Below are 65765 nucleotides of genomic sequence, written 5' to 3'. Positions count from 1 at the left end.
GCAAATACATTTCCTTCACTTTACCAGTCTGTCCCTCTTTTGCCCTTTAGTGGTTTAATGTAAAATGAAAAGCTTTAGTGGTAGATGCAGAATCATCAAAAGTTCAGTTTGACCTTGGCAAAGTTTTTTTTTCTTCAACTATTTATTCTGCATCTCATTTGCTTATATTTAAGACAAAAAGTCACAAGGAGATGGCAAGGTTGTTGTGGGTAATTTACAGGTTATTTGTAACAGGATCACAGCAGCTGTTGCATAAGAACCTGCAAGATTTCTTGCTGGCAAACACACACGTCTCTCTCAGAATAATTATGACTTTCCATGTCACAAGCTCTAATAAATCAGCAATATCACTGAGCAACAACTGAGGAACTTATGATTTAGAATCTGTATGTGAAAACTTCAAACAATGCTGGTACAGGAGAACAGCAAGTACACAACAGTGCCCAAACACAAAGTAGTCCAGAACTTTACATGACAAGTTTAAAATTTGGAGCTAAAGGAAATCGAAAGCTCAAAAAAAAAACTACCCAGTGCAGTATCTCATTCATAAATTAAGGCACTAAGCTTACCATATTAAACAACATTTTAATTTTAGATACTAGGTTTATTTGTACCAACCATTCAATACAATATAGCTATAGCCAACATTTTTTAATGAAAAAACAACAACAAAAAAAAACAATCTTGAACCACTTGATAAGTGCCAAACATGAGATACTTGAATAATTAACAGGAAGTCATACACAAAGACATCTGTTTATCAGGATATTCACTAAAATATTAAAGCATATTTGCTCTGACTTTATGCTATTTCATCCCAAACTAATGTAATGTGACATGTTTGAGCTCTGAGAAACTCGACTTTTTAAATTTAACTAGCAGAGATTTTTGGAAGCTTATTTCTACCAGTGATTAAAAAATAAGACTCTCAATCTCACAATTCATACATTTCTTTCTTAGTTTTATATTAAAGTTTATATCTCACTGTTCAGACCTTTTTTCTCAGAATTGCCCTTAGGCCTGATAAAAAAGAACAATGCATTTAATGTTCTGCCTCCAGATGGGACAGATGGGTTGTGGCAAGGCCTGATAGCAGCGGAAACAGCAGCACACTGCCTCATGGGTTACTTACATACAGGTTCTCAGGTACGTCCACTCCGTTCTCCTCCTCTCCTGAGCCCATCAGTTCAAACTTGCTCCTCATGTTCTCCTGCTCCCATCACAGTTTCAGCTGGCGATAATACCTGCGTCCCGCCCACATCAGCATGGCCACACCTGCCAATGCACAAACACACGCCAGCACCCTGAACACCCCTGCCTGCCCTTCCTGCTCCAGCCGCAACGTCTCAAAGTCGTCTGTCCTCAGGAAGTACTCTGAGCCGTCAGTGGGTGGGCGGATTTTTGGGAGGCAGTCTGTGTCCAGGATGAGCTCACCCACTGCGGTCAAAAATGCGCCCACTTTCAGCATCTCCTCTATTTCAAGATGACCTTTGGGCTTCTCTCCACACAGGTACTGACCGGTCAGGTCTGTGAAGCCGTAACTGGCCTGGTGGAACTTTTCATGGACGATTTGCATATTGGGACCCGTGGCCTCCAGGGGACAGAGCACACGCACAAACGCCTTGTTCACACCCAGCAAGTTAAAGGGCACAGCATTCACATGCTGGTGAAGCACACCCTTGCTGTCTGTCCTGAAAGATGTGAAATATTTTCACCATCATTACTCCAGTCTTCAGAGTCACATGATCCTTCAGAAATCAGAAATAATATGCTGATTTGATGCTGAAGGAACATTCTTTTTGTTAGCAATGTTGAAAATAGCTGTGCTGTTTAATATATATATATATATATATATATATATATATATATATATATATATATATATATATATATATATATATATATATATATATATATATATTCTCTCGTTAGGGGTGTAACGGTACGCAAAAATCACGGTTCGGTACGTACCTCGGTTTTAAAGTCACGGTTTGGTTCATTTTCGGTACAGTAAGGGAAAGAAATGCAAACATTAAACTGCAGGTTGTTTATTACTATAAACTTTTTTTTACAATTTGTTTACACTTCTTTTTAAATACTTTTTAATAAAATATATATTAAATAAAAAAAAGAATAAGAAATAAAATACTGCTGCAAAGTTCTCCACTAAATAAAATACTCAGTCTCAAACCAATATCATATAAATAAATTTAATGAAAAATATAAATAAATAACTACGATTACAGTGCAGCATTACCAATCCCAGCTTGTAGGCCTGCTCATATTTAAAAAATATATATAACTTTTCCAAAGTGTAAAGTGCAGCATCAACAGTTTCAGTTTTTAGACCTGCTCAGATTTTGTTATTGCGTTGGACCGATCGGAATTAAGAGCAAAGGTCTGTTTAAATGCCGACGGGAGCTGCGTTTGAATTACAATCGTTTTTTTCCTAGTTGTAGTGTTGTTCACACTCGCGTGATGCCTTTTGAAAACCTTAGGAAATAGAAGGTTTGAAATAGAAATGTTTTGTATTATTATAATCAGTGTTGAGTAAAGTACTTTTAAAACTAATGCATTAAATTATTGAGTAACTCCCTGAAAAACTAATACTTTGCATTATGTTACTTTTGAGTTACTTGTAAAATCTTGGCAGGGCTAGCTAGTTTGTTTTTAATATAAAAAAATTATCTTTTCCTTTCACAACAAAAGTGAATTAAATATGCCTCAAGCTGAAGGAAATATAAATTAATGTCTGTGCAGTAGAGAGCGAAGCTCAAACAAATCGCATGAAGAATATGACGCAGGAGAAGAAAGTTCAACAGTATTTAGCAAAAACAAAATTGAATGTGTCATTTCTGTGGTTGAATTGGATTGTCAAAGGTCAGTTTTAAAGGCACTGGTTCATAAAATTATTAAAATACATTTTTAAATTATATTTGTCTAAACATTTAATTATTGTAGGTTTGTATGATATTTCCTAGTTTGCATTTTTTATTCATTTCGAGGGATACTGAATCTATTTTTGTGCAGGTGAGATGAGTAAATACATGTTCATATTTAGTCTAGAACAACAGTAAGAATCATGGTAACATGAGAGTTGTCAGACAAGTCACGGAAAATAGTAAATTGAGTTATTTATTTGAAAAAGTAACTCAAATATTTCCTTCTAAATTAAAAAGTAATGCTTTACTTTACTGGTTACTTAAAAAAGTAATCTGATTACGTAACTTGCATTACCCCAACACTGATTATAATATATCTTTTTGTCACTTTTGATGAGTTTAATGCATCCTTGCTGAACAAAATTAATTATTTATGTGTATATATATATATATATATATATATATATATATATATATATATATATATATATATATATATATATGAGCAAGAGACCAGGACTTGCCAAGTGCGTGCTGAACTGTTCCACACAAGTTTGTGTTCTCGGAGGACCAGTGTCTGGAGGACACCAACAGTGCCTTCTCGAAATGGACTCCTTAAGGGTTCCCCTATGGGCTGCACTGTACCTACAGAGAGAGAAAGTGAGAACAAGTCAGTGGAAGTGATAGAGAGATCCAGTTATATTCTATGGATCAACTAACACATTAAAAAAATTGAAAATTAATGTTACCCTCAATGACCACATACTGCAGACATTTCCCTGGTGTGGCATTCAAAAGATCTGCTAACTTTTCATCCAGCGGCAAAACTGTAGCTTCCTTACATCAAAAACAAATTTGTTTCTTTTTTAGAAAATGCTCTTAATCTTGTGTAGCAGTTATTTTAAATCCAAATAACTAATTCCAAGCACTAATTTCCCATATATACTGTCTAAATCGTCATTTTTGCAATGTTACTCACTTTAAGTTTATCCACAGTTTTGCATTTCTTCCTGTAGATGTAATAAAACAGACCAGAGAGAGCTACACTTGAACCAAAACACACAATCTCCATTGTCCAGATGGGGAAATTCTCTATCTTCCTCCTCACCCTCTTCCTCTTCTCTAGACTACTGAACACAGAAGGAAATCATAATGAACAGGAGTCTGGTCCAAGATGAATCAAGAGAACCTATGGTGATTTAATTCAGCATATATTGAATGTGCTATTTACGTTTTACAATTACTAATCACCTAACAGACACAAACTGAAATAAATAAATAAAATGAATAAATAAATAATAAACGTAGATGTTGGCTTGAGATCCTGGTTTTAAAGTTTTTAAAGATTGAAGGTTATTAGTTACAGGTTAGAAAGAACCTACAGATTAACAGACAACATTTTCTAGCTGATTACAGACAGACGCAAAAATGAAAGACAAAGAGATGACAAAGCCTAGTTAGTCTGTTTACATTTTGGAATTGTTTGACAGTTGGCACATTTGAACATTTCAACTATTTAAGTCTATGCAGTTTTAGGTGTTTTGATCGTCGATTTAAGGAAAACCGACTTAATAACACTACCAACACCACCACCACAATGAAACATATATAACAATAACCACAGATCACCAAACAAGGCAAAGCATGTGTAGGCTGTCAAAATGAAAGTGACATTTTAAGTCTTTAACCTTAAATACTTTGAACACGATGACAAATGTACATGCTTATGAATAAACCTAAAGTTCTGTCTAAAACAACAGAAATGAATATCGCGTGAAGAACAGGAAACTACCTTTAACACTCCCGGAAACGGCAATGTTTAACTCATTAGCGACAGTTCTCTATTGTTCCATAGTAATAACTGAACATTCAAAATATTACACAATCCTGCACAGGGCGGATCTGTGAGATAAATGACGTCAAGTTGACCGTTCCAAGGTGGCTGCCGCTTCTAGTTTGACTCACGTGGTACGTCAACGCGCGAGGACCTTTATCACCTTTTTGGATAGCTGTGAATTTTACTTTAATTTGTTGACACAAATTTATGCAGCCAAACACATATTAACCTATACACTACGTTGTTTTATTATGATAATGAAAAAAAATATTTATCAGTTTTTCCTCTGCAGTTTATCCTTATTTTAAATGAGATGTTTGAAGCATTTTGCATTTAGAATTCAGAAATAAGTTGAAATAATTATACAAACAAACAAACAAGCAAGCAAACAAATAAATAAATATTTCTCGTTTTGAATTTTCATGTGTTTTTTTTCTTACTCTATGGACTTTTAATTTGGAACTGTTTTTTTGAATCCTGCACATGTTTGTGTTTGAATCCGCTGACTTCATCAAGGCGGCCAACATGGCAGGAGGAGGGAAGAAGAAATCCTCTACTCTACCATCAACATTTCAGAAAACGATTTCCTCCGTATGGCAGGACAAACACATGGTGCTGTTCAAAGCAGAGTACACGTTCTTGGTCACGGCCGTTCTTTGGTTCCTGGAAATTGGAATTAACATATGGGTAATCCAAAACGTTTCATGTAAGTGTAGTAGAATCATTCACTGACATGACCATGGAGGACTGAACAACTCATTAATGGAACAACAGACTAAAGAATCTCCATACTGCTTGATTTCTGTGAGTTCAAATAGGATATTAATTCTTGAATTAAGATTATGATATATTAATTTTAAAGCACAGCCACCACAAAGTCAGACTTGCTTTGAGATCATTCCAGTAGGGGTTCAATCTTCAACTGGCTGGCAGGAGCCGCCACTGGCATGTCACGTGACCTGTCAGTGGGTGGCTGGCAGCTGCCAGTCTGATGCTGGCATGTCACGTGACCTGTCAGTGGCTGGCTAGTTGTCTGCCAGTCTGCCTTTGGCAAGTTTTAGAAACCATTGATTTTTGGCTGTTTTTGTGTTTTGTGTTCCACCCTCTCTAGCTCATTTATTATGCATCTGTTGATATGTTTTTGTTCTTTTGCATGATTGGTGTTTTAGACAATTTATCCCAATTGAAACAGTAAAATGGCCGTGATCAGACTGTCAGCTTAATGACGCTTTGCTGGACGGTCTATTCAGTCAGCCGCGGCTGAACTGCGGTTATAACGCGTTGCCTTACACTCTCGCTGCAATGAAATACACTGTTTTCTTATTATGAATGTAATCTCAGGCATCTCTTCTTTAGTATGATTGGTGTTTTGGGGACGATTATCCCGATTAAAACAGTAAAATGGCCGTGATCAGACTGTCAGCTTACTGACGCTTTGCTGGACGGTCTATTCAGTCAGCCGCGACTGAACTGCGGTTATAACGCGTTGCCTTACACTCTCGCTGCAATGAAATACACTGTTTTCTTATTATGAATGTAATCTCAGGCATCTCTTCTTTAGTATGATTAGTGTTTTGGGGACGATTATCCCGATTAAACCAGTAAAATGGCCGTGATCAGACTGTCAGCTTACTGACGCTTTGCTGGACGGTCTATCCAGTCGAGTCGTTGCCCGACTCTCTCGCTGCAAGGAAATTCACTAGTTGAGTTGCAGCTAGCGTTGCATTTGGAGGAAAAGACTGGACGATAGAGATGGATAATCTTTAGCCGTTCTTGGCATATTTATTTTTCTAGCTGCCGACACATCAGTCTCACGGTCGGACAGCTAGCCTTCAGTGTTATTATTTTTTCTCTATTGCCTACGGCAACTCAACTGAGACAAACTTAATGACGCAAATGGGTCCTCTAATAGCTGACACTTTAGTGCCCTCCTGTGGCATAAACATATACAGCATTACATACAACATTAGACATTCTCTGATACAACTGAGGACATAATGAACATATTTTAACAACACGGTTTTCTTTTTATGAATGTAATCTCATGCATCTGTTATTTAGTATGATTGATGTTTTGGGGACGGTTATCCCAATTAAACCAGTTAATGGCCGTGATCAGACTGTCAGCTTACTGACGCTTTGCTTCTCGGGTGGGTATGGCTATTAAAACAGTCAGATCCCGGCACACACGTCATGTAACGTTACAAACAAGTTTATCTAAATATTTAGTTCAATTAATTAGTTAAAAATATATGTAGTTCGCAATATTAGTATATCATATAATTAGTGAAATTGTTTAGCCATTAGGGAACAATAGAGAAAGATTCACGTTATGCCTACTGTGAATAGATGTATAGCCTATAGCCTACGTCCAGCAAAGCGTCAGTAAGCTGACAGTCTGATCACGGCCATTTTACTGGTTTAATCGGGATAATCGTCCCCAAAACACAAATCATACTAAAGAAGAGATGCCTGAGATTACATTCATAATAAGAAAACAGTGTATTTCATTGCAGCGAGAGTGTCAGGCAACGCGTTATAACCGCAGTTCAGTCGCGGCTGACTGAATAGACCGTCCAGCAAAGCGTCAGTAAGCTGACAGTCTGATCACGGCCATTTTACTGGATTATTTGGGATAATAGTCCCCCAAAAAACAATCATACTAAAGAAGAAATGCCTGAGATTACATTCATAATAAGAAAACAGTGTATTTCATTGCAGCGAGAGTGTCAGGCAACGCGTTATGACCGCAGTTCAGTCGCGGCTGACTGAATAGACCGTCCAGCAAAGCGTCAGTAAGCTGACAGTCTGATCACGGCCATTTTACTGTTTTAATCGGGATAATCGTCCCCAAAACACCAATCATACTAAAGAAGAGATGCCTGAGATTACATTCATAATAAGAAAACAGTGTATTTCATTGCAGCGAGAGTGTAAGGCAACGCGTTATAACCGCAGTTCAGCCGCGGCTGACTGAATAGACCGTCCAGCAAAGCGTCATTAAGCTGACAGTCTGATCACGGCCATTTTACTGTTTCAATTGGGATAAATTGTCTAAAACACCAATCATGCAAAAGAACAAAAACATATCAACAGATGCATAATAAATGAGCTAGAGAGGGTGGAACACAAAACACAAAAACAGCCAAAAATCAATGGTTTCTAAAACTTGCCAAAGGCAGACTGGCAGACAACTAGCCAGCCACTGACAGGTCACGTGACATGCCAGCATCAGACTGGCAGCTGCCAGCCACCCACTGACAGGTCACGTGACATGCCAGTGGCGGCTCCTGCCAGCCAGTTGAAGATTGAACCCCGACTCGATCATTCTGAGGTTCTTGAGGTATTATCTTACTGATCATGGACAGAATATTCGTCTGGGTCAGTATGTGTTTGCTGTGTTCTACCTCATCACCCTCCTGCTTGTGTTCCACATTTACCATCGCACCAAAAAGGTAATAACCCCAAATAATTCAAATCAATGTAGTTTTCCATTACTGTACATTCTGTTCAGTCACTTTTTGTTTTTTTCCCCAAGAATAGCCAGGATTTTTCTCAAAGATTTTGAAATACACAAACCACTGTTCAAATGTTTGGAGTCAGTAAAATTTAATTTGAAAGAAAAATCAGTTCCACATAAATTTTGTTCTTCAGTGAACTTACTCTCCATCAAAGAATCTAGAAAAATGAATCAGGGTTATATATTATGATCAGATATTAAGCAGCAGAACTGCATTTCAACATTATTAAAGATAAGACATGTTTTTGAGCATCAAATCACATGCTTGTTAAATTGATTTCTGAATGATCGTGTGACACTGAGGACTGGATTATTCAGCTTTGCATTGCAGGAATAAATTAAAATTAAAAAATATTATTTTAAATAGTAAAAACTAGTTTACAATATTTCTGTTTTTACTGTATTTTTGATTAAATAAAAGCAGTCATGGTCAGCATAATAGATTCTTTTAAATATCTTACTAAATGTATTTATTTTTATGACCTGTATATCCACCTTCAACTAAACAACTATTGCAAGAAAATAAACATCTTAATAATAGTGCTTGTCTGTTTATTCTTCTCTAGGTTCCTCCGTATGTGTTCTTCTTTGTCTGCTGTGCTTCATATCGGATTCACTCCATCTTTGTCTTGCGTCTCTTTAATGATCCGGTGGCCATGATGTTGTTATTCGGAGCCATCAATCTCTTTGTGGATGGCCGCTGGACTCTAGGATGTGCCCTCTACAGGCAAGTAGAAACATTTTCATTCTATATGGAGTGATAGATGAATGGTAAGAGAGATTTTTAACTCTTTGACTTTTTTCTCTCTCTATGCCATTAAAGATACCACTACTTCAGTACAATGTTTCGATGCCTGAACTCTTCAACACTGTAACACTTCAACATTTCAGCATTGTGTGTGCATTTAAAGTATATATTTGTCTGTGCTGTGGACAGTTTAGCTGTGTCTGTGAAGATGAATGTCCTGCTCTTTGCTCCTGGTCTTCTCTTCCTCCTCCTGTGTGAGTTCGGTCTATGGAAAACTTTACCCAAACTCACTCTCTGTGCTGCAATTCAGGTTAGACGCTCAAACAAACACATACACATATTTGTTAAGTGATTTAACTTTTTTTCCAATTTTTTTTTTTGTTTGTTTTTTTACACCAGCTTTTCATGTACCACTCTGTTTTTCTCCTTTTCAGCTGGTATTAGGACTGTCGTTCCTCTTGGTGAACCCGGTCGGCTATATTAGTCGGGCGTTTGACTTGGGCAGGCAGTTTCTGTTTAAATGGACGGTGAACTGGCGTTTTCTTCCTGAGGATGTGTTCTTGAGTAGATACTTCCACCTGGCTCTGCTTTTGGCTCACATTACTACACTGGTTCTGTTTGCACTGAAAAGATGGAAGAGGTACAACAATCAAAACACTACAATTAAAGGTGCTGTATGTAGGATTGACACTGATTGGTTGAACTAGGTATTGCAGTCCAAATTCAAAATATTGGAGATGGTGTTTTTTTTCACCCGGTCCGGTGTGTTTTCCGCCAACTGGCAACCCGGGATGGCGAAATACAATTGGGTAAACTGGCAGTGGACAGACATTCAACGACAGGAGAATAACTGACTGTGGCATTGTTTATCAAATAAACAAGTATGTTAACTTAATATGTTTTTTAAATATCTGCAAAAATATTATGGTATTTTTATGCTTTAGTAGAGTCAAAAACTTATATATAGCACCTTTAAGCTTGTAATTAGTAGCGGTATTTTAAATGGTTAAATCATCTTAAATTTTAAGGTCAAAAACCATTTAAAGGTCTTTTAATAGAACTTGCAGCTTAATTAGTTGAACAGAAACATTACAACAAGTTGTAAGGCCAATGTTAAGAACTAAATACGCCAAAGGTCGTATAAAAATTGTCTATTACAGATCTGGGAACAGTATTTGGTCTATTCTAACAGATCTGTCTGAAAGAAAAGAGACTGTACACAAGCTCAGTGCTGATCATATCCTTTTTATGGTTGTTTAATTCAAATGTATGTTGGATTGGTTTCAAATTATTTAAAATAAACCAGGCATTCCTGAACTTTGCACTGTTAGTCCTAGTTGATCTGATGGAAATGGTTCCTTAACCCAGATCATACAGACAGTTCTGATTCTTTTCTGGTTCTTTTCACTTCTAATTTCATTGGCATGTGCTTCAGTAGATCACTGCATTATCAGTTTTATGTCTGGTACTTCCATACGCTACCCTACCTGCTGTGGAGTGGAGGAGTCAAGAAACTTGCCCACCTGCTCAGGTAAGACAGACTTAAGGTTTTTTTTTTTTTTTTTTTTTTTTTTTTTATATTTATATCTGTGTATTATTTAGTTTAGTTCATGTGTTGTTTGGGAGTATATGTTTAGTTACTCAGAGATAATTATTATTCACTCTCTTTTAGGGTGTTGATTCTGGGTCTGATAGAGCTGTCCTGGAACACGTATCCGTCCACCAACTACAGCTCTCTATCACTGCATGTCTGCCATTTCATCATCCTGCTCTGTTTGTGGCTCAACCCATCCCCAGCTCTTCCATCTCAGAAGTTAGACAACAAAGCTAAGCGCCATTGAACCTCAACCTGACTGGGGCACTGTTTGGGATGATCCCTGGATTCCAGGCCTGTCTGCAAGCTCCTGTACCAGAGGGACACACTGGGCCAGGGACCTGTGCCCGGAGTTGGTATCAGGGGTTTTTGTTAATGGAGGTAGTGTGAAGTTACTATATTGGGGTTTTACAAAGTTTACATGCTTCTCAGGATACTTAAGGACTAATGTGATGCGTAGTCAAGGATGTTGGGGTGGGAAATGTGATTGAATCTTTATTGGAAGGAAATTCATTTTTATGCAGAATATCAACACAGTTGACCTTTGAGACCTCAAATATGTCTTCTTGTTGGCCAATGGGCTCATTCAGGCCAGTTTATTTGTACAAGATATTATATATTATATTCACCCAAATATTCTGTCATTAATTACTCACCCTCATGCTTTTCCAAACCCATAAGATCTTCATTCAAGTTCAGAACACAAATTAAGATATTTTTGATGAAATCCGAGAGCTTTCTTACACTCCATAGACATCAGCACAACTACCACACAACACTTACTACCTTTCTGGGTCTTGAACGTGGTAGTTTTGTTATTGTCTATGCAGGGTCAGAAAGCTCTTGGATTTCAACAAGAAGTGTTAATTTGTGTTCTGAAGAACCAAGGTCTTACAGGTTAGGAACGACATGAGGTTGAGTAATTAATGACGGAGTTTTCTTTTTTTGGGTGAACCATACCTTTAAGCTCATTAATAATTATTCAGGGATTTTTTCATAGAAATGGTTCACTCAAATATAAAATTATGTCATTTACTCACTCTCATGTCGTCCAAACCTTTCATCTGTGCAACATAAAGGAAGGCATTTTAAAGATCTTGTATGTACCATTTTATGGAAAAACAAACAAACAGAAAAAAATCATAAAATATCTCTTTTAAGAAAAACCTTGGTGAGTAAATGATGGCCAAATCTTTTTTTTTTTTTTGTGAACTATCCCTTAAGTAGTTGATTTTTCCAGCCATGCACAATTATGTCAAAAAATTCAACAGGTTCATATTGTTACATTTATAGGGCACAAGGAAACAGCGTAGATCTGCTTTTCCATTTCTTTTAAGTAGTTTGTTTTCTGTCTGTGGTCTTTCTTTTTTGTGTTCTCTGTTTGTTTCTTTTTTTAGCATGAAGAGAGATTCAATGCTGAAATGCTTCATATTTAGAGTGTGATTTTTATTTTTCTGTGATGAAGTGTGAATCATTGTTTTTATGAATCTTATTCTTATGAATTGCTTGCTTTTGGATTTTTTTAATTTGCTTTTTGCATGATATGCATTTGCCTAATCCAAAGGGTAGTCGGTAATCGTAATACAACTGTTGTCCATGATTTTATTTCATTTCCAAGTTTTTTGACAGGCTCATGAGTACGAAAGTGGGCAAAACAGATGAACAGGTACAGTGAACAATTACAGCCCTTACTGTTTGAAACAACAGTATAATAAAACCTGAAGAAGTATCATTTGGAATCATCCAGAGCATTTTATTGTATAGATTTGTAAGTGATTGAAAAGTCTCAATTTCATAACATTCATAGTTACCATGGTTCCGATTCTTCCTATGATTGAACATGAAAAATATAGCCCCAGGTTTTGCAGATTATTTTTGTGATGTTACCTGAAAACTCATGCTTTTAAGCAGACTCCAAAAAGAACAAACTAAATACCTAAATCCAAAATATCTCAAGAAGCATAAAAGCAAGCAGTCATTGCCAAACACACAATTCAATTTCTGTCAAAAACAAAACAAAACACAAATGAGCCTACACAGATACAATTTACCAATGTTGTTTAGACTGTTTAAATGCTTAACAGCTCTAAAACTGAGAAATACTGACAGAATCAGTCAATGCTGAAAAGGTGGTTTAAATAGTCAAATTTAAAACGTGACTAAACTAAGAAATAGATTCATCAAGTTCAAACAGCTGTTGTACACTTAAGTTCAAAAGTTTGGGGTCAGTAAGATTTTTCACATGTTTTTAAAAGAAGTCATCATGCTCACCAAGGTTGTATTTATTTAATCAAAAATACAATATTATTACAATTTGAAATATTTTCTATTTTAATATATTTTACATTGTAATTTATTACTGTGATTACAAAGCTGAATTTTCCGCATTACTCCAGTATCACATGACTGTTCAGAAATCATTCTTATACGCTGATTGGCTGCTTAAGAACCATTTATTGTTATCAATGTTGAAACCAGTTGTACTGCATAATATTTTTGTGGAAACTGATATGTTTTTTTTTAAGGATTCTTTTTAATGAATAGAAAGTTAAAAATAACATTTATTTGAAAGTGTAACATTGTAATTTTTTGGTCACTTTTGATTAATTCAATGTGTCCTTGCTGGAAAAACAATAACACTTACTCATCCGAAACTTTTGAACGGTAGTGTAAGTTAAGGCAAGAATGTGTAATTTTGGCCTGCTATATATGTTGATGATTGGTTTCACAAAGCATCCCATAATAGTAATTATGCTATTGCTAAGATAAAGTGCTATCAGATTTGCAGTGAACTGCATTCTACTGCGTAATTAGACCGAGGCCCAAAGATTAAGGCAAAGCTTGAACAGCATTGTGGTCTAGGCATATGGAAAAACTGGAACACACTCACAATCCTTTATCTCCATCTTGAAGGACATCTTAGATAAATTCTATTCTGCTATAAAGTTGAATTGTGAGTCTAGCCAACAGGGTTAAATTCAATTAAAGAGCCAAAAGCTTCATCTTTGAGGCTTCAAATCCTGGTGGCTCACATGTTTCTTGGGGTCCTTTCTCACATGTTATTGGGGTTGTAGCAGAGCACGTTCAATTTGATGTTTTCATCCCAGTGACGCAACAGCAGGAAAAGCTGCCTGGCCGCTGCCCTCAACCCTGCCAGGTCAACCCCCTCTGGCAGCGACTGACACTTCAGCCAGAAATCTGCCTTGGCAGCCACCAGCTCCCACTCCACAAAAAACCCAGCGCAACGGTGCTCCAGCCAGGCCAGAGCCACCGCCGTGGCCCAGCTTGAGCTCTCTATGTCCATCTGTGCCAATTCCTCTCCATGGGTTTCTGCAGGATCCAATGGAGGACCTTCACAAGTGTCAGTCTCAGAGCCCCGCCCACTGTCAGCCTGCGTGACTCCACCTACCAATTTTGGAGAGCCTTCCTCCAAGGGGTCGGCCCATGAGTCTCGCATGTGTCTCGCTGACGTGGGTGGTGAGGTACAACGGAAAGGGGGGCTCAGACTGCTGCGGTGGCTCAGGTACGGGGACGCTCTTTTCAGCCGGTCCAGAGGGATCTGGATGCACTCTGAGTAGGATTCAGACAGCAGAAACGCACCTGATGCCAACTGTAGGCGCACCTGTGGGGACACGAAAACAGATGTAGGTGACTTCAACTTTAGGTGGTGATTAGTTTCGTAAATCAGTATGGAATTACACCAACCAGGGGCAAGTAGTCCGGCGTATCTGTCTCTATGTGTCTTTCAGTCTCTGCAGAAAGACAGTGAGGTTTAAGAGGAGCTTGTTTTCCATTGTTGACCTTTAGTCTGCCCAGATTGAACCTGGAGAACACAGAAATGTAGTGTGATATAAATTAATTACTAAGTGTGATGCTTATGCAGGTCAGCACTTACTTAGACCCGAAGAAACTTTCCACAGAGCGCTGAGAGCGAGAAGACACAGCTGATGGACTGATGCTTCCTCCTGTGCCTGAAAAACAAACTATTATTACCCCCACAGTTCACCAATGAAATATTGGGTCATTTTAAGGCATAGACAATCATAAAGGTGCAGTCACACTTTTGTGAGCGATATAAAGGTGATAAAGTTGCCCACACAGATTTCACTTGTGAAGCTGCTCATGCAAATTCACAGCACTGACTAACAAATAGCTGCTTGGTTTTAAAGTGATTCCATGCTTTATGGATCACTACACTATAGACAATAGACAATTTTTTTGTGAAATTGTACTAATATGTCACAAATGCGACCGCACCTTAAAACATTTTTTCTTTCTCTTATACTCACTTTTGTCCCAGGATGTCATGCTACAAGGGGATGCAGGTGTGTCGTCTCTGTCTAGGTCCAAGAAAACAATAGAAATTCAGTTGCACAATTTTCATGAGTTGCTTCTTTCACAACTGCGTGTTATAAAAACAACAATGTTTGAGATAAACTCACAATTCTGACTTTATTTCATAGAATTGCGAGTTTCTATCACACAGTTCTGAGAAAAAAATGTATGATACAAAGTCACAATTATGCTTAAGAATTCATTCCAATACGCTGATTTAGTGCTCAAATAATATTTACTGTTATCAATGTTGAAAACAGTTGTGTGGCTTAATATTTTAGTTGAAATCATGAAACCTTTTAAAAAGATTTTTTGATGACTAGCATATTCAAATGAGCATTTAAATGTCTTCACTGTCACTTTTGGTCAATATAATTTGTCCTTGCAGAATGTTAAGTATTCCTTCTAACAAAAATATATATATATATTGCTGTGCCCAAACTTCTGAATGGTAGTGTATGTTACTTAAACATGTACTATATGTGGACGTGCATATTAAACTTTTTAGTTACCTGTTGAGGTGTGTGTGTCTTCTGTCTCTTCACTGGCTCTGCTGGAGGGACGGCGTCCGAATCCCACCGAGCACAACTTCTGTCTTCTGCTGCCAGAGTGAGAATTGTGTCCAGTCCCAAACAACACACCTAAAACACACACACACAGGAGAATTTCATTCCCACCATGTAGTTAAGCTTGTCTGTTTTGTGTCACAGGCTTTCCGTGAGACTGAGTGTGGAATGTCTGTGCTGCAGCATGTGTGTGTACCTGTGTGTCGTATGTGTGTGCACTGAGGTTGATTTCTCGTGTTGGTGTCAGTGGTGGTGAAGCTTGTGTACATTGAGACAATTCCACAGCTCTTGCTGGTCTGGATCGCTTTCATTCTGTACCGTCTGGAAGGACCTACACCCAAACAACAGGGGGAAAAAACATATGTGGATGGTGCAGCTGGTTTATTACTTCAAATTCAGTATTTTTTAACTGTTATTCCTACTAGACCTCTTTCAACTTCTATATCAGTTTCTTTCTCCGCCATGTTTTCAAAGTCTCTGATGACAGATCTTGCGGTCAGCTGGTGGATAATCTCATCCCAGGACCCAGTGCTGGTTGACAGGGTGTCCCACAGAAGAGACAGATCCACACGGACCTCCCAGGATACAGCCCTTCCTCCCAGCATGCCATGGATGACTGAGCGACACTCTGCCCCTGAAGCCTGGAACTCGTTTGGGGGAACCGCTGAAAATAGGCCTTCAGGATCGGTGAAGGTGTCCCAGTCTAGCGGGGAACCGGGGAACAGGAGGCTGTCTGGATAGAGAGTGGTAGGTAAAAAGAAATGGATGATTTAATATGTTGACCATGTTTAAATGCATCTGTGTGTATTTATGTTAATGCATAAACTATTCGAGTGTTTTCCCTCACTGGATTCTGTCAGACTAGGGCGGGATAGACCTCCTCGTGAAGTGCTGTGGGTGTCTGTGTCACTCTCCTCCAGTCGGCCCCCTACGGCCTGCTCAAATGAGACCTTTTCTAGCGCCCTCCTGAGCCGGTGCATGTCCAGGTCACCCTGCGGGGATGAGAAACTTCGGCTAGCCAGAGCAGAGCGAGCTAGTGCCTTCTGTCTGCGACGAGACTCATCTAAGAGCTTGCCAGCCTACAGAAACATAGACGGAGACTACCAGTTAGAATGATAGTTTTACATTTTTTAATTTCTATTTTATGTTAAGTCTGTTCTGTCAGTTTAGCCTTTATTTATTTAAAGGAATAGTTCACCCAGGAATTAGCAGAAAATGCACTCATCCACCGATGTTTGTGGCTGATGTATGAGTCCTCTATCCATAATATTGCTATATTTCTCCGAATCAAACTCATCTACATCTTGGATGAGTACATTTTCTGCTAATTTTATTTTTTGGTAAACTATTTCTTTAATCAGTAACACTTTACAAAAAGTCTTATTTGTTAACATTAGTGCATAACATAAACTAGCAATGAGCAATATATTTTTTTTACAGCATTTATTAATGTTTGTTAAAAATACAGTTGTTTGTTGCTCATGTTAAATGGTATGCTATATTACTATATGCTTAGCTTCTAATTTACTAAGATTAATAAATGACGTAGAAGTATTCATTGTTAGTTCAAGCTAATGTTAACGAATGAGACCTTATTGTAAGGCGTAAACTTTAAACTGTAAATATTAGCATCCTAATTTATTTATTTCATTGAATTTCATGTTTACAAAAAATTTGGATTTTAAGTCATTTAAAATTCATTCAAATGTAAATCATGCAATGTCTTGTCTTTAATAAAATAAATGAATTTTAGTTTTTTAGGTTTTCGTTAATGGCACATGACAAATATGTGGACCCACCTGAAATTATTTTATCTGAAATTGTATATTTATTTTAAAAGGTTTTTTTTTTTTTGTGTGTGGAATTAAAGTTACAAGAGAACCAGTCAATTTTATTTTTAAAGTATCTAAATTTCTATTGCAGGCTTTTTTAGATTACTGATAATACACATGTATATGTAAAACTTGAAAAACTTTCTTTATGTGTAGTGAATTCTTAAATACATCTGCTGCTGTCACCTTCCCTGATGCAGAATCGGTGTCCCCTGAAGAGGTGACGTTCTGAGTCCATGGAGATTCCCAGCGTGAGAGTCCTCTACCCTGTGTGGGCTCCATTCTCTCCAAGCCATGTGGCAGAGAACCCATGCCCAGCACAGAGCTCTCTGCTTGGGGAGAAACAGACAAGAAGGCCTTCTCACTGCTCAGAGAACAGTGTGTCAACACGTACTGATCCTGAACATAGGAGTCCTGTTGAATACGCCGGCGCACATCACTGGTGCTGTAGTCAGTGTCGCCACCTACGGATCACATAAGGTATGTTGGAAATGGCTACGTTTTTTAAAGGGACTGTTCACCCAAAAATTATAATTCTGTCAGCTACTCACCCTCATTTTGTTCAAAGCTTGTATGGCTTGCTTTTGTTGACTTATTAATAATACAAGACTTCTTCACTTTACAAATGATTGTCAAAAGAGAAAATGCTAAGAATTGCAAAGATGCAGTATTTTTTGAATCAGCACCCCTAAATAATTAAGAAACAAGTATTGTATTTCATTGAGTAAATATGATGCAGTGCTGTGTTATTGACATTTTTCAAAATATGTTCTTTTATATAAATTCCACAGATAATGAGTGATGCATATACGTTTCATTTTTGGATGGACTATCCCTTTAAGCATGCATTATGTAGACTGTGCACAAATTTTGTATGAATGGAATAGACCTACTACTACTTCTACAACTTCTATGTGGTATCCCACAATGCAGTGTAGTTAAATCATAAACAGATCCTATAGTCTTACCAGGGCTGACGGCGTTATCGGTGGTATGTGCGCAGGAGAATTCCGAAGAGATTTCGCGTGAAATTTCCAGCAGCGCCTCCTCAAAGTCTCCTTCCACCACACACTCTTTTACAGCATCTCTCTCTCGTTCCTCTGGAGGAACCAGAGGCTGAAGAAGCTCAGTTGTTGAGGGAGAGAGCTCAAAAACCGACCCTGAAGAACCACGTGGACGGCTTCTGTATGGACGAGGCTTCACCTGCTTATAAACAAGTGTACAGACACAAACTAAGAATTTATGCAACTGTATGCATCTCATTTATATCAACACATCCTCATTTTGGCATGTATTGAACAGGAGAAACTATGTGTGGTACTGTACAGTGTCTCACCTCACTTTTCTGGGCCTTGAATCCAGACATGTCATATAGAGTGCAGTAGCCAATCAGGCAGGTGCCAGGGTAGAGCGGAGGTATTTCATTGGGTGAGAGAAGGGCCTCCACATTGTCCGGCACATACCAATCAATCCTTACATCCATCAACACAGGTTCCAGAGCTTTCTTTAGACATTTAATCAACTGTAGAGAATAATCAAAACACTGATAACTACACTACAATACAGAAATAGGTGAATAGTTTTTAAGAAATCTCTGCAGATGTCCACAGACAAATATTAAGGTACTACCATAATTAATTAAATATTATTTATAATAAAACAAAAAAATATATAATTATTATTATTTTATTGTTATAAATAATATTTTATTGTATTATTATTAAAAGTATAAAATTATATAAATACTTTAATACTGGTTTAAACTGAGTTGATAGCGATTGAATAGCGGTTCTGTGTCTGTCCCTGTAGAGGGCGCTGTGAACTCTCACACCTTTGGCTGGAGCCTTTCTTCCTCACTGAGAAACTCTGTACTGCCTCCTGTAACCTTGGCAACGCCCTGCAGTAGCCTCCTACAGGCCTGAGGACCAAGACCCAGACTGAAACACCTGGAACAACACCAAGAATATGTTGAAACACAGATACTTTGATGCAAATACACTGGCTCTTTATATATATAGTGCATTTGTATGACATAAACTACCTGTGTTATGAAATATTCTTTTTTACAGTGGATTATATAGGCGTATGTATGGCTTCATGTATGCAGAAATATTTCAAGAAACATTTCTCATGACTCAGGACATGCATGTGATGGATACCCAAAGTTCAGATACGAGGGTAAAGAGAATATGTTTAGTATTCCCCTGACAAAAATCTGCACCATTTCACTAATTAAATGTCTGAAGAGAAACAGAAGCCCGGCGACACACACACACACACACACACACAAGCTGTTTGGAATTCAGGTCTTGCTTCGCCTGGGTCGAAGGCTTTTAAATGTCTTGACTGAGTATCAATAACGAGTCTGTGTTCCAGTACAGTGAAAGCTATATATGTCTGTGTGTGTGTGTGTGTGTGTTAGCTGAAGAGCATTTCTCTCTAAATTTAAGTCAGTGTATTATGGGAGGAGGATTTTATTTATTTATTTATTTTTTGCTGTATAATGTAAGCACAGTCAGATGAAATAAATTTCTCAACCTCAGCTTTATTTTTGTTTACTGGAAATGACTGCAGCAAATACAAGTATGTTTGGAATCCGGATTACAGCTGTTTCCCATCTGACTAGCTAAATGAGTTTCATCTAGATACATTATCGAGGCATTGGGTGTTTCCATGGTAATGCCTTCCATGAAATTGATAAGAGTTTAAGTGCTCTAAGTGTTTAGCTGGTGACAAAAGTGTCTGCTAGTGTGAAAACTGTTGAGCCTCTTTTTATGTCTGTTTGCTGTGAAGTGAAAGGTGTTTAGCTTGTTTTAAAGGGGTTCTATTATGCTCCTTCACAAAGACTTGATTTTGTTTTGGGGGTGCATTAAATAGGCTCTCATACTAGGTTGTTCGAAAAATATATTATATTTTACATTTATTACAACCCCTCTCTCCTCAGTCTGGCATGAACAGCTCGAATAGTCCCTGTATCAAATGAAGGCCCAAATTCTGAAATACGAAATGTGATGTGATTGGTTAGCTGGGCCAGTGTGTGTTGTGATTGGGCGCACTCGGCGTCTGGTCTAAAAAATGTCATGCCCCCTCCCACAGCTGCCTTCGAGCTTCAGAGTAAATATTGCGTCAAAATCAATTCAATCCAATCAATTTGAGACTGATTTAAACCCGATTAAGTGTAACTAAGTTTGTCTGCCTTGGGAAATTTAGCGTGTCTTCGTCATAGTGATAAAACTCATTGCCTTCTGTAGTGCAACTCAACCAGCTCTTGTCCCATTAATTGATATTTGTGATATCACAAATCCTGGAAAATATGCGTTGTAGTCCAAACGAGTCGTTCATTGTAGTTTTTTAAAAGTTTTAAATTTCTATTAATTTTAAAATATCCTTTTGAAGTGGACTTTGAGCTTTGTGACTTTGCAGATGTTTTTTTATGCTCAAACCACAACATTACAGACTAACTAAAGTTGAAAAAGTGGAAAAGCATAATAGGACCCCTTTAAAAGTGTTTGCTGACGTAAAATATGCAGTGTGTGCAAAATGTGAGCGAGCTGCTTTTTGGGTGCTGATCTGAGTGATATTTGGGAGCTGGTTTTAAAACTTGTTTTAGAGTTGTTTGCTGATGTGAAGTGGCTTAGCCATTTTTTAAAACTAATTCTAAAAGTGTTTGCTGATCTAAAATCTTAATATGTTGCTAAAAGTAAAAAAAAAAAAAGGAAACTATATACTTTCAAAATATATCTTAAAAATAATGATTGTTGTGAATGGCCATCTGTTCATATTAATCATCTTATTTTATGTTCGGCGTTACCTGGCATGGTGTCTTCTATGCTAATTTAATCAAACATTTCAGTTTTTACCTGACGTTACTGGCGTTCCTCCTGACCAGTTCTAAAATGTGGCCTACATTGCGGCAGGTTCCATCCATGATGATGAAGAGCTGTCGCGGGCAGCTGCGGTGGATGGGCTGCCGATAAACCCAGGACAGTGCCCCCCACAGGTTAGCACCACCTTGGTCTGTGCGAATCTTCTGGATGTACGCCAATGCCTGAGTCACTGTGCTCTGAAGAATGAGAGAGAGAGAGAATGTCCCTTTAGCCCTGATATAATAAAAAAAAACAGTGACCTGTTTTTTTTTTGGAGCATCAGTTAACAAGGTTTTTACTGTAACATGTTTTAGTTTTAATAACTTAAATAAAATCTTACATGAATATAAAAATTTTATACACAGCTGAGTAAAAGAAAAAAACATTCAGACCTTACAGGTCAGAGTTAACAGAGTGTCTTTCATTTTATTATATGTTAAGGCAAGACAAGGGACCACCCCCCCCCCCCTTCAAATATAGGTCATGATTACCTCAAACTCTAAATAACTGTCAATATTTAACCAAAAGTGATGTTTCAAATAAATATTCTAGGCTTAAATATAACTATCTCAAATAACAGCATCTGGAGACCATAATAAATCCTTGTTTTAATTTGTGAAAAAAATAAATGTCAAAACTTAAGCTGTATTTATCTATAATTTAAATCAGTGCTTTTTCTGTATATTGGCCTTTGTGGGTTGTACCTTTAAGGAAGAATCTGTATTTTTTATATTTCCCATAATTTCCTATGGCAGTCATTTTTGACCATGAAGAATAGAATTGTGACTTTTTAATGACCATTTGGTCTTTTTCAATCATATCCAACATTTTTGTGTGTTCACTCAATGCAACAAAAGTCACCAAGTTTTTTTTATACCATTTTCAATGAAGTTACAATTAAAAAATAAAATATAAAATAAAAACGTAACACTTTTGAGTCAAAAGTATTCAAAGATACTTGAGGGCTAGAGATGCTCTATTTGGTGGAAATGTAAAGAGCAGTGGTGCACAATGGAGCAAAACTGTTTGTTTTTGATCACTGCATCCTGTAAAATGCATGATGGCACCATATGGCTCGTGCTGTTTTAAAACAATTTGTCCTACCAGACCCTGGACCTGCTTCAACCTGATATTGCAGTGTCATGGCAACCAGTAGTAGCGACCTGGACAGAGATTGCTATCAGCAGGTCACTCAAAGGTAAACATTAATCCAGAACCCTGTGTGATCTCCATCTTTTCTTAGGTTCAGTTTCTCCTAAAATAAATGCAATGCGATGAGATTGGAGAAAGACTAACATCTGTGCAGGGCTTGCTGGAGTTGAAAAGAGGCCTGACTGTAGAGCAGATGCTAGTGATGTTCAGTATAGAGCGAGTCGGCAGACTCTTGATAGCCACCAACATTCCCTCCTGTCAAAGATATGAAAGCACAGGAACATTTACTGTTATTTTCAACTGGCGTAAACTGCATGTTCAGAGTGGAATCCTATTAGATTATATTGGTTGTTTCTAGCTTTGTAGCTGGAATTGCTGTAGGTTGCTTTATACAAGAGCTGCTAACTTTTGATGGCAACAGCGATTTTAAAGAACCACTGATCCGTGCTTTATAGCAGATAATAACAGTTTGAGGGGGAAAATCATGTACTGAAGACTAAATAGCACATGTGCCAAAATGTAGTGGCAGAAGAGCAGCTGCTCATGCATGAGAAAGCAAGAACCTTGATCTTGTTGATGTTGTGCTGCGTCATTGTGTTGCTGTTGTCAATGAGGAAGATGAGCTCTCTGCTGGCCTGCTGCAGTTCTGTTGGTTCTGACAGTAGATCTGGGCTGAAGTTAAGCATCAGGACGGGGTTCAAGAGCAGATCCTTGTGATAGCGTCTTCGCACAAACTCCAGCTGGAGGCACATGCATGCATGACATAACAACAACATTCTCAATGAAGTACTTAAAAGACAATCAAGATGAAGTCAGCAGTGCAGGTATCAAGTAGTAGCAGTAATCCTACCCTCTTCTCAGACTCTGCCTCTTTTCGGGCAAAACGATTGAAATCACGTCGAGCACGGATCTGCTGCTCGTATTCACTAAATGTGAGTCGGCCCCTCTCTAGGATGACCAATGGGCTGTGAGGCTCTGCAGGTAACAGTGACAGGGACTTGCAGGTGATTATAGTATCATTGATACATTATTACAGTATCTGTTGATATCTTGATTTAGATTTTATTTTTCGAGTTTTCTGTTTTCCTTTTTATTTTTGTTAAATTTTTTGACATTTTCTTGTGCGTTTTCGTCGTTTTTGAATTATTTTAGTACTTCAACTTAAATGAAAATGAGCTGGCGACTAACTGAAATAAAATCATTTTTTTTTTATATTTGATTTTATTTCAGTAAAGGCTATATCATTTCAAGCAAAAAATTTTAATTGATTTGGTTTTAGTTTAGTTCCCGATAAAATCCCTGATGCTTGGTCATATTTTGGGCTTTTCTTATTAGCCTTTTGCAACATTGCATGGAGTATAATAGGTTCAACACACTCTCATAGCATAAATACAATAGGATTTATGTAAATTAATGTACTAAAACTGAAAACTTCTTCAAAAATTTGGGAATGGTAAACTGCAATGCTCAGTTTGGCAACTGTAGGAAAGGTAGTGCCATCTTCCAATTTAAAGTCAATTGTTTTATTGCTAAAGGCATCAGCAGTCTTTGATGCTATAAATTGCATCAATGTTATCTGTAAAAAAAAAATCATTCTGTAACATGATTTAAACTGGACAAACTAATTTTATGCTGAGTTTGTTGCTGCTTTATAAGATATTACTGAAATGTAAACTGAACACAGAGATTGCCTGTTTACTTTTTACTGCATTGAAGCAGATATGCGCTATATGACATGCATAACTGGAAAATGCCAAACAGTTTATGATTTTACATATGCAGTCAGCTCTCACCGCTAAGGTGTAGTATTATTTCCAGATGTCGGTCACATGAATGTTCCTCCGCCAGCGTGATGTAGGTTGCAGACGCAGACTGTGCACTGGGGTCAGCGTCTGCGCGCAGGGCATGGGTAGGGCTTTCCAGACCTAAAAACGCAGAGATAGCATAAGAAGGGTTACAGAGTCTGTTTACCCGACATTTCAGCACTGATTTGATTAGTTGCTATAAAAGAACATTATGCTGGTGGGAATCTTTGACATCTGAGCCTCGAGGAACTAAACATATGATAAAACAGATTCACAAGTGAAGACTGATCCTGACATTTAAATTAATTATGTTTCAGACAGACTTCTGAATCTAGAAATGCATACTAATAAAAATAAAAAAACAATTATGGAAATGTTAGTGTTTAATGTTAAAACTAAGTTTTTGGCTTAATCATCAGTTCAGTCCTGTATAGTTTAATTTTGAAATAATTTCTAATGTTTGGGGGTCAGTATTTGTAATTTCTTTTTTGGCTAATGAAACAAATACTTTAATTAATGCTTAAATTGATCAAAGGGGATGGTAAAGACTTTTAGAATGCTACAAAAATTCCCATTACTGGTAAATGCTGTTCTTGAATTTTTTATTCATCAGAATCCTTAAAAATATTTTTTTTCCCCAAAAATATCAAGTGGTCCGACTGTTTTCAACACTGATAATAATAGCAAATGTTTCTTAAGCAGCAAATCAGCATATTAGAAAGATTTCTGAAGGATCATGTGACACTGAAGACTGGAGGAATGACTGGTGAAAATTCAGACATCACAGGAATAAATTACATTTTGTAATACATTCAAATAAAACATTTCACAATATTACTGTAATAAAAAATAAATGCAGCCTTGCTGAGCATAAGAGACTAATTGCAAAAATAAAAAAATCATACAGACCCCAAACCTTTGAACAGTAATGCACCATGGTATTAAAAGAGTACCATATTCATACTAAAGTATACTGTTTATGGATATATGGTACTGTAGTCCAAAAATGGTACTTCATGAAATTACTATGGTAAATGTAAAGTAAAAATAATGTTACAATATAGTGGTCAAAAACATCATATTACCATGGTTCACGTCTAAATGAAATCATATGTACAAATCCCGTAAATGCCCAAAAAGTGTCAAATAATTTCTCTGTACTGTCCTATTCAGTGTATATTACAGTTGAGCCAGCTGCAATGGAACAGCGTCACTGCTGGACTGTGATTTAGGACTCTCCATCACTCTGCCTCCATCTCTCTCCTCTGTGCTAGTGGCCCGGAGCCTGAGCCAAACACTCTCTCTGCACACACCCTCGCAGACATGCTTTGGCTTCTTCTGGCAGGCACACTGATATCTATCATAATCACTGATGTCCATGCCAAGTTTTACGCTAACTGGATTATTTCAGAACACAAGCTGAACCTGCATGAACAAGCAGAAAATGGTCTCTTCTGTCCATCTGTCAGAGAAAGAGACAGGTAAGAGACAAGCTCACCTTGTGTCTGCTCCTCTAGATGTCATAGTTCTAGATCGTTTCTGCTTTTACATTGAAGGCCTTGCTGTAGTATAAAAGTGACTTATGTTGTATAGGTTGCACAGAGAGATATGAATGTTACCGGCCAGCAGACAAGCTCCTCGAACCAGCAGCTGGAAACTGAGCTGATAAGGCGAGAGGTTTGTGGCCGTGCTGTTGAGCAAGGCATGTGTGCACTGCTGCCCGACTCCCAGCATCCTCTCCTGCTTCCCAGACACACTGCCAAAGCACGTAGTAGGGCTGAAGGAGAGACGTGAAAAGAATTCTACGGAGGTCAAACACACAATTTTTACTATTTGTTTTTCAGGTGTTGTAAATCGAATCATCAAGGAAAGAGTAATGGTGTTTCATTACAATATATTTATTACTTTGTGATTTTGTTGTTATTCTGTTTTTTTTTACACACATTAAAAGGTTTGGGGATAGTAAGATAAAATAAATTAATACTTATATTCAACAATGATTAATTAAATTGTTATTGATATTAACTTTACCTGTTCTCATCCGATTTCCCCCCATTTTCACTCTTTCCTGGATGGATCCGTGATCTGACTATAGGTGTGAGCACTGTGGGATAAACCAGATGTATTGCGCCATTTTCAAGTGTCGGAAGTTCAAGGGTGGTACTGATGACAACGGACACAATTTCTAGCGGTCCAATCTGGCCTGTGCTCACAATGAAAGTGCTCCTCTCTAGGTCCTCATCCAGCAACAGATGACCTTAAATGAAAAAAAAAATGTACATGAATCTGAAAAAAGTAAAAACTGAATGTTGGCTCTCAAAGTCAAAACCGTAAAAGTGAGGTTAATTTAAAATCTGTGTATGCATTTAAGGGCCATCTAAAACAGGCACAGAGCCAACACAGCTCTCTGAAATAATGAATGCTACCTGCATACTTCAGGCTGGGCAAGTACAAACCACTGTAAGGAGAACACAAGATTTACGAGAACGCCAAATACACTTTTGTAGCATGTGCTTTTGAACAGTGACAAAAGCCTTTAACAATACAAATACATTTTGTAAATGCTGCATTCATGAATAATGAATATATATATAAAAAAAACACATAAAAAATTCCAGAGTTACCAAAAAAAAAAAAAAGGAAGTTAATTCCCAATATTCTAAAGATGACTGCTTGTTTGTTTCTCTGATGTATGCAGTCTATAATAAACAGAACATTATCGTCCATTGGTGTGGATGCCAACATTATCAGTCTTGGTGTGAACTGGACCTTAACAGGTTAAAACGCTTACCGTTGGAGCACTGTATTTCCAGACCTGTTCCTCCACAGCATCCCCACTCCTTGCTGTGACCACACTGAGTATGCCGTGTTGATCCTGGGCAGCAGTCTAGACAGCAGTCCTCTAGCTTCCCACGGCTCTGGAGCTCCAAACTGACCAGCCTGCCGGACACCACTGCCTCAAAACCCACCACAACCTCCTTCTCCCCCAGAGGATACACAAACACACCTGAGCAGGTGAGAATAACATGATTTATTTTGATGACAAGTGTTTTTTTCCCCCTACTTATCTGAATGGTTCTGCAGTATGTGTGTGTGATCTCTTACCCTCTACAGGTTCAGGGTCAGTATTCACATATGTAAGATGAGCCGTGATGCCCAGAGAGCAGCCGTTTGCACAGGAAGTGATGTCGGATGTTTTCAGCAAAAGTGGAGCCCATGTTGTGCGATTTTTCAATCCTGGCATTTTCCTTAAGAGAATATCATCTGTGTAAGCTAATTATGCCTGCTAAGAGGATGTTACTGACGAGATCCCTGAAGAATATTAAGCATGATAATTAATAAGCTTAATTTAATTAAAATGTTGACTTTGGTAGTCAACTTTGGTAGAGTTAATTTACTAACTACACTCTAAGAAAAGTCATTAAGAATAGCACCCAATATACTGTGTTAATATAGCAAAAAAAAAAATCTGTATTAAATTTTAACCCAAATTTTGAATTGTGCATTGCATAGTGATGTTTTTTAATTAAGGAAATTTTACAGAAAATGGATAGATCCTGGCATAAAATTATCAGTATCCATTCCATTCCATTTTATTTCTTTCTTTTTTTAAGTGTTAAGTTTAGTTTAAGTGTCTCTTTTTCAGCTGTCTATGGTTAAAATTCAGTCTTTGTGTTGTAGTAAATACTTTTGTCCGTAGACAGTTGTTTGTATTTACAATTTTCCTGGAACAATCTTTAGCAGAATTTTTACAGCCAGAGTTAGTATCATAAACTAAACCAAATTTAAAAAGGGAAATAAATAACTAAATATTAAAAACATTTTATTTAGGCAAAAACTTATTTTATTTCAATGAATTGCTAATGTAACATTTCTCAATTCTCATTTTTCTTTTGTCTAATTTGAAGTACTAATAAAACTTGATGATAACTTATAGACATATTTTTAAAACAATAAAAAAAATCATAAAAATGACACAAGCACAGAACAAAATGACATAAACCTAAAATGTAAAAACAGAGTTAAATAAAACTGATAAAAACTATAATAGAATATCAATATTGATACTAAAATAAAACTTTACTGCAAAACCACCAGTTTTATACTGTTTTAAATAGATGTAATAGGCTGGTACAAAATGGGCAAACTTGCTAAACCGAATCTCAGACAACATTTCTGAGTCTTTGGCAGCAAATTTCCATCTGATTATTTGCTTCAGCTACCATGAAACATTTTAAGAGCTGACACAACCTCTTATTCACACTACTGGACGTGTCCATCCCGCATGCTGCCTGGCAACCGGGAGGCACTCATCCTGTCACAGCGGGAATGTACGTGTCAAACATTAACTGATTGGTCAATAGTGCAGCAGCACATGCATACAAACATCAGCAGCAAGCGTAATGCTCAAGTCAACGGCCTGCTGTCTCTGTAGAGGTGCAGATGCTAGAATTAGGGGAAAGAGGATCAAATTCAGATAATCAAATTTGAAATCTTGAAATCTGCAATTTGGTATTATGAGCATTATAATTTTCTGATCTAATGTGAGAATATTGAATTTTGGGTTCACTGGTTAATGATGCAGTGATGTTTGTTCTGTGCACAAGGTCTCTCAGGTGCTCCTTGAACAAGGTGCACTAACACCTGCCACCTGGACTCAAGTCCACTTACTGAGATTTACTGTGCCATGATTAAATGTCAAGCATGCATGAATACAAACAGCACACTAGTGTGTGTTTATGAGTAAATTGCTTTTACGAAGATTAAAGGTTCACTTTTGACTTGCTGAGTTGTAGTCATGGTGTGCAACTAAATATTTTGTATTCTTGCCAACATTGTTTCAAATAACAATAGATCTAAATGCATTTAGATAAACTGTTTGTATAGTAAAAAAAAGAGAAAAAAATAATGGTCAGGCTTTACAGTGTCCAATATATGTAGCAAACACATGGAACAATGCCACAGAAAAAAAGATGATATACAGATTTGTTATTTTATATATATATATATATATATATATATATATAAACAAGGAAAGGATTCAAGATACTCTCTTGACTTGGTAACTTTAGGTAAACACACATCTTGCACTAACTTGTTTCACTTTTTTTCTTTTAACACTGCACAAATCATTCTTTAAATGCATTTAAATGAAATGAAATTAGATTATTTCAAGTTTTAGATCCAAGTCATTACAGAAATAAAGAAAGGGACGTGAAATTCTATTTACAAAACTAAAAGATAAAGGATAAGCGTAAGTTGCTTAAATGAATTTCGAGGTCTTTGTGTCTTGAATCATTCGCAATATTTTCATAATGAGAATCATAACGGTAAAAAAAAAATAATAAACATCATTTCAGTTATTTTTTATTTTTCTCGTCAACAGTAAACTTTACGCAAATCTATCAACCGTTATTTGTAGACATGCATTTGAGCATTTTCATAACATCACTGTCCGCATGATTAATAACAAATGATCCATATAATAACTACTGAAATGTTTTATGTTTTGAAAAGTATGCACTTTACGAACACGTCGAGTTTTGACTTACTTGATAAGCTGCTCGTGGATTTTAGCCCGGTTTGCTGTGAATCGGACGGTGGCGTTTTACAGGTCTCTCTCCATCTGTCACTCTCTCTGGGCGGAATATAGGGACTCGAGCGCGAGCCACACTTCATTACAGCGCGCATGCACGCACGCGCAGGGAAACAAGGACAAATGCAGCTTATACGACTGTCTATAATTTACTGCTGTCATTTTAGTTCGTGATTCTGCAACGTGTGACATGCACAGTTCTGCTTGATGAAAACGAGTTCAGCTCATTTCATGTATGTTTTCACAAAGGCAAAGTCACAGTAGCTATTGTTTCAGCCAAAAGTCAAAATAAGCTGTACAAGGCATTTATTACTGCAGTAAAGCAAACCGCCTTTTTCGCTAAATTTCATTCCCATAATCCCAAAGCAGACGTTTAGGTGGAGCATGGGAGAAAAACAAAAACCTTTCGCATTATTGGAAATCAGAAAAAAAAAAATTTAAACATACATTTCAAGCTAAAATACCTTATGCACAGTTGCTTTAAATTAGCAACGTTCGAATTATATTCTACGTAATTGTTAAATGGTAACAAACATTTAGGTTTTTATTTCGGTTCTTTTATTTATTTATTTAGCCTATTGTTTGGTTAGTTTTTTTTATTTTTCATAATATCATCAGTTACTGCTTCATGCTTTATTGCTCTGCATTTGAATGATAAAACTTGATGTGACACCTTTTATTAATCAGGCACTATTGAAGTGAAATTGTTTTGCTTATTTGGTTTTGACTTAAAAGGCCCACCAGGGGGAGACAACTTTTCAAGAAAAAAGAAAAGAAAAAGAAATGAAATCAATTAAGGTTTATATTAAAACATCAAAATGACTGGTCTGATGAGTAAGACGAGGCACGAGGCATTCAACAGCAGAGCATCATATTAACATTAATTTGAAATGACCTAATGGTTTTTCGTATGTTCAGCACCATGGACAGCTCTATCACTTTAAGATCCATTTTTTCCAGGAGACAGGATAAGAAATAGCTAATTAGATTAAATAGCATTAAATGCTTCTGTTTAATTTTATTTATCTGGTATGGATGACAGTTCAGACAGGATGATGAATAAATATGATATTTGTGCTGAAAAGCTGAAAAATACCAATGCAATTGCAATTGCCAACGAAGGTGAATGTGAGAGGGTATATATATATATTGCATTGCCAACGAAGGTGAATGTGAGAGGGTATATATATATATATATATATATATATATATATATATATATATATATATATATATATATATATATATATATATATATATATATATATATTTACCCTCTCACATTCACCTTCGTTGGCAATTGCAATTGCATTGGTATTTTTCAGCTTTTCAGCACAAATATCATATTTATGATATTATCTTACTCATCAGACCAGTCATTTTGATGTTTTAATATAAACCTTAATTGATTTCATTTCTTTTTCTTTTCTTTTTTCTTGAAAAGTTGTCTCCCCCTGGTGGGCCTTTTAAGTCAAAACCAAATAAGCAAAACAATTTCACTTCAATAGTGCCTGATTAATAAAAGGTGTCACATCAAGTTTTGATGAATTTGATGAATTGTTTTGAAATTTATTATACTTTAAATTATCATTTTTATTTTCTGTGATGCAAAGCTGAATTTTTAGGATCATTATCACATGATCCTTTAGAAATCATTCTAATATGATGATTCATTATCCAAGTTGGAAACAGTTCTGCTGCTTAATATTTTTTCAGAACATGTGATACTTTTTTAGGATACTTTGATGAATAAAAAGTAAAAAAAGAAAAAAAAAGAAGCTATGTTTTTAAAATATAAATATTTTGTAATAACAATATACACTACTGACCAGTAATTTGGGGTCAGTAATTTTTCTTTCTTTCTTCTTTTTAAATAAAAACAATACTTTTATTCAGCAAGGATGTGTTAAATTGATAAAAAAGTGATAGTAAAGAAAATATATAAATGCAGTTCTTTTTAACCTTTTATTCATCAAATATATTAGACAGCAGAACTGTTTCCAACACTCATAATAAATCAGAATATTAGAATGATTTCTAAATGATCATGTGATAGACTGGATGTTACATGTGACACTGAAGGCTGGAGTAATGATGCTGAAAATTCAGCTTTGCATCACAGGAATAAATTATTTTTTTAAAGTATATTCAAATAGAAAACTATCATTTTAAGTTGTAATAATATTTCACAATATTACAGTTTTTTCTGTATTTTTGATCAAATAAATGCAGGCTTGATGAGCAGAAGAAACTTCTTTTAAAAACATTAAAAATAGTAATGTTTCCAAACTTTTGGTCTGTACTGTATATATATATATATACAGGTCCTTCTCAAAAAATTAGCATATTGTGATAAAGTTCATTATTTTCCATAATGTAATGATGTAAACTTTCATATATTTTAGATTCATTGCACACCAACTGAAATATTTCAGGTCTTTTATTGTTTAAATACTGATGATTTTGGCATACAGCTCATGAAAACCCAAAATGCCTGTCTCAAAAAATTAGCATATTTCATCCGACCAATAAAAGAAAAGTGTTTTTAATACAAAAAAAGTCAACCTTCAAATAATTATGTTCAGTTATGCACTCAATACTTGGTCGGGAATCCTTTTGCAGAAATGACTGCTTCAATGCGGCGTGGAATGGAGGCAATCAGCCTGTGGCACTGCTGAGGTGTTATGGAGGCCCAGGATGCTTCGATAGCGGACTTAAGCTCATCCAGAGTATTGGGTCTTACGTCTCTCAACTTTCTCTTCACAATATCCCACAGATTCTCTATGGGGTTCAGGTCAGGAGAGTTGGCAGGCCAATTGAGCACAGTAATACCATGGTCAGTAAACCATTTACCAGTGGTTTTGGCACTGTGAGCAGGTGCCAGGTCGTGCTGAAAAATGAAATCATCTCCATAAAGCTTTTCAGCAGATGGAAGCATGAAGTGCTCCAAAATCTCCTGATAACTAGCTGCATTTACCCTGCCCTTGATAAAACACAGTGGACCAACACCAGCAGCTGACATGGCACCCCAGACCATCACTGACTGTGGGTACTTGACACTGGACTTCAGGTATTTTGGCATTTCCTTCTCCCCAGTCTTCCTCCAGACTCTGGCACCTTGATTTCCAAATGACATGCAAAATTTGTCCAAAAGTCCAGTGCTGCTTCTCTGTAGCCCAGGTCAGGTGCTTCTGCCGCTGTTTCTGGTTCAAAAGTGGCTTGACCTGGGGAATGCTGCACCTGTAGCCCATTTTCTGCTCACGCCTGTGCACGGTGGCTCTGGATGTTTCTACTCCAGACTCAGTCCACTGCTTCCGCATGTCCCCCAAGGTCTGGAATCTGTCCTTCTCCACAATCTTCCTCAGGGTCCGGTCACCTCTTCTCGTTGTGCAGCGTTTTTTGACACACTTTTTCCTTCCCACAGACTTCCCACTGAGGTGCCTTGATACAGCACTCTGAGAACAGCCTGTTCGTTCAGAAATTTCTTTCTGTGTCTTACCCTCTTGCTTGAGGGTGTCAATGATGGCCTTCTGGTCAGCAGTCTTACCCATGATTGCGGTTTTGAGTAATGCACCAGGCTGGGAGTTTTTAAAAGCCTCAGGAATCTTTTGCAGGTGTTTAGAGTTAATTAGTTGATTCAGATGATTAGGTTAATAGCTCATTTAGAGAACCTTTTCATGATATGCTAACTTTTTGAGATAGGAATTTTGGGTTTTCATGAGCTGTATGCCAAAATCATCAGTATTAAAACAATAAAAGACCTGAAATATTTCAGTTGGTGTGCAATGAATCTAAAATATATGAAAGTTTAATTTTTATCATTACATTATGGAAAATAATGAACTTTATCACAATATGCTAATTTTTTGAGAAGGACCTGTATATATATATATATATTTATAATACAACAAGAACAATGTCAAATATCAAACATGTCAAATGTCAAACATGTATTTATTTATTTATTTATTTATTTATGTCTTTCTTACTCTTTCTTTGGTACTGTTCAGCAAGATTGAGTGAACATGGCCTGAAAATCAGCATTGCATGTAAACCAAAATTAATTGGTGGATTTAACAGAAATTGTGGATTTACCAGAACCGTGCCTTTTCTACAAGTAGCCTTCTACTCCACGTTTACTGGCTTTCACCCCAAATAATTTGTTTTGCTAATAAATGAATCAACTACGGGCTCTCTTACATACTTGCCACACGCTTTTGCGGAACCTATGATTTTAATAAACCTCTTTTAGGGATTATATGGAATAAAATTTTACAACTCATACAGTCGTCATTGTCCAGAAGAAGGCGCTGTTGATATCGTGTCGAACGCTCTCCTTCACAGCTGACATAGGCTGATGGTCCCAAATACAGACTCAAGCTTGATTACGGTACCATTGATGATTATGAAGGTAAAAAAGTACATAATCTAATATATTATATACATTTGATGCCTGATTTTTACTCATTTTGTTTTTATAAAGTAAAACTCATTTTGTTAAGTGTATAAAGTAATGTGTTTGTCAGCACTTCTCTGTCAGAAGCTCAGAAAACAGGTGTGAAATTGGCAGTGGCAGGTAAAGAAACTAGATGCAAATGCTAAACCACCAGTTAACACTAAATAACTCAACAAAATGCCATTTATGTTCCTGAAATGTGACTTTGGTTAAAATTTCTCCATTTTGAGGACGCTATATAGCCTATAGGGAGTTTCAAGCTTTTTGAAGGCCAACTAAATATAATCCCGATCCCCTTCGTAGAATATAAAATCAATACTTATTTATACTGTGTGAGAGAAATTATTAAGTGTAATATTATACAGACCATGTTTTTAGCAAAATGTAATAATTGTTTGTGAACTACAATCAAAATAAGATTTTTTTTAATGTTGTTGTTTTGTGTAGATTTTTTGTTGCAGCACTGAAAGTGTCTTTATACAGATGTCACTTCCTGTTTTGTTTATGTCTGTAGGTGATTTTATCTTACAATTCAAACTTTTTCCCCCTTGTAATTCTGAGTGTATATCTCAAAATCCGGACTTTTCTTCTTGCAGAGGTTCAAGGTTAAATCTCTCAGTCCAGATTTTTTCTCTCTCTAAATTTCACAAAAAAAAAAAGAAAAAAAAGAAGGCCAACTAAATATAATCCCGATCCCCTTCGTAGAATATAAAATCAATACTTATTTATACTGTGTGAGAGAAATTATTAAGTGTAATATTATACAGACCATGTTTTTAGCAAAATGTAATAATTGTTTGTGAACTACAATCAAAATAAGATTTTTTTTAATGTTGTTGTTTTGTGTAGATTTTTTGTTGCAGCACTGAAAGTGTCTTTATACAGATGTCACTTCCTGTTTTGTTTATGTCTGTAGGTGATTTTATCTTACAATTCAAACTTTTTCCCCCTTGTAATTCTGAGTGTATATCTCAAAATCCGGACTTTTCTTCTTGCAGAGGTTCAAGGTTAAATCTCTCAGTCCAGATTTTATCTCTCTCTAAATTTCACAAAAAAAAAAAAAAAATAATAATAATAATAATTATAATTATATATATATATAATTATGCAATTCAGAGAAAAGAAATCTGGACTGAGAAATTTAACCTTGAATTCTGAGACAAAAAAATCTGTTTCAAATTGTCAACTTAGAACTGTGAGATGTAAATCCAGAACATCCATCTCTGGTCCCCACGTGAAAAAAATAAAATCTTTATCTTTTCGGAACACTCAGAAAAGTCAGAACTGTTTTTTTTTTATATCTAGCAATTCTGAGTATATATCTTTAAATTCTGAGAGAATTATCAGAATTGCAAGGGGGAGGAAAATATATAAAGCTGCATTTTTATTTCTTATTGTGGTTGGCTTCCATTCAAACCCATCCTCTTAGATATATTAGACCTAAAACAGAAACCTGTATTGAAGGAAGAGAAAAGACTATAAGATTATCATGAAAAGGACATATTTGGTGCAAAACAACTTGACTAACATTATAAATGGACTGGAAAGTGTGACCCTTTTAATTAATCATCTAATACAGACAGATGTCATCGTCATTGAGGTTGTGTTCTGAAAGAGTTTGGTACATGAGCTAATGGGGTCGTGCATGTCACGCAGAAAATGCTCTCTGGGAAAAAAATAGCTCAAACTGAAATGTTGGGAGCTGATTTTTTTTCAGCCCACTGACCCACTTTTCAATTGTTCTCAGCACCAGACAATAGAGACAAATGGTTTCATAACTGGTGCACAATACCTGTGTGTTATTCAGCATTATTGTTGCGCAGGTTTTTTTATGTGAAGGGCTTGTTTGGGTGTCGTTTTTGTTTTTGTGTGACATGTCTTTATGTAACCTCCCTCTGTTGCCCCCTATAATTTTGAAAAAGCTGACAATTTCTCACACACAAACTCAAGTTGCCCTCTCATTTGCTCCAATTGTGCGTCAGACCCCAAGGCTGTGACGACATGAGTGGTTTCACTGATCCAGGGCTCAACAGAATGAGAGAGTGAGAAGCAATAACTCACACCCTTAGCTTCTGTAGAGCTAAACTACATAAAGACAGTGTTGTCTTCTGTGATTGGCCTGGTTCAGCAAATTAGTTTTGAAAAAAAAGTTCTTGCAATATGCATTCAAAAATCTGAAATTTTAAAATGTTTTTGAAAAATGGATTTTATGCTCACCGAAGCTGCATTTATTTGATCATACAGTAAAAACAGTAATATTGTTACAATTTAAATATATGATTTTCTATTTTAATATGTAATTTATTCCTGTGATAGCAAAGCTGAATTCACGTCACATGATCCTTAAGAAATTATTCTTATATGCTGATTTGATGCATAAGAAATACTTCTTATTATCAGTTTATATGATTGTGCTGCTTAATATTTTGAATGAAACTGACTTTTTGGGGTTCAAGGTTTTTTGATAAATAGAAATTTAAGAGTGGAAATGAAAATCTTCTCTAATATTATAATGCCTTTAGTGTCTCTTTTGATCAATTAATTCATATCTTTTTTTCCAAAATAAATAAATAAATAAAAACGTAATTTTCAATGGTAGTGTTAGTCAAAAATATTTTCTGCAAGTATAGACACAAATTTTATGTTTTACCTTTTGACATTACACTATTTTGACAAAACTTGTCTGTGCAGTAAATGGACAGTTGCCTCACTTCTAAAAGAATGTGTTTAAACTTGGACAACAACAACAAAAATGGTTGGTTTGAAATAATTAAAATTATTGCTTTATCAAAAATATGAGCTTTACATTTGTGCTTTTAAACCTAATCCATTGCCTCATACACTTCCAGTCTTCTGCAAGTGCATTACTTTAGACATTATTTTGTAAAAATCATTTTCTGAGATTATCAACCAAATGCCACAAATCTTGTAAAGCTTAATGGTTATTTAACCAAGAACATTGCTTTAATATGAAGTTGTCTGCTATTCATTGGTCTTTCTGGTCACTTTTTCCTAACAGAACACTAATACTGAAAGTGTCCTCCATTGCTCTCTCCCTTTTTCCAAAACTTTTCCTTGAATCCAGCTTTTGCCTTTAGTGCTGTGATCAGCATCTTGGAGGAGAGGGGCAGAGCACCACAAAGTGGACAAGAGAAACCGAAGGGAGCGGAAGGCAGATTAATCAGGCAACATCAAAGAGAGCAGCAGGCCGAAGGGAGGGAATGGGGCAAAAGATGAATGGAGACCAGCCGCCTGTTTTTTTTTTTTTTTTTTTTTTTTCATGCCATCCCTCAGTGCTTCAGTTGGCAGTAGGATGGCAAAACCATTGTGCAGGGGCCACATGGAACGCCTGGAACACACTGTCGGCAATTGTTATTATTCTCCATGCCAAAAAAGGAGAAGAATGGAAGATAGGGAGACTCTTACTCTTTAATTCCATCTTTCCATTTGATATCTTTCGATCTGTTTACGTTTTTCTCTTTTTTTTTCAGTATTTTAAAGCATTCACCAGGACAACCCTTAAATATTGCTCACAAGGTGATGAATTACAGATGTTGGCTTGTTTCTGTCTTCTTACCAAACATACACACTTTATCTCATGTGGTGCTGTTTTTCAAAGTAGGTCTTTCTCTCTCAGTCGCTAAGTGAAGCACTTTGAAAGTGCCCTGCTGCTCCGCATGCCCTCTCTGTATTCAGTTGCTCAGTTGGCTCAAAGATAACTCCAATTTGGGTCTCTCATCCTGACTGCAGACTCAGCACACGTAGATTACACAATGTTCCTGTCTTGTCCTTTAGTTGGACTCACTAATCTCTGCACACTTTGTCACAAAGCCTGTCATGAGTCCACTTTAAAGAGACACTACAAACCTGATACCATGTGACAACATAAAATGAATATTTCATTATCATTACACCCTGCCTTATTTGAGAAAAGAACAGTCATTCAATTGTAATGTGCCATTATTTCATGAATCAATTGGAGCCAAAAAAGGTTGCAAACCACTGGCAGAAACTATTCTCTGATGATGTTTGCATTTATAATTTAAAAAATGGAAAAAATTCAACTATGAATTAATATGAGGGAGTAGTTTAATCTACCAATTACCACATAATATGTTTATTTTATTTTTAAAGGAATCATTTTCATCTGAATATAAACATGTCAAGCAATTCCTATGAAACAACAGGAGTAATTAGACTTCCATATACTCTACATGATTTAGTCGTATACTGTTATGCAGAGCTCAGCATTAGATTTGATTTTGTGAAACAACTATTGAAAAAAGTTCAAATTTGATTTTAATATTGAACTTCAGTTTGTTTTTTGAAATGTCTCTGAAAAAGTTTTCCAAAAAGATTTACAATAGAAAGCAACTTCTGGGACTGCCAAACAAATTAGCAAGCAAAACCCAAACTTTTCTTTGAACCCTCGGCCACTAGCGAGTAAACAAATGATGAACTGTTGTTTTTTAATGTTGTATGTCTTTATGCAACGGGGGTATGCTGAGCTGAGAAAGATGCAATGATCTGAACTGACAATATTTTAATGGAGCACATAAAAGCGTGAAAGTGATCAAGGAGGTCGGCGTGCCTATGATCGCCACATTCGCTCGCTTTGAACTCTCAGGGAGGAGCACAATGCTCTCATTCAGAGATTGGCTGAATGACAGATGCTCCCTCTCTCGTTCTCTCTCACCCCCTCCTCTCGGTCTTTCTCTAACATTAATGAATTCAAACAACCCGCCCCCTACCCATCCAGCTCTCTTTCCCTTTCCCTCTTTTTCTCTCACCACAGAACATTTCCAGCATTGGCAAGTTCCTCGTGATTTGCTCTCATCGTCTTAATGAATTCAGCTGGGAGTGCATTGGCCCTGATGCCCACCCCCTCAGGGATAGGTCCAGTGCTTTTGCATATATCTGGAGGGCTGCTCCATGCTCTTTCATTGTTCCATCAGCTTCTTTCACCAACAGGTCCTCCGAGAGGAAGTGTGAGAGAAAGCTAAGCCAGCCAGGAGGTGGGACGCCTTGATACGAAAGGAGCTGCTTTGTGTCCGTGCACCTGTGCTTTTAAGTGGAACTTCTTAAGAAAAACTCACCTGTGGACAGGTGAAGTGGAATCATGGGTGGGATGTCACTGCTGATGTTGATGTTGATTGGTTGGTGTGGTGGGGCGCCACCAGCGAGAGAAGTGTACAGAATGCCACAGAGTGCACTTAAAGGTAGGACAGGTATTAGTCATTTTGGCTGTTTTTACATTCTTAGAAGAAAGATACAAAACTGTCACTGGGGCAGAACCCTTTTATAAGCTATTAATATGTACACTTTAGGTAGGTTACTGATACACAGCTATATGGTACTAACATGTACCATTTAAGGGTAAATAAAGTACAAATATGTATCGTTGGATTTTGTACTTTAAGGTTCTGCCTCAGTGACTGAGAGTGTAAAACTACAGGTTGAAGATGCAATAACACTGTGACATCCAAACCAATCTCATGACTATGCTTTCTTTTTCTTTTTAATAATCCTGTTGCAAAAGTGTTGCAAATGTAGAACTGCTAAAAAAAAAAAAAAATGCAACCAGAGTCATTGTGTGCAACTTGTGTGCCATCAAAGTGAGACTGTGTTCAGGAGTTTAGCGTAGTCACCACAGAGGCCAGAGTTCAGGCCGTTAATTAAGATCTCAATCAGCTTTGATGTCTCTCTCACTCTTTGGGATACAGAGAAGAGGGGACGGCTAAATTTGAATCGGTGTGTTTGAACTTTGTGTTTGGTGTCTTTAGTGCTGCTTTGAGCATGACTTTGCTCACTTGTCCTCATGAAAAAAACATTACTGGTAAATTACTGCACACATATAGATTTTTTAAAATGTTAAGATTAATTTTTTTACATAATCTATTATATAAATGTAGTTTTATGCCAGCCAGTAATACATTGAGAGATTCATAATGGCTTTGTTTTTGCTGAAGAAATCTTTTCAGACTGTTTGCAAATGTTGGATTTCTCCCCAACTAACAAGGAACAGACGAGCATTCTTGCAAGGTTCTCTTCAGCAATGTAAAATAAAAATGTAATTCAAAGTCATCTGGTCTTTAATAACATTCTCAATGTTAGGGCAAAAACGTTATTTATACATCATTCACAGAATTCGTGAATTGTTCAGAGAACATTCAAAAGTAACATTATCGTAATGTTTGCAAAATTATCAAATGTAATGTTCCCTTAATGTTTTTTTTAACATATGCACAACCAAGAGTTTTTAAATGTTTCATTCTTAGTATATATTTTGTTAGTTGGGTCTCTGTCCTGTAGTTTTTGTATTTGTTTATATGCATATCTGACCATTTTATTGTTGAAACAAAAATATTGCATTCATCTTCTCTAATTCACATAAACACCAAATCAGCACAATTTTCTGCTCCGCTGAGGTTAAATGTCTAATTTTTCTTCTTTATACCTACTTTTAATGTTTTTCTTTGATTTGCTTTGTGTTAAATGTTTTGAGGGATGTACTCACTAATGCTTACATCTGTTTCTGCTTCTATCTGCAGAGCTGTCTGATAGAGGAACTGTAGTGATGGAGGCGGCTCTGTCCCGCGCTCTGTCTGCCGTAGATGCTGCCGTATCGGACCGCAGTAAGGTCGAAGCTGGCTGCAGAGGGTGTGTGCCCTGCCTGTTTCAGGACTGTGGACAGCGAAACGGCGCTTGTGGTAAGCTTGAACACACATTTTATTTCACTCTTTGACTTTAAAAACTGATGCTGATGGTGGTGGTTACTCCGTAGCATCTCCAGAGGACACACAGTCAGAGCCGAGCTGTGAGGTCATATCTCGCGCCCAGAAGGAAGCTGATGAAGGAGAGAGGAGCTGGTTGCTGAGTCAGGCCTGTGGCTTCTACAGACGCCGTTGCACACCTGCACAGGTGAACAAAGACCTGTGCATCAGAGTCATGGGAGAGAGCTGCAGCGCTCGGGTCCTGCAGTGCAGTCTGCTCAACACCATGCAGAACCTGGAGCCGGCCACACAGACCACAGCACAGGGTAAAACAATAAAACAAAAATAAAAAAGTTCAGTGGATTATGTAAAGATACTAAGAACTTTCAAATTTTTCTTTAAAAATCAATCTGTAGTTTTAGTGATATATAAATAATAAAGGTCCCTTTTAATGTAATTTCAGCTTTTACATTGATCATTTGGCTTCCTTTATGTAGCTGTGTGTGGCCAGCGTTTCTCCGTCTCGCAAAACCTGACACAGCCTCGCTTTCGTATCATGGGGGGATCTCCTGCTCCTCTGGGCAGCTGGCCATGGCTGGTGAACCTTCGGCTGGATGGGGCTCTGATGTGTGGGGGTGTTCTGGTTGACAGCTCTTGGGTCCTCACTGCTGCCCACTGCTTTGCTGGGTAAAAAATACATATTACATGTATTACAAAATACATACCTACATAATTTAAAAACGTAATGTTAGGTGGGATATCTTCAGTGTTTGGAAGTAATTAGTTACGTGCAATGGCATTAAAGAATTTAATTACAAAATAAATATAACTATAATAAGTTACAGTTAGTGAGGACAAAATTAGTAATTAAATTACAGTTACTTTTGAAAATGTCAACGATTATCTGAATATTTTTACACACACATACAGATTTAATTGACATATTTCCCAAATTGCATTTACTGCTCTAAAATATGTGAGGAGACATTTGTGTTTTATTTTTTAAGATTGACCAAGGCATTGTTAAATGCCAGTGTTATAGCTGTGCAAACATTTGATTTAAAAAACAGTATCTATCTTAGCTATTAAACTATTTCCCACGATCTTAAAGTAAAAATAAGTGCTAAAGTCTGATCTTGTGGTGGCTGTGCTTTAATATATATATATACATACACACACACATATATATATATACATATGTAATCCATAAATCTTAATTCAAGTGATGAAGGATTTTGAAAGTCTTTGAGTATTAACCCTGCCTACTTTAAATGTTTGAAAATGATTAACAGTTGAAAACATTTGTTAGAAATTTTGAAAAGTAATCAAAAGTTATTAAATGTAATCAGTTACATTTATCAAATAATTGAGATAGTTGCACGGCTTATTACATTTTTAATAGGGTAACTTGTAATCTGCAACCTAATACATTTCAAAAATAACCTTTGCAACACTGTTGCATTTCTACTTTAAAATCTCGCTATTGGTATTAATAAGACATTTTCGACTGAGGGCACTAAATGATTTTGCACTTTTATAGACCTTATGTAGCCCTGCCCCTTTTCAGCACTGTGCTCGTTGTCTTCTGTCCTCTGGTTTGTATTTCCACAGCGTAAGGTCAAAGTCAAAAGAAATTTATGAATGAAACGCTAGTTTTAAAATCTTCCTGGTCAACTGACATTTGTTATGACTACAATTTTGATCATTATAATGCACATGATAACTTTCATTAGCTCTACAATAAGTCAATACACTTCACCAGCTAATTACTCTTTAACAGTGAGCTCCCGCAAAAATTTGTCTCTCTGACACATAAGGTCTATAAAACAGGTGGATTGTTGGATTAGTGACTTTTCAAGCTGTTGTAAAATAGGTGAACAATACACAATTTTAACAGCAATTAAATGTGGCATAAATTAATTGTGCTTTGTGGTACTGTTCCATTTGTGAATGTACTTATTTTGTGAACCTATAAAATCTATCTCCCCAAACAGGAGCCGTGGTGAGAGTTACTGGACAGCTGTAGTGGGAGAGTTTGACCTCACAAAAACTGACCCTGATGAGCAGATCATGAAAGTCAATCGTATCATCGCTCATCCAAAGGTAAACATAAAAAAAACTTTGTTGTAATACTATATATATATATATATATACAATATATATAAAAAATGCAGAGTGTTTTATTATTATTAAATGTGTCCCATCTGTGTCCAATGTTTTTCTCTTGGTGTAGTTTAACCCAAAGACATTTAATAACGACATTGCCCTGGTAGAGCTGAGTTCTCCAGTTATTCTGTCTGAACGGGTCACACCTGTCTGCTTGCCCTCTCACCTCGATCCACCGGCTGGTACACCCTGCTTGGTGGCCGGCTGGGGCTCTTTGTATGAGGGTAAGACAATCTGCATAGCTAATATTTTAGAAAAAGAGCTCAGTAATATCACACAATGTTTGCTTAAAATGCCGTGAAGTGTTATGTTTGTCTTGATTCTCTGTATGTGTGTAGACGGACCCTCTGCAGATGTGGTGATGGAGGCAAAGGTGCCCCTGCTGACTCAGGCCACCTGTCACAGTGCACTGGGGAAGGAGCTGCTCACGAACACCATGTTCTGCGCTGGGTACCTGTCTGGAGGCATTGACTCATGCCAGGTATCTCCACATTATCATACTAGCTTGCATTATGAACACCACACCTGATGAAGAAACATCATATCTGCTTCATAAGCACTGTATCTGACTTGAATATGTCTACAGGGTGATTCTGGAGGGCCGTTGATCTTCCAGGACCATTTATCAGGACGGTTTCAGCTGTTAGGCATCACCTCTTGGGGGGATGGCTGTGGGGAGAGGGGAAAGCCTGGCGTTTACACACGGGTCACCGCCTTCTCTGATTGGGTCATGACAGAGATACAGAGTGAGTTGCTCAACATGTTGCACACACAATACTGAAACAAAGAAATCTCCACTGCCTTGAGTTTAAAACCCTCCTACTCTTTCTGTGAAGGGTAACAAATCCAAATTGTGTGAAAAGCCACAAATCCTGCAAAATCTTTTTTATATTCCATTCTCCAAATTCCAGAGTCTTTTGGGAGTCGGGAGCCCACATGTCCTGAGCTGCTTAAGACAACAGAGCTGTCAGAAGAACAGCAGATGTCAGAATTCACCATGCTCTGCCACTTCTACACACTATCCTGCTCTTCAACCCTCGACCCCTCTGCCTGCCAGCGTCTCGCTCAGGACAAATGCCAAAGCCGGTTTAAAAAGTGCCGTAAGTTATACAGACCAAATTACATATTTAACCCCTTAACTGTCACTCGTGTTTTTGAAGATAGACTTGAATGTGCATGATACAAACCTAAATTTTTATAATTCATGACTGAAAACATTTTGTAACATGATTTTGATGTGCCATTTACATGGTAATGCAATGTCTGATTTTAAAATGGGTTTTAAAGGATGAATTTTGAGATTTTATGTTTTCAAGTGATATATAACTTCTGATGATTTCTAAAACATGATAGAGAAAAAGGCAACGAGAAAGTCTTTTTTTTAAACAAAGGTCAAAACTCATTTTGTAATGTAGATTTCTGAGGGTGCACTCTTGTCATAAATTAATCTATTACTTTTCCTACATAATTTTTAACAAATAATATTGGAAAAATATATATTTGGGAGTCTTGAACCTTTCCAACGATATATAGTTTGTCAGGATTAGATTAGATTTGATTGTAATATAGTATAGTCAACGTAGGCGTCCCGTATACGGGACGGGGTGACAGTTAACAGGTTAAACAGAATTAACCTACAGTACAGTACAGTTAAGTGCTTCTTTGGATGTGCATACTCATTATTTAATATGAAAATTTTCCAGTGTTTGGAATAATAGTAAAGTCAGCATACTATGAAGTAACATAAATGGAAATATGTAGTTTTGTTGACTAGCTCTGCACCTTAAAAAAGTGTATTCTGCGATGATTTTTAAACTGCATTGAAGGAGTTTTACATGTATTTTGGGCACTTTTTGGCTCACTTCTATGAAATTCATCAATTAAAAAAAATGTGAATTTAAACTAGTTTAAAAGAAATCTACATGTAACTTTAACTTTAAGCTCATAAATTTATCCTAGTGAAAAGTAAATAATGTAAACTAAAGTGTATTTGATTTCATGTTAAGTATACTACAAATACATTTACATATTTATGTACTTATAGTACAGTATAGTAAAGTGGTTTACTTAAAGTCTGCTAAATTGCAACAACTAATTTTGTACTTAATGCACTTTAATTGTGCAGAAGTAGTCCAGCTAATGATATCCTGAAGAATATTTGATTGTGCTTAAGTGGAACTATTGTCAGTATACTTAAGGTACACTTTAAATATCTTGCTTTTAAAGACCGATATTATTCAAAGATCATTAAATCCTCATCAGTAGTGATATTAGGCTTAAAATTAAGAAATGTGCGTTATTCACAAGTGATACTCCAAATAAAGTTTAATTTCCATTTTTTTAAGTCTCAAACAATATGTCAGTAAATATATATAAATAAATTTGAACTATACTTACATTTAGTAATTTCATGGTGTACTTTTAAAAAAGAACGTAAAAACAGTAAAACAGTGTTTTATTTGAATATATTTTAAAATATATTTCCCTTTCCTCCATCTACTGCCTTTCTCAACATCCATTGTCTTTCTCCTTACAGAGCTGCATTCCTTCCTGCAGACTCTGCTGGACTTGCTTCAGAGGGCCGATGACTATATCAGAGATAAGGTCGATCTGACCTTCTTCACTCAGACTCTTCCTCAGTTGGTGGAGAATGTGTACAGCTCTGCTCATATACCACGAAGACGCAGAAATGCATTTGAAACAGGTAGAGCCATTAAACTTTTCTGCACTGTACTTACACAACCAATCAGAGCACATGAGTTGGTATACAGTGTGTTCCAGAATGTAATATCTTTCAGAATCTGTATTTATCATTCTCCATTTTGTTAAACATCTAACCAACAAATTATTCTCAAAGAGCAGGTAGGCCGGCCAGCACTATTCCAGCAAGTGGGCCCCCTTGTGGACGACTGGGAGAGCTACCTTACAGGCATCGCTGAAGATCTGGATCAAAACAAAGAACTGAAGAACTCACAGGAACTGTCTCAGGAGGAACAACTCTTCACACCGGTAAACTTGTCTAACTTAAACTATGGTTTTAGATATGATGGAGCAGCATTTCACTACATTTCTGAAGACAGAAATTAGTTAACAATGAGCTAACACTGATGGTCATTTGATGAAATTTTCAGGATGAGGACAGTGAAAAAGCATCTCTTCAGAAGCTCGACAGATCACTGCGCTCCTCCATTGCTATCCTGCGTTCCAAACTAGAATCATTGCACATTCCTGTCATACCAGAATTGGACTACCAACTGTTTCAGAGGAATTTCCCCATTACCAGCAATGGAAAACAACAACAGGATAATCGTGCCAAATCTAGGGAGTCTGTATTGTCAGCTGACATTTTGACTGCTCTGATATATAAAGCTCTGAGAGGAAGCGGCACAGGGAGTGTCACAGGACGTCCGGTAATAACAGCATCCCCTAGGGATGACATGGATACAACATCCAGATCTGTGGAGCCTTCAACACAACGGCCGAAACTCAAGAACCAGGAACCTTCTGACTCAGTGCTTGAAAAACACCCTGTCCCTACCCAGATGCCCTTGCTTCAACAGCCACTCTTTAAAAGTAAGAGTTAATAATGAGCAACTGAGTGCCAAAATATTGAGGAAGAATAACAGGAAACTTTATTTCATAAAAGTTGTTAAAAGGACTTTTCTGCAATTACTGGGAAAATTTTTTTCACCTGTTAAATTTAAATCATACTTTAAAAAATAATTAATGTAAATGACTGAACAAAAATACAAGCTTCAGACTGAATTTAAACCCTTGAATGGCCTATAAACAGTTTGTTTTGTCATGCAATTTTACACTAGAATAAAAGCTATATGATTTAACATTTAAAAGCAAAGATATTAGGACAATAAGGAATATTAATATAGTGAGCCTTATATCTATGTATAAATAAAATGATTATAATTATTTTAATTAATTAATTAATAATAATAATAATAATAATAATGCATTATTCATTTAATAGTAATAAAGATTAATAATTGTTTCAGAGCTCCTGTGGAGGAGAAAGAGAGATCTACACAAGAGACAGAAACGAGGAGCCAGTGAAAAAGGTACAGTTTCTCATTTCATTTACATTTTGATTTTCTATTCATTGGAAATTGTGTCATAGAGCCTACACACGTCAGCTGTGCCATTCATATGATTTGGAGGAATATGAGGTTAATATTAGATTTATATTAAGGAATCTGAGTTTTTATTATTTACTGTTTTTAAAGGCTCTGTGTTTTGTAGTTTGCTCAGGAGTGACTGAATCAGCTCAGCTGGTCAGCACCACCAACGAGTTGTACAACTGGATCCTGTCTGTTCCTTCTAACAGCATAAGCATGATCTTCCAGGAGGTGAGTCTGTGTGTGTCGCAGAAGGTACTAGACTGCATTTGTGATGTTTTGACAGACAGACAGACAGACAGATCATACAAGTATACATTTGCAGAAGTTGTATTAGATTATAATATATACGCTACTGTTTAAAAGTTAGAGGTCTGTAAGTTTTTGTAATATTGAAAGTAGTCTCTTATTCTCACCAAAGCTGCATTTATTCGATTAAATATACAGTTATATTACTAATAAGTTATTCTTGTGATGGCAAATCTGACTTTCCACCACTCATTACTCCATTCTAATAAATCATTCTAATATGCTGATTTGCTGTTCTAGAAATATTTCTTCTTATTATCAATGTTAAAAACAGTCGTGCTGCTTAATATTTAGGTTTTCAAGGATTCTTTGATTAGTAGAAAGTTCAAAAGACAAAAAAGTACTATAAATGCCTTCTACAATACCTTCACTTTTGATCAATTTAATGCACCTTTGTTAAAAAATCTACATAAAAATGTAAAAAAATTTACTTTCCCCAAATGTCTGTAATCTATGTTATGTTTCTGTGGTGTTGGATTTAAATTTTGTATGTATCTCTTTGTGTGTGTTCATCATCTCAGGTGCTGGTTGACCTGAATTCTAAGAATGAACGTGGTTTGTATCAGTCACGGATCAAGGCCACTGTTGGTGGGCGACCTTTGATCTTTTACAGTTTGGTGGGTTTAGAGAATGAGGCTTTCTACCGCAGCATGCCACGCATCATTGCCATTGCCATTGGTGCTCTAAAAACATAAAACATACTCCTGTATACTGCTGAAATTATACTTGAGCTGAAACGGCATCCCCAACATTAAACGTTATTACATCCTTGACTCTCTAATGTGATCTGCTGCTATGGAAATGACTGGAAGGGCCCTCTTTTCTAGAGTCATCACAGGACAGCTGCCAATTTTGAGTTGGTCACTGCATACTGAGACTGGACTGATGGTGACTGTATGTCCACCCTGACTTAACTTATTTCACAGGGACAGAGGTTGATCCTCCTGTCTGAGCTGCAAACTGTACAGATATTATATTTGATGTTTGTTATATATTTATTTGTATTTTTTTTATATGAAAACAAAGATAAAAAAAATGGAGTGAAAGATTTAACCATATTTAAATAAATGTTATCCTCATGAGCTTGTCAAGAACTCTTTTTTTAAATTACATTTTATATATACATATATTATATAAAGTATATGACAGTACATTGATATAATAAAAATGCCATTGTGGTATACAGTATGAGCTACAATATATTTTTTTAATTAAATTGAGCAACTCACTTTCATTTTAACCTCCCTCTTCCTTTCTTTTTCTTTTTCCCCATTCCCCTTTATTCCTTCTTTTCTCCTTTTTACTCCTTCCCCTTCTCCTTTCACTTTTAAATTTTTTCACTTCCTCTTTTTTCCAGGTGTGTATTTCACACCATTCTAATCTTTAATTCCTGTTGTAATTGTTTAACTCATTCTTTAACCCAGATTTATGGGAAAAGGAAGTAACGTCTGCCAGAAATCACCTTATTTAAAGGCTTGTTTACCTTCACTGAATCTGCACTTGCTATGATCATGTCAGTTCGTGGCAGCTGAACATCTCTGTCAGCAGGAAGCAGTGCTGGAACTCAGGGGGTCTTTTTTGGCTCAGATTTAGTGTCTGAGGTGTTTTAGTATACGGGAACTGTGCTAATTGTGCTGTTCCACAACAGGTGTCCCTACATTACTAACAAACGTCATTATGATTCTTTATTTGGAGCTGATGACAATCCTCTGGGCTTCAGAATGAGCACTAAAGATTCTGGACGATCCTAAAGGAACACTGAGAAATGCCATGCTGCATAAGTACTTGATAGTTCACAGTTGCAGTTCATTGTCTGTTCCACATTTAAAAAGAATTCGTAAGAGGTTTCTTTAGAGCAATGTAAATTCACTTTCAGTGCCAATCAACTGTAGCTTCACAGGTTGACATGTTTATATAATCCTTGAGTGTGTTTCGGGATCAGTTTGGGCCCCCTGTACTTCTGAATGGACAAAAATAATGCATGAGATGGTGTGGTGGATGCCAGAAGTACTGTCACAGAAGTGTTGCAAACAGCTGTTGATATGTTCTTGCGTAATGATTGACAGGATTGGATGATCTAGCTACTCTTGCACTCTAGTTTAGAATTCCACTTTAATCTCTTGCAAATCTCAAATCTCTACCAGATACTGCAAGGATTCTATTATATTCTATTCGGATGGAATATTATATGAAAATAGTTTGTATTAATAAGCCCTGCATCTCTGATCCTCAAACAAACAACCAGTCTAGAATCCATCATTCCAAAATTCCAAAGTGTTAAAAATAAACCCCAACACTCAATGGTGAAGGATTGTAATGGTACAGGGTGGCAACACATGATATTTCTGAACTCTCTGTCTATGATCAAATATTATGATCCCTTGTTACCTGTAAAAATTACAGCTTTACTCATTAAAAACATAGTTTAATCAAAGGATGTTGAATAAAGCATCCATCAATCAATCCCCATCCTTTGTTCATTGGTTAGTCTGTCTGACCATCTGTTTTTATATTTATTCATTTGTTTGTTTGAACTGTTCATTTACACTGGACACCCGGTGAACCAGCTAATGAGACAATAATATCCTATATAATAATATTCCGATTTTCTGCTCTTATGATTTAAATTGCTGTTTAACTGGAACTTTTTTGTTCCACTAACTGAAATAGTTTATTTTTTAATAAATCTGTGTTTTTAACAAATCAGCTGAGCGAATGATAAAATGGCTCAAAACCTCAGTTTTGAAATGTGACTTTGGGAAAAAATGGACATGTATCCAAGTTTCTTATCTGATGTATCTCCAAGACATCTTAAAAAATAGCTGACTAAGTGCAGCTGTTATGAATGTTTGCTTCAGAGATGCCATTAGGGTTATAATAATACACTAGACTAGAGGATGTGATCCCCATTAGCACCCGCTGACCCACAGTACAGCTCACAGATCGGCTCGCACTCTCAAACATTCCAGAAAACTGTCAATTCATGCAAAAAACATGTATGAAATCTTTACTAAACACATCCAAATTGGAAGCAAAGCCAATTTCCCAATTTGTAAATGAAGTAATTTATGATGTTATGACCCTCTTTGTCTCCCCAGACGACAATCGTTAGATAGATATGAACATATGACAGCTGATGACACACGTCTTTCCACAAATCATGCCTGGGACACCATCTGTGCACTGACTTGTGGGACATACTGTAACCATATCTTTCTGCTTTACATCAGAGAGGAACAGACAGAGGGAATACAACTAGTTCCTGTGACCCCGTTTTGAGGTCTTCGATATGTGTGTGTGTGTGCGCATGTGTGTATGGTGACAGCTGACACACAGTATGGGTACAGACTGTGTGGGCATTCTGAAAATAACAATGAGGATTCTAGTTTGGAACCACACCTATTTTTCCTGTAACCCTTCCCATTCCTAAACAAAATAAACTGTGTTTTCCTCATACACACACACACTCACACACACACACTCACTGAGCAGGTGCTGGAGAGCCCTTCTTCACTAATGCTGCTCTGAGGATATAGACATGGATCCGATCACTTCCACAAAAACCGTCTGGTTATGGATGCTTCTATCATTCTTATTCTCTGGTAATACAATATGTTTTTTTCCCCAGCTATTTTGTGAACTAATCCAGTTTAACACATGCAGATTTTCATAAACAATATGTTGTGGAAAGCAAATTGAAAAAAAAATTCTGGCAGACAAATCCTTTATGGCACCACTGGTCTTTACATGTTCACACTTCGTCTTTTTGAAGTGTTAAAGTTAGAGAATGTAGTGTCAGCATGCTAAACTGTCAAACAGGGTGTTTGGGTGTTAAATCCTTGTTAATTTGCACAAGTATTACGTACAGTAAAAGCTTGCCACGTATATAAACATATATCTGCTTTTGTAATAAGGAGATTTATTTTAACTGTACATATCTAATGTGTGTGTACTCAGACCAACCAAGACTAAAGGACAGCAAGAAGACTGAGAAGACACTGGAAAATCCACAAACTGCACCTTTACCAGAACTAACTTCAGTTTTATGAAAATAAATAAATTGCAATGCTTTTAAACTAATCTAAGAACATTCAGAGCATTTATGACATCAGTTTTGGGTTTTATTATTTTTATCCAAATAATTTTGTGCAAAATACATCTTTTGTTTTGTAATTTACCTTACAATCTTAATATGAAATATTATGAAAAATGAAATGTTTAGCTCGAAATGGTTTCATTATCTTCTTTGAATGTCACATGATTTTATATTTTAAACTAAACTAACTTAAATTAAAAAAACTAGCGCGGACAATTTGTAACTTATAACAACAAATTATTTCTTATGTTAAAGTTGTGATAACTAATTACATGAATATTTTTTACAGTTGTGCATAGTACAATAAAACATTTCCAAATTTATTTATTTATTTATTGTTATTTTCAAATTATCTTATCTGAAAGGATTTCCTTATTTAAAATAAATTAAGTGAACAATTTGTATTTTTATGATTTATACAATATATATGTACAAAAACTTTTTTTGATGAATAATTAAATGAAGAATTGAATTGACATGGTATGCTGTGTTTCAGATGTGACCTGTAATCTAGAAGGATCTCTGCACAGAGATCTAATGGTGGGATACAACAAGAACATAAGGCCTATGGAGAACCATGGTGACATCATCGATGTGAAGATCAAGATGACCCTCACAAACCTCATTTCTCTGGTAAAGCTCTACATGTGTGTGTATACACGATGTAAATATATGTGTAATATGTGACTCTATGGTTTATCATCCTTTCTCCATGTTCAGAATGAGAAGGAAGAGACCCTCACCACTTGCGTTTGGATTGAGATGGTAGGAATAATCACATCTGTGTATATGCAAACAGCGATTTCCGAGAAAAATACCTTTCTTTCTCTCTCTCTTTCCAGAAATGGCATGATTATCGACTCCGCTGGGCTAACAGGACAGGGTTTGAAGTCTATGAGAACATCACACGTATGCGTCTTCCCTCTAAAGCTATCTGGCTGCCGGACGTCGGCCTGGAGAACAAGTGAGAGACTAAATTATTGATCGATTTGATTATGCAGATCATCCAAAAGGCAGAACCTAAATCCTAAAAAAAAGTTGCAGTAAAAATCATCATCTCACTGTGTCTTCAACTTTGTTGTAGTTTATAGTTATGAAAATAACTAGTCTGAAATGTGCAAATCTGAGTATTTTAGTCCATCAAATGTGACCTGTAAAATAGGCCTACCTTTTTGTGTTTGTGTAGTGTGGATGGGCGTTTTGAGGTGGCGCTCTACACTAACGCTCTGATAGATCCTGATGGTAGTGTGGTCTGGTTGCCTCCTGCCATCTACCAAAGCTCCTGTGCCATCAAAGTCAACTACTTCCCTTTTGACTGGCAGAACTGCAGCATGGTGTTCAGGTACGGCTGATCCATCTGTCTTGACTGGTGGAAATACATGGAAATAAGAAGCTTTATTCTGGCTTACACTCTTTTTGCTTTGGCAGGTCTCAGACGTACAATGCCAATGAAATTAAACTAATGCTGTCAGACGAAGACAACATCACCATGGAGTGGATTGAGATTGATCCAGAAGCTTTTACTGGTACTAAACTTCCAGTAGCACATTATTATTATGATTTATTTTTTATTTATTTATTTTTTACCATAAAGACAAAGAAAGTAAAATATGCTTGTTGGGTGCTATTTGAATTGTAAAACCGTGACTGCTGTAAATTAAAGTCCTGCAAATCTTAGTAAACATACAGTCAACTTGCTAAACAGCTGTCAGATCACAAAATGTAACTAGCCTATTATTATCATGTAAAGTAGTATATACTTGTGTAGGGAGATATACACAATATAGCATATCTCAGCAGTTTGATTACTTGTATCATCAAAAAAAGGGAAACTATATAATGGCCCAGCTCTATGCTAAGTGACCATAAGGCAAGATATTGAGATCTTATAAATATTAACATCACAATTTTCTGTAAAGCTGCTTTGAAACAATATGTTTTGTGATACAAACAAATTCAATTAGCCTACTTAAAAAAAAAAAAAAAAAAGTAATATCACATTTTTACTTCCCCATAAAAATGTGTTGATGTCGGAATTCTAGAAATTCTTTCTTCTCACTACCAGTTTACCAAGGTTTAATCTGGTAAGATCCCTAACCCTAGTAGGCTTATGCTTCTCTCAGCAAACAGCACTAATAATCATAATGTTGCATAAACATGCATTTTACTCTGTGCACGGATTGCTCAGAGAATGGGGAATGGGCTATTAAGCACCGCCCTGCTAAGAAGGTAGTGAACAAGCGATACAGCCCAGATGAGTTGGAGTACCAGGAGATCATCTTCTTCCTCATCATCCAGAGGAAACCACTGTTCTACATCATCAATATCATCGTGCCCTGTGTCCTCTTCTCATCCCTTGGGTTGCTCGTCTACTTCCTGCCGGCCAAAGGTCAGGCTCAATAGCAAATGCTAACAAATTTTGATGTGGCTGAATTCCAATAGGCTTGCTATTTCAGCAAGTTCTTACATATGTAGAGTGATTTTTTGTGTGGCTATTAATGTCATCCAGAGCCATTGACCAGTAGGGGCAATAGGAAAAACTTAACCATATCATAATGAAGTCAATTAGTAACCTTCGCAGTAAAACAATCACTTTAACCGAAACTGTCATTTAGTTATGAAATCAATCATTTCTAATCAGTATGTTTGTGATTAGTATGTTGAACTAATTGTTTGTTTATAATAGCTGGAGGACAGAAATGTACTATGACTATTGCGATCCTGCTCGGTCAGACTGTCTTCCTGTTCCTTATTGCCAAGAAAGTGCCAGAAACTTCCCAAGCAGTTCCTCTCATCGGAAAGTGAGTATGTGCTTTTATTCACTCATTACATCTTTTCAGCAGTTTCTGATAGACTTGTATTCAATGTGTGCAACATAAGAAAAAACATTTTCTTGAAAAAAATAGTGTTCTTTTGGCAGGTATCTGATGTTTGTGATGTCGGTGACCACAATAACTGTGATGAACTGTGTGGTGGTGTTGAATGTTTCTTTGCGAACTCCAAACACACATCCTATGAGCAACACCATCAGAAAGGTACAACTATTTTTAACTTCATTCTTTTTGTCCTATCCAAAATTACTTAATGAAAAAGTTCTTATATAATAGCTTTTCCCTCCATTTTGCTGCTACTCAGGTCTTGTTGAACATCCTTCCTCGTCTGCTGAGGATGACGATGCAGCGCTGGAAACCTGAGCAGGAGGAAGGGGATTTTAAAATGTTTGCCCTGGGCAACGGCACTCCGCTTCGCCGCAGGAGACGAAGCTCTTTGGGATTAATAGCAAAAGCTGATGAATACATGTTCAGAACAGCACGCTCAGAGCTGATGTTCAGTCAACTGAAGGAGAGAAAAGGGCTGCTGAAGAACACTTTAGAGAAAATACGTGAGTTAAACTAGATTTCAAAAGTTTGGGGTTGGTTCATTTTTGGAAAGAAATTAATACTTTTGTTCAGAAAGAATGCATTTAAATAATTAAAAGTTAGAGAAAATACATTTATATGGTTGGAAAAGATTTTAAAACTATTTTTTTTAATAAATGCCCTTCTTTTGCATTCAAAAATTTATATCACAATTCTATTCAACATTGAGAAAAAGAGTAATCACTACTGAAAATTCAGACTTGCCATGACATATATATCTTAAAATATATTTTACATCTTAAATTGAAAAATATTTCAACATATTAATGTTTTTTACTATATATTTTTTATTTTTGATACAAAATAAAAATACTTATTACAAAAATAAAATAAAAATGTATAATAAATAAATTAATAATTAATTAAAATATTAGAAAAAAAATTTACTTCATGCATTTATTTTTTGATATCCTGTTTTATGTGAAAATACATTATATTATAGCATGTCAGTTCACACTGATTTTTTTAGTGACATTTGACAAAAATTTACTTTGACTTTTATATGCCATGTCTTTATATTATATCCTTTACATAATTCTAAATTTTAAATAAACCATAAATTATAGATTTTAATATAGATTTTCAAATACTAGTTTATATATATAATATAGAAAAAGTTTATTATTAATTTAAATCTTTAACGTTAAATCCAACTAAATAAAATTTTTAATAAGTTGGTTTTCTGTCCTTAAATTTGCTCTTTTGTGGTCTGACCTCAGAAAATGGTTTGGGAGGGAACACAGCACAGGATTTGGAATCCAGTTTGGCTTCAGCTTCACCAGAAGTGCAGCAGTGTGTGTCGTCCTGTAAACACATTGCGGAAAGTGCCAAGCATCAAAATGACTTTCAAAGTGTGAGTGACTGTTCCAGAACTCTCCAAACATGAGGCTGAATGTGTCTCTCATTTACACAGGAACATTAGATGTTTGTGTTAGGGTTTAACCTTCCAATCCCAGAAAAACTGGTCCTGACTTCTGAATTCCAGTCATCCTTTCTTCTCACTCTGCAGGAAAATGAAGAATGGTTTCTGGTTGCCAGGGTGATTGACAGGATGTGCTTCATCATCATGGCGCTGCTGTTTATACTGGGCACCATCGCAATCTTCCTGATGGGACATTTTAACCAGGCACCATCTCAGCCCTTCCCCGGAGACCCCAAAAAATACCTGCCTGAAATCTCACCTGGAGACATCACAGGCTGAACGAAAGTGTAAACCAAATGATAAACTCAGAGCAACCCCAGCAGAAGTCTGGAGGACTTTGTTGAAGATGCTCTGGAGACAAAAATCCATCAGATTGTTCATGCTATGGCAAAAGTAGTAGTGCTACAGGCCAACAAATGTGATCGAAGTTCTCCAGAGAAGAGAGTGGGTTGGATCTGAAGCCATCTGAAACTGGCTTCATTGAGATTTGATGAGATGCTGATGATTACGAAGGTCATGCTATTTGCTTGTCAATTTCTTTATCACAGTATCACTTTCATTTTGTGTGGTGATTCAACAGTTGATGCTTTCCTGAAAATAAAGAGAACTTTAACTTTCTCTCACACGTAAATTATGATCTACTGCATGAAATCATGTGAATTGTTTCAGGTTAAGTAATGTCACTCCTCTACCTCCACCTCAACTTGAGGAGGATCTACTAGGCTAGATCCGGGAAATAGAGAGCAGGGCAGGGGGGAGGGGGTGTTCAGTGTAGGAGTAGCATTACAACTACTAACACACTATCTGAAGCTTGTTTGGGAGCTGTTTCTCAGTAAAGAAACCCCTTATCCCATCACTACTGCACCTGCCCAGCATCTCCAAAAACTGCAGGACCTCAAATGGTAGGATATTTTTTTTTTTACACTGTTGTTGTTATTTAGCAGCTGAATTGGTATTGGTTAAAGTGTTAAGGTGATAGTTTGCCCAAAAATTCTGTCATCGTGTATTCACCCTCAAGTTGTTCCAAACTCTTCTGTTGATCATGAAAAATATATATTTTGAATGTTGGTAATCAAACAGTTGCTAGAAGCCATTTACTTAAATTGTAGTTTTTTAATATTATGCATTTGGTAAAATGTCTTTCATGATCAACATAAACAAGACACTGATTCAGGTTTGGAATAACATGAGAGTGAGTAAATGAAGAAATAATTTTTATATTTGTTAAATTATGCCTTTATGTTCTAGCATAGTTATACAACAAATTATGGCTTGATCACAAACCTTTTGATTAAATAAATAAAAAATCCAGAGTGGAATGAAAAAAAGTAATTAGTCAATTGTTATTATTTACCCCCTTTTCTCTGAAAATTGTTGCTATTTTTCATGGCTTCCTAAAAAAACCTTAGACTGTATATAAATAAATATATAAATAAATAATTAATTAAAATATTAGAATAAAAATTTACTTAATGCATTTATTTTTTTAAATCCTGTTTTGTGTGAAAATACATTATTACATTATATTATATTATAGCACATGTCAGTTCACACTGATTTTTAGTGACATTTGATAAAAATTTACTTTGACTTTCATATGCCATGTTTTATCTCCTGTGTTTCCTCTCTCCAAATTAGGCCTCCCCATCTGTGACCACTCAGCCTCTTCCCTTCGGTCTGGAAAGGGAGAAACATATTGACATGCTCTTTAGAGCTTTCCACAGGCAGATTAGACCTACTACAGACAAGCAGGGCCTCATTCCTGTGCTCCAGGATACAGGCAGGACAAGCGAACAGGATGGAGGACCTGGATGGAAAGAAACAGACAACGAAAGACTGGGAAAACTGTCTGTTCTGAGAACAGTCACAAGACTTCATATTACTGCCAGACCAGAACTGCAAGGTGACTAAAACATCTATGAAATAAATGTAGATTAGACTATTTTTCATGAGGAACATTTTAAATTTTTTATTTTAAAGGTGGCTCAACAAAAATCATCACTCTCTTAAATTAGATAATTTAGAAGTTTAATCTGGTCTTGTTGAGATATATAGTTAAGTATCATCAGCATAACAAATGGAAACTTAGGACTTAGAGGACTTAGGACAGATCCTTGTGGCACTCCGTACAGAGGACTTAGGACATATAGAGATATGTATTTTATAGAGATCTGTAGAGATATGTATTTTATAGACATATTTTATAGAGATCATTGATCTCTATAAAATGATATTATAATAATTAAGATAATTAATTATTGCATGTGTATGCAGTGCTGTGGTCCAGCTCGATCCTGTTCACTACAAGGCTTTGATAAGGACGCAGAGTGCGTCTTTCTGTTCGAGAGGCCCCTGAGAGCAGAGATGTGCTGGCTCGGCTGCTGCCTGATGGAAATAAGGGCCTATACACCAGAGAGAGGGCTGATCGGGACAGTGCACCAAAGGTAGAGATCAACAGCAAACCAGATCTCAGTCTCATGCAGCTAGAATATTAATCCCCATTGCAAGAATCAGCCACTCAAACGGGAAACAGCCATCTGACTGACATGTAAAACAATTAACTGTGGTTTTACATTATATTTAGGGACTTTGAATATGCAAACATCCCAGTGTTATAAAAAAAAAATATACGCAGGCTTGGCTGGGTCCCAAGTTATTTTAGTGTCAATTATAAATACAATATATAATATATTACAATATATTTTATTTTATTATTTAGTCTTTAAAGTTGAGTTTATAATTTTTAGGGTTTTTTTATTTTAGTTTTTCATTTTAATTTTAGCTAAAGCGTGTTTTTAATTTCATTTTTTTGTTTACCTGATCCATAGATTTTTTTTTATTACTATTATTATTATTTCTGTAAATTAGAATTGTTGCTTAGGGAACTAGCTACAAAACAATACTCTCATATTTTTTTTGATATTTTGAAATAGTTTTTCATTATTGTCTTCTGTTTTCATTTTAAACTTAATTTTTTTTAAACATGTCTAAAAATGTCAAAAAAATTTATTTTGGTTTTAGTTTTAGTTATTTTAGTATATCAAGTTAAACTAAATGCAAATTTGAAATGTAGTCTTGGGAAATATAGTAAAAAATTAAATACTATAATATTTATTAATATTAATTAATTAATTAATTAAATATTTTGTATTATTATTTTGAATTAGTTTTTTTTTTACTAAAGTTTTAGTAATTTTTAGTAATCTTATTTTTTCTTTTTTATTTATTTGACTATATTTTGTTTTATTTCAGTTTTAGTTATTTTACTATATCAAGGTAATCTAGGTAAAAATGAGAAAGGTTGCCTTGGAAACTGCCAAATGTTTATGTTTTTATTTTTCAGTATAACATTTATTTTATTGAAAAAAAAAAATCTTAGTTAACTGCTGTTTAATAGCCCTGGTCCAATCAAATTAGTTGACCAGATCTAACTGTTGCCTAATGCAGTGTTTCCCAATCCTGGTCCTGGAGAACCCACAACACTGCACATTTTAGATGTCTCCCTATTCAAACACACCTGATTCAACTCATCAACTCTTTAGTGAAGACTCCAAGACCTCAAATGTGTGCATCAGATAAGAGAAACACCAAAAACATGCAGTGTTGTTTTTTTTCTAAGACTAAAAGAGTGCATGCATAAGCCCTGAGGTGTTTTTCAGGTGGAGCATGTTCACACCGTATTTCGAGGTCTGTGACTCTGAGGGCATCTCGGCCGTGAGGATCCAGGGCTCCTGCTGCAACACTCGCTGCCTCTCTTGAGCAGAAGCTGCAGGTCTAAACTCTCCAGCATGCCACTCGTATCACCCACTTTTTACATGCGGTTATAATTCATTATACCCTGTACTAATTATTCACATGTATTTGGGGATTCAGCTGGTTTCCAGTATCGGTGAGTGTATTGGGCGCATATGGAAAAGGTGGGCTGGATATAATGAGGAATGCAACATGGATCATGAGTATTTTGGACTGGATGGTAGGATTTATATACATGTTCATGGTCTACAACAACTTAACAATCCTATCTATATAAATTTAAAAAAAATTTTTTTGTAAAAAATGTATATATTATTTTTCAGCCTGATTTGATAGAATAGAAAGTTCAAAAGAAGTACATTAGAAATTTTATTTTATTTTTGTAACATTCTACATTTTACTGTCACTTTTGATCAATTTAATGCCTCATTGCTAAACTATTTTTTCATTCATTCATTACCCCCCCCCCCAAAAAAAACAAAAAGGAATTAAAAAAAAAACATTTTAATTGATCAAAAAGCATTAAATTGATCAAGCGTGACAGTAAAAAAAAAAGACAAAAAAACTAAAACAAAACTTAATTAAAAAATGTTTAACCACACACACAATATATATATACAGTATATATACAGTATATATATATATATATTATTCATTTAGCAGACGCTTTTATCCAAAGCAACTTACAGTGCATTCAGGCTATCAATTTTTACCTATCATGTGTTCCCGGGGAATCGAACCCCCAACCTTACGCTTGATTATACAATGCTCTACCAATTGAGCTACAGAAACACTATATATATATACAATTTGTCAATAGACTTATTTTAAAATCAACTATAAGGTCCAGCGTCCCCTGCTTATAGACCAAACTAATTGTAGGTCATTAATTACTGTAGTGTGACTATTAAAAACATCTCTTTCTCTCTCAGTGCCTCAAGGAATGAATTTGAACACTAAAGTGCTGTTACTAGCTGCTGCCTTCTTGCTGGTTGTCAACCAAACACAAAGGCTGCTATTTTATTAATATGTAAATGAATTATTATTTATCTCTTTCTGTTTGCAGAATCATATGTTTTTTGAGATGAGCTAAGTGAAAATGCTATAAAGCTTCAAGGACATGATAGACATCTGCTTCACCTGTTATCATCAGCTCTGAAGTGAAGTCTGAACCCAACAATATAGAATTATGGCGACTCATAAGGTGTTTCTATGTGTAATGATAAAAGACTCCATAATCATCGGGAAGGAGGAGGCGGGAACCGGCGGACAATCAAAATGAAACTTTAGTAATAAAAATAAACACAAAAAAGTGCATCAGTCGTCCGTGAGGGGCGCATAAAATGAAACCAAAACACAACTAAAAGCCCAGGCCTGGTCCTCTCTCGTCCTTCACTGTCGTCGCTCCAGTTTTATATCCTTCCATCTCCTACGTGGGACTCGAGACCGGCGGTGGGTCGCAGGTGTTGCTGATTTCCCAATCACTGCCGGCCTCACTCCTTGTTCCCACGTCCTTCGGCCCCGCCCCACTCGCCACATACCCCCATCGCCCCTCGCAGGCCGGGGGGTACCCTCGAGACTCGCTCTACTCGCCCCCCCCCCCCCTCCCTCCGGGGGGAACCGCTCACGGGGACCTGCGGGAACCTGGGGGTAGGACAGACGAGGCGAGAAAAAATTAGATGGAAGGAGGAGCGACAGAGACGAGAGAGGGGAGAGAGGAAAAAAAAAAAAAAAATTCCGGTTCCCAGACGCACTGCTGCTCGGCCCTCCACCGGCTGGGTGATCTCCTCCGCGGTGCCTGGCGGTGGCACTGGACGGCCCTCGGCGGACGGCACGACACTCCTCCGCCGCCCGGTGGACGGCGACGGTTCCTCCGGTTTTGGGCAGCCGGCAGGAGTCCCCCGTTCCCTGCTCCTCCCCGTTCAGGCGCACGGCAGCAGGCTCCGGCTCTCTGGCGAACAGCGCCGACTCCTCCGCTCCCTCACGGACGGCAGCCGTCCCTCCAGATCGCGGGCGTTCGGCAGCGAGCTCGCCCGTCCCCGGAACTCGCTCCAGTCCACCGCCTCGAGCGTCCATGGCTGCACACTCCTCGCCAGCTCTATGGCACCGCGGATTTACCACAGCGGCGAGGAATCTTCAGCAGCGCATCCCTCCTTCTCCCGGGCTTCGGCACCATAGACATGTATAGAAAGGCTAGATGGCTCAAGGCGGAGTCAGCTGTGTCGTCACTTGGCGGCCATCTTAGGTCAGGAGACTGCGCTGCTGCTCCCTGCTGCTGTGGACGGAAGGTGAGTGACATACGCCAACTAAAATGCTCGTAACTTGCTGAATTCTTGACGGATTTACAAACGGTTTGGTTTATTACAAACCTTATTAACGTGGCTATGATTTGTGCTGATGCCGATGTTTAAATTGTAGCTTCACGTTTTGAGAAACGCTTAACATTGCAGCGTAGCTGTGTGTTTCATGGCTGCCCTCTACTCTAAAGTGATACCACAGTCGACATTTTCAATTATTAACAGGTTTCCTGAGACCAACAACGTTTCTTGACAACCTAATCTTTTGTCTAAATGTCATTTTGTGGATGTGGTTGTATTTATTTGCTGGCTAGCAGTGAAGAGGTCGTAAGTGAGTCACCAAGCAATTGTAAATTGGTGGGAGAGGAAGGGTTAGTCTTTCGTTTCAACATAGCTTTGAGTTACACATGATTTCCAAGTGGTTTGGTTTCTTAAAAACATCTTTACATTTGGATTACTTTGTTGGTTTTTTGTTTACAGAACTTCTGATTACGCTTGTGGAAAATGAGAGGAGGAGATGGAGGGAGCTGTATTGATTATATTGTATTGATGGAAAGAGTTTTGTGTCCAATTGTGTGTTAATGTTTTTTTTTTTTTTTGTATATTTTGTTTGTAAGTTTTTTCTAATTGTGTGCCTTTGGACCTAAGTAAAAAAACAAAGACCCATCTCTTTTCTCTTTATTTTACAGAATGGCAACTTGAGACATATTTATATTATACATAAATTTACACATGTATTTAATAATGTAAATATTAGTAATAAACTAAATTGCACTATTTCATGTTTCATGTACCTTATAAATATTGACATCATTACTGTGTGTGTGTATGGGTATACCTAGTACTTTACCTGTCTAGTCTACTTAACATACTATTTTCTTAATAAACTCCGTGGCTATAATTTTTCACAAGTATGCAGTTAAATAGCCGCATCCCTGAAGTTTATGACACACCAAGCCGTTTGAAAATCGGTTGAAAATTGAGCAAAATATAGTTATTTCAGCACTACATGCACAATAGACTTTAATGTTATAACTGGACGAGCGGTCCTGTCCTAAGATGGCCGCCGTGTGACGTCGTCGGGTCCCATTGGCTCTCAGCGCCGGTAAGCTATCTAGCCTTTCTATACATGTCTATGTTCGGCACCACTGTAATGATAAAGACTCCATAATCATCGGGAAGAAGGAGGCGGGAACCGGCGGACAATCAAAATGAAACTTTAATAATAAAAATAAACACAAAACAGCGCATCAGCCCCTCACAGACGACTGATGCGCATAAAATGAAACCAAAACACAACTAAAAGCCCAGGCCTGGTCCTCTCTCGTCGCTCCAGTTTTATATCCTTCCATCTCCTACGTGGGACTCGAGACCTGCGGTGGGTCGCAGGTGTTGCCGATTTCCCAATCACTGCCGGCCTCCCTCCTTCCCACGTCCCTCGGCCCCGCCCCCGCCCCACTATGATAACTGCAGGAAAGGTAGATGGCTGATGTTTTTCTGAGCAAATTGCATCTGAACTCGTGTACTGTACATCACAAATCTCTGTACAGAACCTCTCTACACCTCAAGACATTTACACACTAAAACTGAACTTATTTGATAGCAAATTTCTATGGCTAGAGTTCTAATAATAATAATAATAATAATAAAAACTTAGTTTACACAACTAAATGTTTTCTAGTTCATACAGTTTTAGCAAGTAAAAGGCATTTTAGTATCATTCTAAAATATCCACCTTCATTTTACTTATTACATAAAAATAACTTTGATGTTAGTAATATTTCAAGATGAACTCTCACTGGACTAAAAGAACTTAGAATCACTTGATTATCTATACATAATTTTCATACATAAAAAATAATGCTAAAATGTATCAAATATGATCCAACAAACTTTTGAGTAATTCATTTGTTAATCTCTCAGACATCATTGTATGGCATTGCATTAAATGTTTTGCCCCGCAATAAAAACTATAGCTTTGATCATAAAAAATTTCACTAAGAAGTTTTTGTTATTATCGGATATTTATGCTTTTTATGTAAGTAGTATTATACCGTTAAAAAGATTTTATTGATTTATATTACAAACTATAAGAATTATATCTTACTTTTTGGCCATAAAAATATCAGAAACTGAAGCAAAGTGCATATTTTTTCTAATTTTTGGCATCTGAATTTTCTCATCAAGTATGAACTCTGTATCAAAGATCATTAAAGCCTTATGTATAAAATATGATACTTAACAAAAAGACAATCAAACTAGTTAAAACAATTTTTTCCATTTAAATAAAAAAATATTTTTCTTAATATTATTTTATGTCAGTTTTTACCGGGTTAAATGTTCAATGCAATCTTTTGTAATAAAAAAAAAAAACGTACAAATATGGATATTTTTTGTGCATGTAATAAAGAATGAGAAAACTTTGTTGGTTTGCTCATAATTTTGCCCAGATTCTATTCACACTATTCTACCAAAAACAGATTCACACCACAGCTGAAAATGAGCAGCAGATGCATAATCAACATTTATTGCTCAGTCATAATTAAAAACCTTTCCTTTCCACCTTTTCTATGTACCTTGAATACAGCTGTCCAGCACTGAATTTCAGGCAGTAGGTGTTGATACACAGCCCTATTAATAGATCAGCGTTTGTTAGTTTGAGTGATTTCTAAAACAGGGCTTGGAGTCCGATGAGTCGCGTCTCCAGTGTGTCCTCCTCCAGCGGAGTGCCAGGATGTCGAGTGATCTTGATCAGTGATTGGTCGGAGGCGAGGGCCAGGCACAGTGAATGAGGCAGTGTGGTACCCATCCCTGAAAGGGCACTGTCCTTTGGGTTACACTCTCTCAGATCAAGAGAAATAAAAAGTTTTCCATTATAGAGCTCTCCAAATATGTTTAGAAATATATATTTTTTTGTACAACAGTTCTATTTTAAAACAACTCAACACTGTACCTAAAATACTGCATTATAGTAAAATATCCCCATCAACCTGCAACCTCATTGGTAAATAATGGGACATAAATGAATCCTGTCTTCCTCTCAGTGTCCCTCTGAGAGCTGACTGGAAAACATTCGTTCGCATGTTGATGATTTGGTTTCTTCTTCTTCTGTGAGAGTTTTCAGGTGATGTGGCGTTTGGATGATTATAAAAACAGAAGCCGTACGTCGTCAATAGTAAACATTTTCATGCTGACCCTTTTCATGATGTCGCATTCGTTTTTCTGTAAAAAACAGATCAATTTCTCGGAAATGTCATCTTCGGTGGGAAAAGGATCTTGATAATGTAAATGGAGAAAAAGTTAGTGCTTTACCCAGTCATGAACATGCTGGGAATGCATCTATATATATCTCTTAATGAGAACTGTGCAGAGATTGTGTGTCAGTCCTGAGTTTATACCCGTCACACACTCTTCAGATGACAAAGTAGCGGCCTCCACTTGCGTTCACTAGACCATGGAAATCCTCCCAAGCCCTGGAAGATCACACACACAACATATCTATATTAATACTGTCAAATATATCAATACTACAAATAAAAATATTAAGAATGAAGGGGGGGGGGGGACTATACACTAATGCACAATTCTATACTCAAGTAAACCGATACACAATCTTCACAAGAAATCAGTAATCAACTGAATTAAATAATCAGAATATTTGAATAAATAATAAATTATTTTTTGTAATTGTATTTGTAATATTTCCTTCATTTAGATGCAAAGCTTATGCACTTTCTCACAACTGAAATCTAGGGGAAAAAATATATTAAG

At 36.6% G+C, this 65765-nt stretch overlaps 4 protein-coding genes and 3 pseudogenes across 7 annotated transcripts; 4 read left to right on the top strand and 3 right to left on the bottom strand.

The window, feature by feature from the left end:
* Positions 1-148: 148 nt before the first annotated feature.
* Positions 149-4281, bottom strand: LOC132096969 (mitochondrial ubiquitin ligase activator of nfkb 1-A-like; annotated as a pseudogene).
* A 921-nt stretch (positions 4282-5202) lies between these two features.
* Positions 5203-11435, top strand: alg3 (ALG3 alpha-1,3- mannosyltransferase). The gene is made up of 8 exons (XM_059502649.1): positions 5203-5348; positions 8063-8174; positions 8806-8966; positions 9177-9297; positions 9422-9627; positions 10148-10215; positions 10365-10518; positions 10660-11435. The coding sequence occupies exons 1-8, from the start codon at positions 5203-5205 to the stop codon at positions 10826-10828; spliced, it is 1137 nt and encodes a 378-aa protein (XP_059358632.1). The 3' UTR covers positions 10829-11435.
* A 663-nt stretch (positions 11436-12098) lies between these two features.
* vwa5b2 (von Willebrand factor A domain containing 5B2) lies at positions 12099-29775 on the bottom strand. 4 transcript variants are annotated; one of them, XM_059501331.1, is made up of 22 exons: positions 29690-29775; positions 27243-27385; positions 26929-27144; positions 26169-26394; positions 25757-25914; positions 24126-24257; positions 23183-23307; positions 22896-23072; positions 22477-22587; positions 21175-21377; positions 19146-19260; positions 18651-18836; positions 18283-18520; positions 17501-17778; positions 16330-16561; positions 15910-16215; positions 15679-15813; positions 15429-15557; positions 14871-14921; positions 14477-14552; positions 14287-14404; positions 12099-14203 (listed from the first exon to the last, which is right to left on the bottom strand). In XM_059501331.1, the coding sequence occupies exons 2-22, from the start codon at positions 27379-27381 to the stop codon at positions 13634-13636; spliced, it is 3921 nt and encodes a 1306-aa protein (XP_059357314.1). In that variant the 5' UTR covers positions 27382-27385; positions 29690-29775; the 3' UTR covers positions 12099-13633. The 4 variants fall into 4 exon arrangements, with proteins under 4 accessions (XP_059357314.1, XP_059357317.1, XP_059357316.1 ...); XM_059501334.1 differs by having other exon boundaries at positions 14477-14546; XM_059501333.1 differs by having other exon boundaries at positions 18283-18517.
* Positions 29776-38970: 9195 nt separating this feature from the next.
* Positions 38971-48589, top strand: LOC132096138 (serine protease 56-like). Its single transcript, XM_059501339.1, has 15 exons — positions 38971-39408; positions 40741-40899; positions 40974-41228; positions 41400-41589; positions 42897-43005; positions 43136-43292; positions 43407-43549; positions 43655-43814; positions 43980-44168; positions 45605-45772; positions 45926-46077; positions 46200-46641; positions 47079-47141; positions 47323-47429; positions 48029-48589. Exons 1-15 carry the CDS (start codon positions 39309-39311, stop codon positions 48200-48202), a joined length of 2568 nt encoding a protein of 855 aa, XP_059357322.1. The 5' UTR covers positions 38971-39308; the 3' UTR covers positions 48203-48589.
* Positions 48590-50973: 2384 nt separating this feature from the next.
* LOC132096143 (acetylcholine receptor subunit gamma-like) lies at positions 50974-56562 on the top strand. The gene is made up of 12 exons (XM_059501347.1): positions 50974-51109; positions 52100-52236; positions 52324-52368; positions 52446-52567; positions 52790-52945; positions 53032-53129; positions 53792-53992; positions 54290-54404; positions 54524-54638; positions 54739-54985; positions 55742-55875; positions 56032-56562. Exons 1-12 carry the CDS (start codon positions 51046-51048, stop codon positions 56221-56223), a joined length of 1626 nt encoding a protein of 541 aa, XP_059357330.1. The 5' UTR covers positions 50974-51045; the 3' UTR covers positions 56224-56562.
* Positions 56329-60790, top strand: LOC132096967 (phospholipid scramblase family member 5-like; annotated as a pseudogene).
* Positions 60791-65406: 4616 nt separating this feature from the next.
* Positions 65407-65765, bottom strand: part of LOC132096966 (eukaryotic translation initiation factor 4E type 2-like) — a 6936-nt pseudogene continuing 6577 nt past the window's right edge.

Source organism: Carassius carassius, chromosome 20 (genome assembly GCF_963082965.1).
Source record: "Carassius carassius chromosome 20, fCarCar2.1, whole genome shotgun sequence".
Taxonomy (NCBI): Eukaryota; Metazoa; Chordata; class Actinopteri; order Cypriniformes; family Cyprinidae; genus Carassius; species Carassius carassius.
This window is presented reverse-complemented; position numbering and strand designations above follow the sequence as displayed.

What these genes read in the sequence shown, in the direction of transcription:
- vwa5b2 (XM_059501331.1), bottom strand. Translation starts at nt 27,381, where the DNA reads ATGCCAGGATTGAAAAATCGCACAACATGGGCTCCACTTTTGCTGAAA. An exon ending in AGGAACGCCAGTAACGTCAG is followed by an intron (nt 19,261 to 21,174) that starts GTAAAAACTGAA and finishes GTGTTGTTCCAG; the next exon opens with GTGTTTCAGTCTGGGTCTTG. An exon ending in CCCTAGTCTGACAGAATCCA is followed by an intron (nt 16,216 to 16,329) that starts GTGAGGGAAAAC and finishes CTCTCTATCCAG; the next exon opens with ACAGCCTCCTGTTCCCCGGT.
- LOC132096138 (XM_059501339.1), top strand. Translation starts at nt 39,309, where the DNA reads ATGGGTGGGATGTCACTGCTGATGTTGATGTTGATTGGTTGGTGTGGT. An exon ending in CACACAGACCACAGCACAGG is followed by an intron (nt 41,229 to 41,399) that starts GTAAAACAATAA and finishes TCCTTTATGTAG; the next exon opens with CTGTGTGTGGCCAGCGTTTC. An exon ending in TAAGCATGATCTTCCAGGAG is followed by an intron (nt 47,430 to 48,028) that starts GTGAGTCTGTGT and finishes TCATCATCTCAG; the next exon opens with GTGCTGGTTGACCTGAATTC.
- alg3 (XM_059502649.1), top strand. Translation starts at nt 5,203, where the DNA reads ATGTTTGTGTTTGAATCCGCTGACTTCATCAAGGCGGCCAACATGGCA. An exon ending in ATGGTGCTGTTCAAAGCAGA is followed by an intron (nt 5,349 to 8,062) that starts GTACACGTTCTT and finishes GAGGTTCTTGAG; the next exon opens with GTATTATCTTACTGATCATG. An exon ending in AGAGACTGTACACAAGCTCA is followed by an intron (nt 10,216 to 10,364) that starts GTGCTGATCATA and finishes CAGATCATACAG; the next exon opens with ACAGTTCTGATTCTTTTCTG.
- LOC132096143 (XM_059501347.1), top strand. Translation starts at nt 51,046, where the DNA reads ATGGATCCGATCACTTCCACAAAAACCGTCTGGTTATGGATGCTTCTA. An exon ending in CTACTTCCTGCCGGCCAAAG is followed by an intron (nt 53,993 to 54,289) that starts GTCAGGCTCAAT and finishes TGTTTATAATAG; the next exon opens with CTGGAGGACAGAAATGTACT. An exon ending in ATCAAAATGACTTTCAAAGT is followed by an intron (nt 55,876 to 56,031) that starts GTGAGTGACTGT and finishes CTCACTCTGCAG; the next exon opens with GAAAATGAAGAATGGTTTCT.